Genomic DNA, 72,089 nt, shown 5'->3' with positions numbered 1-72,089 from the left:
ATAAGAACTAAAGTGATTAGACCCAAAGGTAGAATGCTCTAGCCTTGATCTTCACTTGACTTAGTCTTCAACCTCTTGCGCAGCGAAGAACTCTCAAATATCTTGCTCTAGAATTGTGAGGCAAAGAGTGTAAAAAGTGTATATTAAATCCTATGGGGGTATATGTAGGGAGTAGGTCGAATCCTATGGATGGAAGGAAAAGGTTGGCAAATTTAGGTAAAATCTGGAGAAAATCTAGGTAAATTCGTGCACCGCCTTTACAAAGCGGACCGCTGCACCTTGGCCAGCGGTCGTTGTGCAGTTGTCCGAAGCCTCTGCGGATTTGGGTAGCGGTCGCTGCATATCCTGCAGCGGTCGTTGTGGATTAGTCCAGTGGCTATGGGATTTCTCGAGCGGTCGTTGCACACGTCCCAGCGGTTGCTGGGCGTCTTTAGACTTTTCAGCACAACTTTTCCGGAGTGGACCGCTTCAGATGTAGTGGTCGCTGTGGCCAGCGGTCGCTGCGACACACAAAGCGGGCCGCTGGGCGGCTTGAACGCTCTAGAACTCCATCTTCGACTTTTTCCCATCTTTTTGACTCAGATATACACAATTCTCACAAAACATGTTAAAATACCAAAATGGATAAAATATGTAAAATATGGACATGAATTGCAATTAAGACACTAAAAATAGGCCAAATAAGAGCCCTAAAATAGTGCAAAATCCGAGCGTATCACATAGATCCAACGGCTTGTTAGAGTTTGTACACTAGAAATCACCTTTCGAGTGATTGAATACTGTAAAAACTCTTATTTTATTTTTAACAGATTATTTTTGTCATAATGTTGTTATGTTTTACATTTAATAGATGTTTATTGCATATTTAAATGTATAAGCAACTTAACAAAGTCTAAGTCTTTGTTTTAGTAGTACCAGTTGTGGGTGACGTCCTATCGTGAAAGGTTGCAATGTCAGTCTACCTATCGTGAAAGGTTGCAATGTCAGTCTGCATATTTCAAAGTCTTACTGAAATAAGATGACATTGGTGTGGTAGAGCATTGAACGGATCTAACAGCGAGAAGATTCTTTATGCTATCTACTGAAAGACGAGGTCTTGATAAATGTTTACTTCTTAATTAATGTACGTTAGCATTGAGCATGCGGTTTTTCGCAACCCAATAATCTTGATATATTGGGTAGTGGTGATTGATATCTAGCGGTGCTAGGATTGCTTTTATGTTGAATCGTGTGCGAGGTGAGTCTCGTTTGATACTTTCCTCAAGAGGAGCGTGAAACAAGGTTTTATTATTCGGAAGCTAGCTAGTTAGTTGATTAAGTCTATAGCAGACATTAATTAATTAATTGATATTTATATCTTAAGCGCGAGAAATGAACAACAAACAACAGAAACCCATATTACTTTTAATTTCGGATTGGGATGGGAAATGCAATATTATTTCTGTAGTGGCTGTTAATAATATTCCAATAAAAGCTTGTATTAAATTGTGGGTTAAATTTAATAAATACAAAGCTAATTGGGGGAGGCCATATGCAAAACCTTCCAAAGATCCCTGTCTAGGTCCAATATGAATTTAATATAAATTGGGGAATAAATGAGACAGAAAATATACATTATTTTTCATCAAATTTTCGTCCCTCTCTCCAATACTGAAGAGGACGATTTTTCCCTTCACTTCTCCTCAGTGAGATCGAATTTTTCTGTCCTATTTATTCAAGTCCTAGTATCCCGGTGAGATCAGCCCACACTGATATCAGAATACAGTTTGAGAACCAGTCTGAAGATTTATGGTCTTGTACACAAGATCTTCACGTGGAGAATTAGCGAGCTATCTCCAATTCTTTGGAGAATGATCAAGGTATTATTCCTACTCCGTAGAAAAGCATGTTTTAGGTTTCAATTACACTTAAAGCATTTTTAATTCAAGTTATAAGCATGATACATCTCATAATTGCGCGATATATTCTATCTAAATAATCCTCTAAATAGATCAAAACTATTATCTAGTTTATTAGATGTGCGCTTCTGCTGCCAACCCTTTCAACTGGTATCAGAGCTAGTCTTTGGCTCTGATTATTTGGATTTAAATTTTGCATGCGTTATTTGATTTCGAATTCATGTATGCATGTGTTATTTGATTTCGAATCATGTTCTTGTTTCTAGTTGTTATTTTATATGCATGATGAACCCAAGAACTATCAAATCAAAGAACTTGAATTGTTCGAACATACGAGACGTGCGATCCGTCGCCGCTCGCGCCGAGACGGATTGCGTTACGTATATTCGATGTACGGATGTCGAAGTAGTTGGAGCAAGGGCTCGTGCGCGCCGCCGAAGAGACAGTCGGTCCCAAGCTGCTCCGGGATCTATGGCCGAACAGTGGGAGATCTTGGCTGTGATTGTGCGTTGACGCGCAGACGAGCATGGGCTCGTGCGCATCGGCGCTGAGATCGCAACATCAAGATAGCTCCGGTGACATACGGCAGTCGACGATGGCGGCTTGGAGGCGGAGTTGCTTCTCGTTCGAGAGCAGCGGAGCATCGTCACCGCATTGCAAATCCTAACCTAGCCGAAAAAACTTAACCATAGTCGAACTTTGACTCTGTGCACGACGAGGCCGAGAGCAGTGCCGCCGCTAGCGGGAGCTGCTGGCTGAGACGGCGATGCATGAGAAGGAGGTCTGTCCGGAGCTAAGAAGTTGGACCACAATAACAATGGGAGTCGGTGACGCCATGTGCGTCGTCGTGACAAGCGGCGATTCACGCCGCGGAGGGAGACAGAAGAATAAACGTTTTACGCGGGCTGCCGGCGGGAGCTGGACGGTGCGGCGCCATCCCAACAATGTGTTCGATGGATTTTCGTCGTGGTTGATTCGTGCGAACCTCGAACGATGAGATATCAATGAAAACATAATTTTTATAATTTTTAATTCTTGAAATTAAAAGAAATCATTAATATATATTTTTGAGAAGATTCTGTAGTTTTTAGGAATATTTTAATTATTGACTATATCTATGGAAATAAATATATTTTATTTACTCTAGATGATATGAACAAGAATAACTTAATAGTTTCCTAAATATTACATATCTAAGATCCTAATAAGGATAGATATGTAGAAATACATTAAATAATATAATTATTCTCTTCCCAATCTAGAACAAAGAATTAATTTAAAATTTTATTTTTCATGTCCGTCCAAGATATAAATAATCCAATTTATTTTATATACATCTTATAAAAGACATGAATAAGAATTAAATTTTAGCATATTAATATAATTTCCTTAAATAAGATACTAAAGATTATACAAGTTTTAATTATCCAGTGAATTAAATACCAAGATAATTTAATCAAACATTTTATGTCTTAAGGCTAAGGATAATTAATGAAATACCAGAACCAAACCATGTCGTGTTGCGGTCTCTAAACTATTCGTCGGTGTTGTGACCAAGTAAAAATGCTAAAATCTTAATACGTATTGACCTCTGCTGGAGGGTACAAAATTTTAATTTTATAGTCGTATTGTTAATCTCCTCAATTTTCTTACATAAGTTTATGACAAATAGTTAATTCTTCTGTTTTGCAGTGCAAATTAAATTGTCATAATGTCACTTAATCCTCTTTCTGAAATTCTCAAAGAAAACAAACTCGAGAGCCAAAATTACATAGAATGGAAACAAAGTTTGGACAGCGTTTCGCCAAAAATCTTATTCAACGTGGAAAACTATGAAACATTTATGATATTTTAAACCACTTTTTAAGTTCATGGCAATTAGGATAAACAACCACGTAAAAAATCATGTTGATTTAATAGCGACAAGCAGGATGAAAAGTGCACATACGTTAGTTGGATATGGTAACTGACCTGCGTGGAAAATAACAAAATGTAAAGTTGGTGATATTTAAAACCAACTTTAAAGTTCATGAGAAATATCAAAATTTGACCTGAATTTATGATTTTAGTGCATTAGCAATGGATAGTGTAAGAATATTTATATTCTTATATGACCTATGTATCTATTGGTTTAAATTAAAGTTCAAGTTCATAATATTAAAAGTTAAAAGAGATTCTAATATTAAAGACGATATTGTGATGGATCTGTTTCGATTAAAGAATTAGAATCGGGTGTGTTGATAACTCTCTACTCTTACCTCTATTATAACAATATATATACATCATAAATATATGAAAGGATAATGTGTACATATTGATTATATATATGTAAATATGTGTGTAACCGTGTATGTACTAAAGTGGCAATGATTATGGCGGTTAATTATACATTAACTGTAATGTATATAAGTTTGAATGTATATGGACGTGCATGTGTGTGTGACATGAATTGAGGTTACAAATCAGTTTCATTAGAAACTGTTTAACTATTTCCCTAATCGGTGTGTCTATTGCTTAACAAAGCAGTAGTGTTTTAAAATGAAAAGTCACGTCTGATTATGTCTCCACGAAGGGTCACGTATTCGCCTATATAAAGAGATGGCTTGTGCATGAAATAAGACACATAATTACAGAATACTTATGCACATATAAGGCATCGATATACACATATGGTATATATAAAAGTTGCTCTTGATTTTTTATCCATTAAAGGAATCAAACTAAAGTGTTGAGGTCAAAGAGGGGATAACATCAATTATGAAGGATCCAGTCAAAGATAAGACGAACATCAATTGGTGGATTTCAACCTCTACATAAAATAACGAAAGCATGGATGGATGTTGATGATTTTATCTCCACTTTATAGTATAAATGTTGTGGTTGAATGAATTCAAATCTAGAATTAGATTTCATTATCGAAATCATTAAAGTTGAGATATGGCTTAGAGTTGGTATCAGAGCCAATCTAGATTTGGTTAATCCACCATTTATGTGATTTCAAATATCCAAATTTGAATGGTCTTGGATTTTTCGATTTTGGTTAATATGCTTCCGCTTGTGTGTTGGGTAATTGTTTTATGAAATGTTAAAACAAATTTAGGATATTCTACCCATTAAAGATTTCAATATGTAAATAATATATAACTTGTTTATCACCAAAGTGGTGTTGTTATATTGCATTTGTTTATTGAAAATGATAAATGTTAATTAATTGATCATGATTATAGAGATGCTATAAATGACATAAGTGTTTGATTGATCAGTTATTTTATTATCTATATACTGGGAGATCATACAAAGGTAGATCATTGTATATAGTTAATAAATACGAAGTGGATTAATCATTTATTCATGTGTCATTTAGTATGTACACCCAAAGGAAACATACTTATTTGATACTCCCTCCGTCCCAAGGTATTAGACCAACTTTCCTTTTTTGGATGTCCCAACATATTAGACTCATTTCCCTTTTTAGCAAAAAACATCTATCTTATTTTATTCTCCACCTACTTTTTTCTCTCTTCTCTCCCCTACTTTTTCCCTCTCTCATACTTTACTCTCTCCACTTTAACTATTTAAATATCAATTCCTTAAATCATGTGCCCAAAAGAAGTGAGTCTAATACTCCGGGACGGAGGGAGTATATGTTTAGTTTGATTAATTGTTAAAGTATATATTTAGCATCGCTGAAAGTACATGTGCTTAAGTATTACCCAAAGGTTACTTGAATGCATGTTATTTAAAGTTTTCATTACTGTTTATGAATCTGTGTTAAAGAACTCAAGCACGTATAGATAATCATGTATAAATGTTGCAGTTTTATAAAATTTGTATGCATATGCTAACTCTGTCATTAAATTAATGGGCAAAATTATGAAAAATGGTCTGAATAGATCCGGCTTACGCTGGGTGTAAAGATATTGGACCATGTTATACTAACGGAAGAGGAATCATCAACCATTATAGATGTCACTCTGTAACTAAAAATCTCAATGTGAGACTTGGGAGTGAATCAACAGGTTGAGCCTTATGAGAATGACGATGACATAAAATTTGAGGTCATCTTTGCCCATGACAGAAAAAGCGAGGGAATTCATTAAGAAAATTAAATAATGTTAGCGATTGGGTTTGCCAAATAAGTCAAATGTAGAAGCATAATGTATGGACTTACTACAAAGAAGTTTGACTGGTCTCAGCCGATTCACAATCATGTGGCAAACATGTCTAACTTGACAAATGGTAAAGTTAACGACCTTGAGAATGGAGGTTCATGAGCAACTGTCGGCTTAAATTTATCATAAACTCCCTCATGTTGAATTTAGCCAGTTCCAGGTGAATTAAATACCATTAAAGATAAATCGGACAATTAAAGAATTAAAGGTTATGTTGGTTTAAAAGGAAGGGAGATTAAAGAAGATAAATTATCATGTTGCAAATCTTTTCTGAAAGGTCCAGAAAAACATATCCATAAGGAAAAGAAGTGTTTCATTTGCAAGAAAATAGAACATTTCAGGAAAGATTGTCCTAAAAGGAAGGCTTCGTTCGATAAGAAAGTTGAACATAACGGTTTTGTTTACTTTAAATTAAATCTTATCGAAGAGCCTAATAATACTTAGTGGTCAGTTTTGGTGCTACAATTCATATGTCTCATGTTAAACATGGATTCAGTTCGATCCAATCTACAAAAGGATTTGAACAATAATTGTTCATAAGAAACATGATAAAGGCATGAAACGAAGGCATTGGGACTTAGAGATTGATCTTAGTAAAGGCATGGAAAGAAGGCATTGGGACTTAGAGATTGATCTTAGACATCAGATGTCATGTAGATCTTAACGGTTATCTCTATGTGTCTGAGTGTGCTATAAATATTATTTCTGTAAGTGGATTAGATAACTTAAGTTTTAATATCAAGATTAGATATGGTGTATCCACATCGTACCAAAATGATTACTATTATGGTAATGGTACATTATTTGATTCACTTAATAGATACAATCTTGATGCAAAGTTTTCCGAATCCTTGTTAAATACTGAAAGTCGAGGCGTTAAGAAGTAAAAGTTTGGCGTTCTTGTGGCATTAAAGATTAGGTCTTATTTCCAAAGAAAGGATTATGAGGTTGGTAAAGTACGAAAGTCTTCCTCAAAGTCGGAATTTAGTGTCCTAATTATGTGTGTTGATTGCATTATGGGGAAGCAAACTAAACACATTATAAAGAAATCAGCCACGAGAAGCACTAAGCTTATTAAGTCAATACATACTTATATATGCGGTCATTTTGATACTCCTTCTTGGGTTGATAAGAATTACTTTATCATCTTTATTGACAATTACTCACATTATGGAATAAGTATCTATTGCATAAAAGATCCAAGCCAGTGAATGTCCTAAAGATATTCATTGACGAGGTGGATGGCAGTTAGATAGAAAAATTAAAGTTGTGAGATCGGATAGAGTTGTTGAGTTTTTATAATTGATATTATCCATGTCCATTTGTAAAGTTTCTCGAAGTAGAGGCATTTGTGCACGGTATACAATGCTTAGTACTCCGCTACAGGATGGTGTAGTGGAAAGGTGGAATCGTACATTAATGGAAATGGTTAGAAGTATGTTAAGTTGTTATACTTTACCCTTTTCATTGTGGATTTATGCTTTAAAGACTACGACATATATGCTTAATTAGGTTCCCAGTAAGACAGTACCTAAAACTTTTTTTTTAACTGTGGACGGAAAGGAAACCTAGCTTAAGGCATATTCGGATTTGGTGTTGTCGAGCATAAGTGATGTTATATATAGTCCACATGAAAAGATTTTGATTTAAGAATTGTCAGTGAATTTTTTATTGGCTATTCCAAATAGTCAAAGAGGTATACACTTTATTGTTCTAACCATAGTATAAGAATATTTTAAACGGGAAATGCTAGGTTCATTGAAAATGGTGAAAATAGTGGGAGTGGTGAAATGTGGATGTTCATGAAGTCCACGATAAGTTTCATCCACATGTTGTTGCACCTAAGGTTGTTGTTCCTATTGTGTCCCATTTAAAAGACACAATAGAACAACATGATGATGTGTAAAACCCACTAACTGAAAATGAAGTAGATGAACCTGTCACAATTCTAGAAGAGACTAGTGAACCACAATAAATATTGAAACGACCAGTAAGGAAAAGAAAATATGTCGTTTCAAATTACTGTGGTTTACACTATTAAAGTGAATGTGACATAAGCCGTGGCAAATATTTACTCATTCCAACGAGCCATGAAAAGTGACTATTTTTTAAGTATTATTTTGGCTTTGGTGGCTCATTATGATCACGAGCTTCACCAAACTGATGTAAAAACCACCTTTCTAAATGGAGAAATTGTAGAGAAAATATATATGGGCCAACCTGAAGGATTCTTGACCACATGAGTAGGTCAATATATGGACTAAAACAAGCTTCCTGGGAATGGTATTTTAAAAGTTTAATTATACCATTGTGTCATATGATTTTGTAGAGATCATTATTGATCGATGTATCGATGTAAAAATCAGTGGGAGCAAGTTTGTAAAGTGAGTCTTATATGTTGATGATATTTTGCTTGTTGCAAATGACATGGGTATGTTACATGATCTTAACAAATAATATCTCTCTATAAGGATTGCTCCAATTCAGAAGGGAGACAAGTTCGGCAAATGAAATGTCCCAAAAGTGAATTGGAGAATAAGGTTTTTGAAATGAATGATATGAGTGAGACATCTTATGTGATCGAAATAAAAATATTTTGAGTTTATCACAAGGATTATAGAATTTCTCATAAAGGATATATCAATAAAATTTTGAAGAGATAGAGTGGAAAATTGCTCTTTAAAGATAGCTCCAATTTAGTAAGGGGACAATGTCCTAAAAGTGAATTGGAGCGTAAGGAAATGGAAAGAATTCCATATGCATCAGTGGTTGGGAGGTTGAACTATGTTCAAAACATGTAGGTGACTGAATATTACATTATTGTTGGTATGTTGAGTCGATATTAAAGTAATCCCAGAAAGGATCACTGGAAAGCTGCAATGAAAGTCCTCGGTTACTTGCAAGGCACCAAAGAGCTCATGCTTATGTAAAAGGGAGTCCGATGACTTAGAGGTCATTGGATATTCAGATTCAGCCGGATGCGTCAATAGTAGAAAATTGACGTTTGGCCATTTGTTCCTTTAAGTCGTGGAAGCAATATTATGGAAAAGTAGAAAATAGTTTGTCATTGCTATTTCTACTATGAAAGTTGAATTTTGGCATGCTTTGAGGCCAAAGTTCATGAAAAGTGATTGCGAAATTTAATCTCGGGACTTGGAACTGTTAACATTATAGCCAAGTCGCTGAGATTTTATTGTGATAATTTCGCAGAAATCTTCTTCTGAAGGAAAGATAAGTACTTGAAAGGTAATATGCATGACACTGAAGTATTTGTCGGTAAATGAAGAAGTACAGAAACATAATGAAGGCGATTATAATTGAAGTGGATCCGTTAAATAAAGGATTATCACCCAAATGTTTATTGGCCATGAAAAACATATGGGTATTATAGAGAAAGCCTTGCTATGGAATTATATTATGCGAATATTATGCGCATAAAGTGTAAGACACTTAGAATTCAATTAAAGTTGTGTTTCTAATCATTATAGCATGTATACATTATGGTTTTTGGATAACATATGATAAATTGAGAATAAAAGTTCATCTCACTGAAAGGAAAATATAAAGTTAGAATTGGTTTGTGACACATGGAAGGGAGCATATCGCTTAATGATGTGTGACCGCCATGATTCAATTAGTTCTAAATTTATATGGTATTTAAAGGGTATTTTGAACTTGATATAAAAGTGTGCATTATGGTTATTAAACCATCAAGACGATACAAATGTCAAGTGGGAGAATGTAAGAATATTTATATTTTTATGCGACCTATGTATCTGTTGGTTTAAATAAAAATTCAAGTTCATAATATTAAAAGTTAAAAGGGATTCTAATATTAAAGATGACACTGTGATGGATCGATTTCGATTAAAGAATTAGAATCGGGTGTGTTGATAACCCCCCGCTCTTACCTCTATTAGGACAATATATATACATCATAAATATATGAAAGGATAATGCGTACATATTGATTATATATATGTAAATATGTGTTTAGCCGTGTATGTACTAAAGTGGCAATGATTAAGGCGGTTAATTATACATTAACTATAATGTATATAAGTTTGAATGTATATGGACGTGCACGTGTGTGACATGAATTGAGGTTACAAATCAGTTTCATTAGAAACTGATTAACTACTTCCCGAATCGGCGTGTCTATTGCTTAACAAAGCAGTAGTGTTTTAAAATGAAAAGTCACGTCTGATTATGTCTCCACGAAGGGTCACGTATTCGCCTATATAAAGAGATGGCATGTGCATGAAATAAGACACACAATTACAGAATACTTATGCACATAAAAGGCATCGATATACACATATGGGGGGCACGAGAGCGCCATGATTGTGGCCAGGCCGCGGCGCTTGGGCGTGAGCCGCGGCTCCCCTTTTTCGTTTTTATTATTTTTTTTATTAATTCTATAAATATAACCATTTTCCGCCAATTTTTTACACCATTCCAATCTCCACTCTTTTCATTTTATCACCAATTCTACTTTTGAAAACTGAGTTCCGACGATGAGTTCCAAACAATTGGTGGATAGGGAGTTCGATGAACTCGTTCAAGAGGTGCAACGGGAAGCAGAAGAAGAGGCGGCGGCGGCGGCGTTCGTTTGCCCGTTCTATCATCGGCGGACCATCTGCCGTGACCATGTCGGGGCACACCAGCGGTTGATGGAAGACTACTTTGGCGATAACCCCCGTTACTCGGCAGAGATTTTCCGTCGCCGCTTCAGAATGTTGCAACGGTTATTCATCTGTATAGCGACTACATTGGCGCAGCGGTACAAGTGGTTCACACTGCGCAATGATGCTAGCGGCCGACCCGAGTTGTCGACATATCAGAAGTGTACCGCTGCAATTAGGCAGCTTGCCTATGCCGGACCCGCTAATATGTTCGACGAATACCTACAGTTGGGTGAAACAACTGCCTTAACGACGCTGAGGCAGTTTTGTAATAGTATCTAGGCCATCTTCGGTCCGGAGTATCTACGGAAGCCAAATGCTGATGAGTGCCAGAGATTGATAGACATCAACGTACTGCATTCGTCTCATCTCTTCAATGATGAGTGTCAGGGTGAGGGTCCGGCGGTCAGATTCATGGCCAACGGGACGCAGTACAACAGGGCATACTACTTAGCCGATGGGATATACCCTCGTTGGCCCGTGTTTGTCAAGACGATCCGGCAGCCGGTTGGGCCGAAACAATTCTATTTCGCGGCCAAACAAGAGAGTGCTAGAAAGAATGTTGAGCGTGCTTTTGGTGTCCTCCAAGCGCGATGGGCCATTCTACGGTGCCCGATTCGACAATGGCACGAAAATGATGTCGCCTCCATTATGTATGCATGTATCATATTGCACAATATGATAATAGATGACGAAGGATATTCTGCAGAGAACTGGGCACCAGAAGAGGGTGCTAGTACGAGTCACGGTATTGCAACCGCCCCACTGCAGATGGGTGTACCGCGTAGTAATGCATACTTGATTCAACGGTTCGCCGATATGCGGAGGGAAACATCACATACGACACTGCAAGTTGATATGATCGAAGAGGTTTGGAATCGTAGGGGAGGAAGGGGTAGAGCGTGATATGCGTTGGGAATGTAGTTTATGAGACGTCAAAAATTTTCGTTGTATAATTTTACCCCTTTTTATAATACAATGAAGATTTTGTTTTAATTTTAGTTCTTATGCATTTTTTCAATTATTATAGTCCAATAACTTTTATTGTAATAGAATTAAAATATACACAAAATGGAAAAAAAAAAAATTATTTGATGACTTAGACATGTCCACTATAGTGAAAAACATGGGTATTGGTGGCCTAGCCACACTTTGTGGCTTGGCCTGGCCAACTATAATGACACTCTAATGGGCCAAAAAGCTGACGGCCCATAAAATAAATTCGTTGGCCGTTGCGGATCAGTATAGCTTAACCGTCAACAAACAGTACATTGCGCTGCAATGAGTTGTACCTTGAATTTCTTCCACTAAAACAAACACTATCTCTAGAAATCAGCAAAGACAAAGCGTAGACTTCACTTGTACTCTCTCTCTCTCTCAACAAACCCAACCGCCACGATGTTCAGGGATGTGTCGGCGTGCAGCACCTACAATTACGCCGACGCTCTCTACTGGGACGCCCGTTACATTCAAGAAGTGGAGTGCGGCTCCTTCGATTGGTACCAACGCTATTCTGCTCTCCGCCCCTTTATTCGCAAATACATCCACCCTAATTCGCGCGTCCTCATGATTGGCTGTGGGAATGCCGGTAAAATTTCTTCTTTTTTTTTTTTTGCCTTTTTTAATTGCTCAAGTGAAAGACCTGATTTTGGTTACTGGTGCCATTTTTGTGATTTTTGAGGCAATTAGTGATTTCTATGTATCAAGAAAGACTTGATATAACCATCTTTGGCGGGTGGGAGTTAATTGTGCTATTTCTGTCTATTCCTCTCTTCGTCCCAAGATAGTCGAGACCTTTCTTTTGATCACGTGATTTTAAAAATCGATGTTTAATGGTTAAAGTGGAGAAAAAATAAAGTTGGAGAGAAAATAAAGTATGAGGGAGAAAAAGAGTCTAAAGTAACATAAAAAAAATGTTTTTTTTTTTTTTTTGCCAAAAAAGGAATCAACTACCTTAGGACAGAGAGAGTACTATTTATTGGCTAAATAGTGTAATATGTCCCATACTATATCACGGGTTTTTCAATTCTGTCCTGAACTATCAACCTTGAAGTGGCTTACCGTGTGTAAAAATGATTTCTTTCAAAACTAGTACTTGTCAAATTCGTGACTATCCTACATAGATTTCAGATACTGAAGAATTTCCCGCTAGATAGATTTCCATGATTTGGGTATTATTGGTTAAAGTCAAGATAGGACTGGAAAAATGGAAATGTGGGAGAAAAGATCAATATAGACTAATCATTGTTTATTGAGATTAATTACAACTTTCAGATATACCAAGGCCCTGGATAATTCTTATCATTTCAGCAAATTTTGTTTGATTCATATCTCATTCAAAGGGTAGGAATAAGGATGAAAATACTCAATCATATACCTTATCAATCAAGAAAGTAAATTCCTTCTGATAATTTGGTAAGTATTTCACTATTTACCATTTTTTATTTGTTTTTTATGAGCATTGATGCTCTCGCTTTCCTGGCCGGGGAAGGAGTTTGCTTATTATCATGTTGTCGGTATAATTATTCTGCATAGGTACCATTTACTGAGTTTGTGACTACTTGTAGTGTTTAATTCTTCTTCAACTTTAAGGCTGTTGTTCTTGTGCATTTTGATTGTATGCCTACATGTGTGAGTGTGATAGAAGCTTGTCCTTTATAGCATCTGCAAATAGATAATCTCAATTTCACTTTGCTAGTTATCTCGGAGGACATGGTTAAAGATGGGTTTGAGGATATAATGAACATCGACATATCTTCAGTGGCTATTGAGATGATGAAAAAGAAGTATGAGAGTGTACCTCAACTTAAGTGTATCCTTACAAATTGTTATTATTTCTAAACCACGCAATGGTTGATAGGTCCTTTCAACATTATCGGTTGCTTAGGGTTTTTTTTTTTTTTTTCTTTTTTTCGTTTTGTACACATTTTTCCCCTTGATGTCCTTAAAGAGTTCTCCAGACATGCAAATGGATGTTAGGGACATGAGTTTATTTCCCGATGATATGTTTGAGAGTGTCATCGATAAAGGTAAGTGGATGTCATCTTCTGATATGTGTTCCAGGGTTTGTACTTTTGTTCACGTGCTGTAAATTAATCGAATATTTCGCCTGATATCTTTACTGACATGCTGACCTGCATAATAGGGACTCTTGATTCATTGATGGTGAGTTAGATATACGCCTTTCTTTCTTTTCATCGTCTCTTTACTTAAACAGCTAACAACTTTTTTGTCGGTTTTTTTCTTTAGTGTGGTACTGATGCTCCATTAAGTGCTTCTCAAATGTTGGGTGAAGTTAGCAGGTTCTAGGACTTTATGTTTTTGTGCTGCTCATTTAAATTCTAGCTCTTCTCAATTTTCGGCCAGTTTAGGTTTACGTTGCCTTGCATGATTTTCTGCTGTATGACGAGTTTCAAATATCACCTTGCAGGCTTCTTAAACCTGGAGGAGTTTATATGTTGGTAATTATGGCTAAATATGATATATCTTGTCATACCTTATTATGAAATTACCGCTCAATATAGATTTTCCTACTCTGGCTATTTTCAGATAACGTATGGTGATCCTAATGTGCGGATGCCGCATATAAACCGACCGGTTTACAATTGGAAAATCGAATTGTATATCATACGTAAGTATACTCTTCCTACTGCATACAACTTCTTTACCATTAAGTGTCACAACTTGGATTTGGTAAATCATCAATGCGTACTTTTTTCCGACATCCACTTGCTGTTTCCTTAATACTATTCCGTAAGCGTTTTCTTACACCACAGTTGGTTACCTTAAATACAGTGCTCGTAACTGTAGGAAAATACTTATTATAAACCTTTGGAGTTCCTTAATTATTATAGTGACTGTCCTCACTACACCTTTAATCGCATAAACATGCACTGAATTACGTATTACATGGGTAGCTAGTGTATGGGCATTTATGAATGATGAGATAGATGGATAAAATGTACTCCCTCCGTCCCGGAGTATTAGACTCACTTCTTTTGGGCACATGATTTAAGGAATGGATATTTAAATAGTTAAAGTGGAGAGAGTAAAGTATGAGAGAAGGAAAAAGTAGGAGAGAGAAGAGAGAAAAAAGTAGGTGGAGAATAAAATAAGATAGATGCTTTTTGCTAAAAAGGGAAATGAGTCTAATATGTTGGGACATCCCAAAAAGGAAAGTTGGTCTAATACCTTGGGACGGAGGGAGTACTAGTATTGAGTATTTGAAGGATAAGATGGTCAAACAAGTTCAAAATTAATCAACCCACGTGTTCACTTTGTTTGAGATGGTTTTATTAGAAATGAAAGCTGGTTAGAATCGTGCCTTATGGGCCCACATAGTTAAACCACTCCATAGGTGTTCGGTAGGCCATGTTTTGACAAGTGGAAAATATTTTTGATTTTTCTTTATATAGATTTTATTGTGGCGGACGAGTATGCCCTTGGAGTTGGGGGATTCTAAAAAGCAGGGATAGAAATGGTATTTCATTTTGCAATTCATGACGCAAATTTCAATGCCGTTACAATTATCACCCTTTTCAGAAAAAATAAAAAGTGGAGATTTCTTAAGGCTACCGGGCATGTCGTGGCTATCTATAGGGCCAGCAAGATTTGTATCAAACACACTGAACACTCATTAATACTCAGAATTGAGCCTAAATTTTTCTATATCCAGAAAGGTGAACACACTAAAGTAAATGGCAGGTTTGCCTATATAACTTTTATCCATCGATCCAATCATTCAAAGTGAACGCCTCATGGAGATAAACATTCATATCGATTGTGATGGCATGGCTCTTTGCAGAATTAGTTAATGTTCATGGAATCAAAACCCAACCTAAAGTTGATTGATCTCCATGGATTTGTATACTGATTTTTCTTATATTTTCAAATTTCTTACTAATAAGATGAAGAAGCTGAAGCTTTAGAAAATTCTGAAAAAAAAAGAAAGGAACACAATTAGAAATCGCAGAACACCAACTACATATACTAAGTTTATACAACTCCATGAAAACCTACACGGCAACACTAATGATATGGAAAAACTGATTTTAACTAAATAAAGAGCTTACTGCAAATACAAACATGTATGTGAAATTAATCTCAGAATTGTTAAACAGGAAAGGACAGAAAACAACATATTCCATCTATGTATTCTCTTACCTGTGACTTAAGCTGTATTTGTTTTGTTATTAGATATTTTCTTTTACTCTATTGACATGATTCAACTTCTCACTAAGTTGTTGGACTAAGAATAGTTACAGGACCTTGTAGGTAGTCGAATGCAGAGAATCTTCTTACTGTTGTCATTATTAGCAAAGAGATTGAAAACTACAAACTGATCAAGATTAATCGTGTTAGGAACTGATCTCTCAAGAAAGAATGATAATATGTCGGTGAATTTGGTTGATATTATTACTCATTTAGCCTTCATGGTTTAGTTAAATCACACCGAACGATATGTCTTTTATCTCTATGATATTCTTTTTGATGAATTACTTGAAACCGAGATGTTGTGGATCTTGTGGTATGGTAATGTTGATATACCTGTCGAATGTTGCAGCTAGACCTGGATTTCAGAAGCCTGGTGGAGCCCCTCCTTTGAGGTCACACCTCGACCCCATTCCTCTCACAGAGAAAGGCCTACTTCCTGCAGATTATGTGATGGAAGATCCAGAATCACATTTCATTTATGTGTGTAAAAAGATAGCTGTACCAACTGATCTCCCCAGCAAATCTGCTGATTCGTTGGCTGATGATGCTATGCGAAGATAATACAGAGCCTGATTTGAAGGTTTGTTCCTTTTGTTAGTAATATAGCTACATCACTTTCTTCCAATTCTGGTTTGGTACATGTATTAAAATTTTGCCTCCAAATATATGAACATAACTTTTCACACAATTATCGATTTCGACAAATTAATGCCATCATGGCTAGTTGAAGTGACAAATGGATGTCATCGTGACTAGCTGAAGTGGCATGTACATCCACTCATAAGCCATATAGGCAGATTAGACATCCACCTCAATATTATTTTGGAGGCAATTAGCTACCAGGTGAAAAATCACAACTGTAAGTTCATGTATTTTAGGGGCAGAATTTTAGTTCATGCCCATAACCAGAATTTGATGAAAGTTCGTGGATATATGTGCAACTACCCCTATTTAGAATCTACTCCCTCTGTCCTATTGAAAATGAAAGGTTTCCCTTTTTGGGTTGTCCCATTAAAAATGAAATGTTTCCTAAAATGGAAACAATATCATCTCTACTTTTTCTTCTCTCTTATTTTACTCTCACTTCATTAACTCACAAACCAACTCTGCATAAAAACCCATGCCGAAAGGTAAATGTTTCATATTTAATGGACGGAGGGAGTATTTTGTTGAGATGTGACCTATGTAGAAGCATTTTATGGCAGTTAGCTCCTGATAATCAAGCTAGGCGTTAGAGGGATAGAGAGGAAGAGGCTTGTCCGCACTCTGAACAACGGATAAGTGGTTGCTGGTCGGAAAGTTAAAATCTAGATTACGCTAGCCATGTTTGTGTTTGATTCCCAACTTACTCGATGAATAGGTTTTCAACTCTCCATATTGTTGAATTATACTCCATATCACTAATACATGCCTCCTTGGAAAACAAATCTGGTGAGTTCTTCTGTTTATGTTTAAAAAGATACTAAAATAAGATTGAGATTTGTCCAATCTGGTGTAATCGTAGCCTTCTCTCACGTGTCACACTTGCACGGATATCATCTTGCTAGAGCATCTGCTGCTTGGAATTGCATGTGTAACTCTACAGTTAGGGTATAGAATGTAAACTTGGTGTCCTTTACAGTTTGCAAGTTATATATGATTTCAATATTTCAAGTTATAGAATGGAATGGGAGCTGTGAAGAAAGAAAAGATAAATGTGACCATCCAATAACTATCTCTAATCCTTCGTTTAATTTGCTGCAAATTTTAAGAATAACTTCTTGGATTCTAAGATTATCATGGATATCATCAAGAAAAGGTCTTTACATGCAGACAAATGGATACCAACGCGCGCGCACACAAAAATCAATTTTCTACTGTGTTTCTCTTCAACTGTAAGTGTGTTTTTTTTTTGTAGTAGTGGAATTAATGATATCATTGTGATGTTGTAACTAGCGAGAAATTTCGGAATATGGGTCTCAATTGGCTAACCTTTCGAAATTTAGGACTAGACTTTTCAGAATATGGGATTGAGGTGTGCGAATTTTTTAGAATAAGAGTTTATTGGATTTTTCTCTTCTTTTCCTTATTATTTATCTCACAAATTATATGAATGGACAATCCTCTCCTTCTCCTTTTCTCTTTCCCTTTTCTTCGTCTCCTCCCTGTTCCTTAACTCTTTCTCTTCAATTTTTTTGCATAATAGAGTGACTCCACACTTGTCATTCCACACCTGGCGTTTTCTACGTATATTCTCTTTCTCATGGATGCTTCCACTGCCCAGATGCTAGGTTCCTCACTTTTTACTCTTCATGCTTATAAATAATTTGGTTTCACTTTTATTTTTTTGTTGAATCTCTCGAGTGTTTTCCATGGTGGGTTTTTCTTATTTTTGGTTATTATTTTTTAAAAAAAAATCTCCTTTTTTATGGTGATTATCTGTTTTTATATAAAACAATGTTTGTTAGTAAGTTGTCTAAGTGGGACAATTACTATGGTTAGATCTATATATTAAGATGATGGAGATTTATGAACTATTTGTGACATTGGGTAGTTTACATAATAATGAGAATTGAGTTAACGGGAAGGAGATGAAGTTGACACGATAGAAATGAAGAAAAGGAAAAAGAGAGGGAGGAGGAGTGGATGGTCCATTTATATATAGAAATAATTAGGCCTGCTTATTCGGTCGGTTCCGTTAGAACCGGACCAATTGACCGGTCAACCGGTTTTAAATTTTCATAAATCCTAGAACTGAAACCGGAACCGATCGGTACCGGTTTGGAACCGGTCGATTCCGGTTCCGAACCGGAACCGATGTGTAATTTTAATCCCAATTTATTTATAATTTTAAATAGTTCAATACTAAAAAATAATAATCCAACCTCCAAAAATATGACAAATAATACTTTAAAATTCAAATAAATACAAAAAAAAAAGACAAACCAACAATACAATAATATTCATACGTGGATAAGAGTGATGTCAAGTGTAGTAGGTCGGATGTTAGCAAATTTTTTATTAAAAAAATGAGTTCTAAACTTTAGCAATTTGTTTTAAAATTGAATTCCATTTTCCCTTTTTTTGGCTAAACAAATATTCAATGGATTTCCAATACTAATTGATCTTGTTGTGACTTTTTTGGTTTATAATGGAATAATTAATAAATTATTCACAAACAAGTTAAAAATCATATGTTAAATAAATTGTTACATAAATTTGTTATAAAGTTAATTTTCTATCAAATGAAATGATATTGAATTTGTATAAGTTCTTTTGGAAATTAAAAACAAACTTATGATGTCCTACTCATTGTAATAAAAAATGGATTGGGAAAATAATTGTAGATTCAAAATTAATTAATTAAACTAGATTTATTAGTATATTAAATTATAAAAAAAAATTGAATTATAATCCGGTTCCCGGTTAGGAATCGGTCGGTTCCGGTTCCGGATTTTATTTAAAAAGTTGGAACCGGTACGGTTCCTTAATTAACCAACCGGTTCCAATTTCGATTCCGGTTAACCGAGAACCGGAGAACCGTTTAAGCACCCTCTAGAAATAATAATAAAAAGAAGAGGAAAAAAGAGAGAAATCTAAAAACCCTTGTTCTGAAGAATTCGCACATCACGATCCCATATTCTAAAAGGTCAGTGAATTTAATCTTAAATTTCAAAAGGTCAGCGAAGTCTCAGTTCTGAAAATATCCGTAATTAATTGGATTATAGAAATAAATTGGCAGGTGTAATATAACTCAAAGAAAAAGTAAAAGAAGTAAATATAGACTATGCATAGCTGAAATACAGAAATGAAATTCGAAGCCGTAATATTGTAAAGCCCAGTCGAGGAAGATCTTCACAAGACGAGATACCGACCCACTCAGTTTGGGATCTATTAACTCAAGATTTATACCCTTAGATGGTGGTTGATCTTGCAATTGAACACAAAAACAACAAAAAGGATATGGTTAATTTAGCCTTTCAAAACTGTATCTAAATGATATGATGGAAAACAAGAAATGAAGAGGTATGAATTTGATACTCCCTCGGTCCCATTAGAAATGTAACGTTTCTCTTTTTAGTTTGTCCCATTAAAAATGAAACGTTTCCTAAAATTGAAACATCTCTATCTCTACTTTTTCATCTCTCTTACTTTACTCTCTCTTCGTTAACTCACAAAACAACACTATATAAAAACTTGTGTCGATTCCCAAATGTTGCATATTTAATGGGACGAAGGGAGTATTAGCTAAATCTATTGATGAAGAAGAACACTCCAAGCAACCTTCAACATGCTCGAAATAACTAATGGCTTCACTACTCAAAGGAATTCATAAACCCTGAATGCATACCTATACTTGATTGAATCAATTGATGATCAAGCAACCTAGAAGACTAAGAATTGGATAAAAACTCTCACAAGAGAGAAAACAAATCTCACAAGATTCTAATGCAAAATTCAATCATCTAGAAAATGAAACAAAGTGCTATTTAGCTAAAGCCCAAAATCCAAGAAAAAGGCCCACAAATCTAGCAATTCCGTGAGTTACTCGGCCGGGTCGACTTATTAGCCTTGTTCCACCCGTCCAAATGGTACTCCTGGATCGTCGACGCCTTCGTTTTGTCACGCGTTCGGGTGTCTTTTGTTGGCCGAAAGTCACCCATCCGGGTGGCACTTTCTGCAATGCACGGCTTTCGTAAAACAGTCATAACTTTCTCCACCGGACTTCGATTGGGGTGTGCAAGATACTCACGCGAAGCTCTTTTGAATACCAAGACATTGGTGGCTTTTCCGAAGCGTTTGAACATCATCTCGATAGGTTGATCACTGGTTGAATCCAGCTGTATATGAAATTTTTTATGCACGAATTCCATGCTTGTATCACACGCCTACGTTTTGTTCATTGCAGCACCTCGAACGGTTCAAGCTCCGGTGAACTGGAGGATGTCGAGGGCGAGGATAGAGCTCTGACAATGTAGCGTGAGTATGTATGCTATGTAGGATGGATGAGTATGCCTTTCTACTTATACCTAGACCAATGGAGCATGTTGGATTCAATGTTGCCATCATGAATGGTGAGTAACAGCTGGGAGTACTTAGTATTATAGTTTTCCATCACTACTATGCTATATATTTTCCATCACGCACACACATTTTTTCTATCAAACACGTATTACAATCTCACAATGACACTATAAGTTTTAAAAATAAATGCAAATTATCAGTTCTCACAGATAGAAAACATGTATACACAAAATTTTAAAATATACGAACTTGCTTATCGAAGAGGAATGCAACTTTTTCGAGGAAGGATGATTGGTCGAGTTCAGTTCCATATATTTCAAGTTGATTTCAAGAAATATGAAACGAAAATCATGTAAAATATACTCCCTCCCATAATAGATGGCATACTTGGAAAATGACACGAGATTTTAGAAAATGTTGTTTTGTGCGTTAGATTGGTGAGAAAATAGGAATGTGAGAGAGAGCTTTTTCTAAAAAAAAAAGAATGTGATATCTTTTGTTGCTCAAACTAAAAGGGAAAATGTGACATCTATTATAGGACGGGGGAATATTAAAAACGTTGTATGAACAATATAGATAATGTTAGAAACTAAGTTAAAAGATAAAAAAATCCAAATGAAAACGAAAAGAAGTAAAAAAAATGAAACTACAAATTTGTGATTGTAGGTTTGTTTCTTAAATTTAGCGTGACTTATGATATAAGGTAATGTTAAAGTACAAATTGTACATTAATGCATAACCAAAACTAACCAAGGACCATTATATCTTAAAATGAGTTAAAGCTCGTGAATATTAATTAATAGTGCATAAAATATCAACAGAGGAGTACAATTGTCAATATATTAGAAATAAGTAATTTTCGTTGTTCTCTTGATGTCACCATAATATATTAATAATATTAACACAATGAACTTAGTAGTTCAACACAAATTATGTTGATATGCACATGTACTATATTGGTATATTATGATAGTTGTAAATAAGTTGATTATCGAAATGTATGAAAATTCAAATAAAAATTCTTAAATTTCATCCTCCGAATGTCATCCGAACATATTCAATTAAGATATATTCGAATCCTTATAAAATTACCTTTAATTTGATATATTTTGAATGAAGCTCAAAATTATGTGAAAATTTATCATTAATTTTCTATAGCATTTCTTTTGTATTGCTATCTAATAATAAAACTAATTTATAATTTAATTTAATTAAAATTTAAAAACATTATATGCATAGGGGAGCATTAAGGTGACATCATGTTTAGAGTGACACCATAACACTAATCCTAGCCTTTAGATCTATAAGATGAACGCCTAGGATTGAATTGATGAAATAGAGTTCGGATTGCAGTCTTATGTGTTAGATATTGCATGCGTGAGTGTTTTAGTCAATTCCAAAAAGGTTAAATCAAGTACAATAAAATACTTGGTAACACTTCAATATTTATAGAATAACACTGCAATCTGATAAAGTAAAAAACTATTACGAATGTTGCAGGTGCGTAACACCGCAAAATTCATAGAGTAACACTGCAATATGCATAGAATAATACTGCAATCTGGTAACAGACTAAAAATAAAGAATGTTGATTTTCCCTTCAGCGTCTTTTTATGTTTCAATTTAATTAAAATGGGCCGCCACATATAACAACTTGAGAATCGCACGATCTTCAGATTTAATGATCTAAAATAATGGTACGTATTACAATAAAATGGTTTGTCATATTAATACATCTCTATATGCAAATATTATAATGTTTGTATATTTATCTTTATTATTACTATTAATTTATCCCTATATGCAAATATTATAATGTTTGTATATTTATCTTTATTATTACTATTAATTTAACCGTAATCTTCTTATTTAATCAGCCACGTACATGCAATTTAATGATAAAATAAGTTGACTTCCTATCTAAAGAAGGCCGTTCTTATCCATCCCCTTTTTCTGTCGTGCCTTTCCCCTTTGTCTTTATTTATTCTTTTTCACATCATGCAGGGCAAAGTGGATTGGTCACCACTCACATTCACTTTTCTGATAAAATATCTTTAATTGCTTTTTTTCTTTTGAAATAACAATATAAAGTAAAAGGTAAAAGAAGAAAAAGCAAAATAATGTAACAACCCAATTATGACCAAAGACCTTTTAGTGATCAGCTATTTCCAATTTTTTATTCCATAATAGGAATCTTATCAATTTTGGTAGTGGATGCAATTGAAGTCATTACTCCTTCCTTAGTCCTTACTCACATTTCTTGGAATGAAGAATATCAGTTATCCAGTACTAATTGGTAATCAGAAGCTTGTGAGCTTCTGGATGAGAGAATCAACGAGGGAGAATGTGTAATTGAGATATTTCTTTTTGATACGAAGATTAAGAAAAATACGTATAATGTATTAAATAAAAAGATAATAAAGTATGAGAGAGGAAAAAGTAAAGATAATATAGTAAAAGAGGGGAAAGGTAAGGGTGGAAAAATATGTTACGGAGTACTTTTTACTAAGAATATAAATGACTCTACTATTATGGAAACCTAAAATGAAAGAAATGACTCTATTTACATGGAACGGAAGAAGTACTCCATCTGTCATGTTAAATATGAAACGTTTTATTATTTGGATTGTTCCATTAAAAATTAAATGTTTCCTAAAATAGAAACATCTATATCTGCTTTTTCATCTCTTACTTTACTCTCTCTAAATTAACTCATAAAGCATAACTACATGCCGATTATCAAATATTGCATATTTAAGGGAGTATGATTTTACTGTCATAATTATTTATCATTTAAAAAATAAAGTTGTTATTTAGATTTTTTTGGGATCGTTAGAATCATTGCAGGGTGAGAACTCATACACATTATATTCTCGGCAATTCGCCTCGTGATGATAAATTGGGAATGAATCGTGAGAATTGAAACTTGTGTTGGAGTACTTTTTTAACGTGGGAAAAATTTACCAATTTGATAAAATGTCTTGTTCTCTCCGTCCGGCCGTTCCAAGGAAGATGGCCTCTTTTTGGGACGACACTGGATTTTATGTATGTTAAATTGAAATTGTTCTCTCCGTCCGGCTATCCCAAGGAAGATAAATAAAGTAAGAGAAATAAAAGGTTGCTGATGTTTAAAAGTAGGAGAGATGAAAAAAGTAAGAGAGAAAGATGTTATTGGATGTTTAAAAGTAGAAGAGATGAATAAAGTAAGAAAAATAATAATAATTGAGTATTATAAATATTTTCTAAGAAATAGATTATCTTAATGGGACAAATGGAAAAAAAAAAGTGAGTCATTTTAAGTGGAACGGAGAAAGTACGTTTTGGAGATGATTATGTCCATGATGGATACTTAAAATAGAATTGAAGAGCGACATAATTGTCCTACATAGTCCTACATACTGTAGATTCTAGAGAGCCACCCGGGGGCCAGGGAGCCAGGCCATTGGCCTTTAGCACAAATGAAGTTAGTTTCTGAATTTACTTATATTTCAGATAATTGAGATTAATTGGATAACATAATTTTAAATCGTTCTAATTTCGTTATATACTATGTTATACTTTATTTGTCTCTTAAAAATTAAACTTTTGAAATGACACAGGTGTGAATATAAAATTGATAAAATAAGAGAGAGATAAAAAGAAAAAATGTGTTAATGAAAATAGATCTCGCCTTCTTGGAGCGAAAGAAATTTCTTAAAACAGAAAGTTCTATTTTTAAGGAATGGACCAAAAAAAAAAGAATTTCTATTTTTAGAGGACTGAAAAAATAGTTTATTCGATTAATCTACTATTTCGATTTGATTATACAAAACTAATCAAATAAGTGCCCTAGATCTCATATATTAGAGTTGAGTTTGATTCAATTTACATGCTCCGTCGCCAAAGAATATGCACTTTGAGTACGACGTAAGTTTTAATGCAAAATTGATAAAGTAAGAGAGAAGTAGAGAAAAAAAGTAATTAAAGTATTATTAGTGGTCACACCTCAATAGAGAGAAAACCATTTCCAAAATTAGAAAGTGTATATTCTTGTGAGGCGAACTAAAAAGAAAACAATGTATATTCTTGTGGGACGTAGAGATTATTTATTGATCTCAAAATATAAATAAAAATGAATCGGAATAGATTAAAATTATGATCTAGCAAATATTATTCCCCATGTTTCGATTTTATGGAAACTAGCAGCTGCTATATTTGGCGCGCAACACATTGGATAAACTCATGTTTGTGTGTAATTACCTACATACACACTTAGTAAGCCATACTTAAAAAAAGAGAGAAGACAATGTGATTCGGATTTGAGACATTTTGTCTTAGAAATAAAACATTACGACCCAAGTAGTCCTAACTCGAAGGAGAAAAATATGGGCGCAGTCATGTATGAGCGTTTCTACTGAACAGTGTGCTTGAGTCTGACTCAACCAGACCCGATTATCTAAATAGATTAAAAATAATTAAGGTTTATATGTTTTATTTTTAAGAAACTACTGTACCACTTGATACACATATCTTAAATGCATTTATATTTTTGTAAATTGTAATTTGTACACTCCCTTCGTCCGTCATTTATAGTCTCCTTTTAACTCGTCGCGGATTTTAAGAAACTGTTTAACTTTGTGAAGAAAAATGGAAAAATGAGTTAGTTGAACGTGGACCCCACTCTTGCATTTATTCCCTTCATTCCATAGTAACAGGGGCGTTTTTCCATTTCTGTCCGTTCCATAGTAATAGAGTCATTTCCCTTTTTAGTAAAAGTCAATACATTTTTCCACCCATACTTTATTCTCTCTTACTTTTTTTTCTTACTCCTTTTTCTCTTCATCTCTCTACCTTTTTCATTTTCCACTTTATTCTCCCATTACATAACTCACCTAACACAATTTTTCTTAATCTCCGTGCCGAAAAGTTTTGCCTTCATTACGAGCAGAATTTAAGTGCAATGAGTTAGGTGAATGTGGGTCCCCTTACCTATGGAAAAATGCAAATAAAAATTTAAATCACGGATATCCTAAAATAATAAAATGAGACATTATTTCACGGACGGAGGAAGTATTTGAACAAACTAGCAGCGGAAGCGTGCGAACAAATAAATCACATAAAAATCAGATCTATCTAGCAGATTATTTAGACAAACTCTATTCGCGTAATTATCACATTTATCATGCTCATAACTTGAATAAAACATGTTTTAAGTATAATTGAAACCTAAAACGTGCTTTTCTACGGAGCAGGAATAATACCTTGTTGATTATCCAAAGAATCGACGATGGCTAGCAAAGTCTCCACGTGATGCGTTGAGTACTAGACCACGGATCTTCTCTCTAGTTTCTGAACTATACTCCGATATTAGTGTGGGCTGATCTCACCGGAAACTAGGACTTAAATAAAAGAGACAGAAATTCGAATCCACAGAGGAGAGCTGGACGAAAAATTTCGTCCCCCTCTAGGTTTAGGAGTGGACGAAAATTAGAGTAAAATTAAAGTGTGTCTTCTGTTTCCTTTATTTTCCTATTTATATTAAGTTCCTTTTGGGCCCAGACAGGGATCTATGGAACGTTTTGGATATGAGCTCCCCCAATTTACTTTTTACTAATTAAATTGAACCCACAATTTAATACAAGCTTTAATTGGAATATTACGAGCAGCCACTATAGAAGTAATATTGAACTCTCCCCATCCTAATCCGAAATTACAAGTAATTCGGGTTTCCGTTTTAACTTTCATTTTTCGCACTTAAGATAAAAATGTCAATTAATTAATTAATGTCTGCTATAGACTTAATTAATTAACTTCTTATAAGTTCCAAGAGTGGACTTAGCATGAAACACTTATTTATTATTCATAGAGTAATCAAATTCCAACTAGCTAGGTTTCGAATAATAAAACCTTGTTTCGCGCTCCTCTTGAGGAAATTATCAAACAAGACTTACCTCGCGCACAATTTAATGTAATAGCAATTCTAGCACCGCTAGATATTAATCACCACCACCCAATATATCAGGATTATTGGGTTACGAAAAACCTGCACCATTTGATAAGTCAAAGTAGTGCATAATCAGTACTGTATGCTCAATGCTAACATACATTGATTAAGAAATAAATATTTATCAAGACCTCGTCTTTCAGTAGATAGCATAAAGACTTGTCTTGCTGTTAGATCCGTTCAGTGCTTTACCACACCAATATTATCTTATTTCAGTAAGGCTTTGAAATATGCAGACTAACATAGCAACCTTTCACGATGGATAGTCTAATTCCATCTAGGTTGTGAAATTCTTCTTTGTTTAGGACTGACCGTATTACCTTAAAGTGGACGTCGCCCACAACCGGTCTACTGAAACAAAGACTTAGACTATGTTAAGTTTACTTATACATTTAAATATGCAATAAACAGCCATTAAATGGAAATGTACCAGTTATTTATAACAAAAATAATCTGTTTTATTCCTTGGAAAATAAAATTAAGAGTTTTACAGCATTCAATAACTCGAAAGGTAGTTTCTAGTATACAAACTCTAACAGTATTTAATAATATTTTGAATAACTAATATAGATGTATGGACATAACAATAACTAAAGTAAGAAAATATAATTCACTGCCTTACCAAGACCAGATCCAAATATAATTTAGTAATCTACAATTCTTAATTTGAAGTCTCATTGTCTAAATTTGACATACTATTGTCTATTGTTAAGTAATTTGAAGTCTCAGCCTAAATTTGACATACTATTGTTAAGTAATTTGAAGTCTCATGGTCTAAATTCGACATATGTACTCCCTTCATTTCATAATAGATAGTATAATTGGAGCATGATATGAGATTTTAGGAGATGTTGTTTTGTGAGAGACAACTTTTCCAAAAAGGAAATGTGACATATTTTGTGAGACAAACTAAAAACAAAAGTGTGACTGGGACAGAGAGAGTAATTCTTAACAATGCGAGGTATATTGTACTCATTCCGTCCCCCATAATTCATCACCATTTGACCCGCCACGGGTTTTAATAAATGTAATAGAAAGTAGGTTGAAAAAGTTAGTGGTATGTAGGTCCTACTTTTATATATTAGTTTTAAATAAAATTTGAATGAGAATGAGTTAGTGGAATGTGGGGTCTACTACCAAAAATAGTAAAAGTGAAAGGTGACAAACTTTTAGGGATGGGCGAAAATGAAAATAAATGAAAAATTTTCAAGGACGGAGAGAGAGTAAATTTTATTTAGGATATGTGGATAATTATTCAAATCTTCAAAATTATGTCTCAGATGGACTCTAACTAGCACAATTCTCAAGCTTTTCTTCAATTTCATTAGGAATATACTCTCTTCGTCCATGAAAATTTATCACATATTTTCATTTCTATTCGTCCCATAAAATTTGTCGCATTTCACCTTTTACCATTTTTAATAATAGACTTCACATTCTACTAACACATTCCCACTCTCATTTTATTATAAAACTAATATTTGAAAGTAGTACCCACATCACACTAACATTTCAACCCATTTTTCTTCATATTTCTTAAAATTCGTGTCCGGTCAAAATGTGACAAAATTTAAAGGAATGGGGGAGTAGTCAACAACTCTAATCCAAAAAATAACAATAAACTCAAAATACATGTACATTTTTAGAAATAAAACAATATGATAAAAATGATTTACCTTTAGAATATAATACCAAATATTGCTCTTACTTTATCAATATTAATAATTTCACCTAAGAGCACCAATAAAAAAAAAAATACTCCTTCCCAGGTCCATTATATAATGCTAGAAAACTATAACAAAGATAAGTCTAAATGGCGTACAAAAAACTTGTATTCTTTGTATACCTTTCATTTCTGTTATCCCATACAAATGGGAAGACTCAAACTCAACGTCTTTCCTCTATTTACAAATCAGGAAAGATAAAAAACAGAATTGGCAGTAGCCATTACATTTACAACAATTTTGAAGAAGCTCAAGTTTATTCACAGGAAGGGCTAAAAGAGAATGATCTAATAAAGGGATTGCCTGGCCAGCCACCGGTCCGGTTCAAGCAGTACGGTGGTTACGTGACCGTGAACCAGACCGCCGGCCGAGCTTTCTATTACTACTTGGCTGAGTCTCAAAACTCTCCGAATTCATCGCCTCTCCTTCTCTGGCTCAATGGAGGTGCTTCTTTTGTCTACTTAATAATAAGCTTTTTCTTATTAGAATAATTTATAGGCTAATTTCATTTTGTAATAGTATTAATAGCTTATTCATAAGATTTATACTCCCTCCATCCGTCTAAAAAAATAGTTTCATTGTGGACGACACGAGTTTTAATGAGAAATTGATAAAATAAGATAAATATAAAAAAAAGCGGATAAAGTATGGGAGAGAGAGAAACAGTGGGCAAAGTATGAGAGAGAAACTTTTCATTTTGAAAATAAGACTATTTTTTTGTGACCATCTTAAAACGGTAAAATGAAACTATGTTTCGTGGAACAGGGCCTGGTTGTTCTTCATTGGGGTATGGAGCAATGCAAGAATTGGGACCCTTCCGCGTTCACAGTGATGGCAAAACTCTCTACAAAAATCCATTCTCATGGAATCAAGGTCTCTCTCTTTCACTTTCACTTTCCTTTCTCTCTTAGATAGTGGTATAATTATGTTTAGGTTACAAACCCATTCCTATCAGATGAGGGTGGGAAGTTGGATTAGTATATACTCACTCCATCCACGAAAAATAAGACACATTGTGAATGACACGAATTTTAATGTGGAATTGGTAAAGTAAGAGAGAAGTAGTGTTAGTGGAATGTGGAGTCCATTTTATTAGTGACAGAGAAGTTGTTGAAACATTCCTTTTTAAATATGCTCTATTTTTCGTGGACGACCACAAATGACAAATGTGCTCTATTTTTCGTGGACGAAGGGAGTAATAGCTATCCACCCAAATTAGTTTGAGACATTTTAGGATGATCCAAAAACAAATCGGTGTGGGCCTAGCTCCACCCGAAGCAGATAATATGCAGTTGACGATCCCAAAAATTAAAGATTAAAGGATGAATTCAATTAATTCAGGTGCAAATGTGGTGTTTTTGGAGTCACCAGCGGGAGTTGGGTTTTCGTATTCGAACACGTCGTCGGATTTGAATAGCAACGGGGACAGAAGAACAGCCGTTGACAACTATAATTTCTTGGTGAATTGGTTCAACAGATTTCCAGAATACAAAGACAGGGATTTCTACATTGCAGGGGAGAGCTATGCTGGCCATTATGCACCACAATTGGCACAAACAATTCTCTATCACAATCGTTATTCCTCCAACACTACCACTATTATCAATCTCAAAGGAATTATAGTAAGTCATTTTTCATTAACAAATGAATCTCAAAGGATTGAAGTTAAAATGAATATATATAGGAATGATGTATACATATCCTAACTCTAAATATATGCAAAACACAATGCTATATAACTAGATATAAATACAGATATACATATCCTAACTCTAAATATATGCAAAACACAATGCTATATAACTAGATATAAATACAGATGCGTAGGACATTTGTAGGTCATGGTTAGTGTATTTTTAGGTCATGCTAACAAAGCATGACCTAAAATGATCTTAGTATGATATTCCAAAATCTTATAATATGACCTAAAACTGCTTAATTATGACCTCACGTGTTTTTGGTTAATTATTGACCATTAGATCATCTAATCCTTGGGTCAAGATTTGGGCTGCATTTCTGGATTTAAATGCATACTTGTTTTGATCATCTCCATATATATATATATATGCAGATCGGAAATGGTTTTATAAGCTCCGAGACAGACATGAAAGGGATGTACGAGTTCTGGGGCAGCCATGCTCTAGTTTCAGATGAAATAACAGACCAAATAATGAAATATTGCTATTCGTCGAGTAGCGATAGCATACAACAACATGATGCATGCAATGAAGCTATTAAAGAAGCTATCCCTTTAGCCAATGCTGTCAACAATTACAACATTTATGCCCCCACTTGCTTCAATCATAGCCTCACACAAAATCCCAACAAGCCTTCCGTAAGTCTAGTAATTACTTTTGATGATTATATTTATATATGGCGTTATAATGGAGTACAAGAACGTAATCAAATGCAAACTCTATATATTGTACAAACTTCAAACTATGATCTGGATCGTTAAATTTCAAGATTTGATGTCAACAGTTGTGTTGACATTTTCTGTTGACGTTATTTGACACTGTTGACATCAAATCTTAAAATCTAACGGTCCAGAAGACCATAGTTTGGAGTTCGTAAGAAAGATGCAGTTTGCATTTTATCAACACCTATGGAGTAAATTTTACATATATATCAATCAGGTGTTGCATATGGATCCTTGTACCGATGATTATGTGGATGCATACTTGAATACACCTCAAGTTCAAAAGGCCCTCCATGCTAATCTCACTAACATCCCTTATCCTTGGCAACGTTGCAGGTTCATTACTACTATAACACTTCTCTCTCATTCTCTCCTTCCAACTTTGTAAACAAAAATTAACTAACTCCACTTAAACTGCCTTTCGTTTCAAAAAATATTGTAGCGATGATGAAGTCTTTAGTTGGCAAGATATGCCTAGGACAGTACTTCCTCTTCTCAAGGAACTTATGACGAGTGGGCTCCGAATTTGGTTGTACAGGTTGCTAATTTAACACATATACTCATTAATTTCTTCTATTATTACTAATGTTACCATAGTACTTCCCTCTGTTCTACGATAATTGAGTCATTTCATTTTATGCACTCGTTAAAAAAATAGTACTATATCCGTCCAAAAAAAAAAAAAATTGTAAGTGACACAGGTTGGTAAAGTAAGAGAGATGGAAAAAAAAGATGATGGTAGTAGTATTAGTGGATTGTGGGGTCCATATTTAGAATAATGTGTAGGGTTGGTATTTGTTTAAAACTTTCCACATTTAAAATTGGTCTAATTTTAGTGGACAACCCAAAATGGTAAAATTAGTCTAATTTTTGTGGACGGGTGTAAACTAAGAGAGTGAATTATATAGAGAAGAGTCATATCTACATTATTCTATCTCTTACCTTATTCATTCTTTACTTTAACTACTTATTATCATTTTCCCAAAACGAGTATAGAAATATTAACTGACTCATTTACTATGGAACGGGGGGAGTACTATTTTGATTTAGTGTATTATATATGTAAATTAATGATGTAATGCAGTGGGGATGTAGATGGAAATGTACCAGTTACTTCAACTAAGAACACAATCAAAGACATGAAACTTCCCATCAAAAGTTCTTGGCGGGCTTGGTATGTTGAAGGCGAGGTATACATCTAATTATTTTATTTTCTATATGCAGCAACATTGATTGATGAGTAATCTCGAACTATTTTTCATGAATGAAATATGGTATAGGTTGGTGGATTTACACAAGTGTATGAAGGAGAGCTAACATTTGCAACAATAAGAGGGGCAGGACATGAAGTACCTAGTTATCAACCTGCTCGAGCTCTTTCCCTTATCAACTCTTTTCTTGCTGGGATTCAACTCCCTTATTCTTCCACAGATTACTAGTCTATATCCTTTTCACTTTTCATCTCTATTCCATGGTTTGATACTACTACATCTACAAGTTCAACAACCATTTTATTTTTATTTATAAAATATTGGCATCACCGTTTTTTGTTTCTTATTTTTCTTAAATTACTCTATGTAAGATTAATTGATTATTGGTCTTACCTATTCAACTAACTAATGCTTCTCTTCTGATTATAATTAACGTCAAATCATGCGTCGGATATGTCTCTAAATTTTTGTTTGTTGAAATCTTAAGTCCGGTCGTAGCAGTTTAACTGGTCCCTACAAGTGATAAAAGGTTTAATTTTGTGAAATGAAATTATTTATAATTCATCTACGTTCCGAGTAGATATATGGCATTGGTATATTCATATTTTTTAAATCAACTCCAAGTGAGTGAGATATAATTAGGGCTGGCAATTTTTGACACGACACGATAACACGACACGAACCGGCACGAAATTAATGGGTTTGGGTCAGACCTTATCGTGTTCGTGTCCTTATCGGGTCAACCCATTAAGGACACGAAAATTTCATGTCGTGTTCGTGTCGGGTTCGTGTTATCCGTTAACAATGCGTGTTCGTGTCGTGTTCGTGTTATCCGTTAACACATAATATTTTAATACTATTATTCTTATTAACACGTAATATTTTAATAGTATTATTATTATTATTTTCATTTTTCAATACTTATTTTCGTGTCATTAATGGGTTCGTATCGTGTTCGTGTCGTGTTGACCCGAAACGGTTCGTGTCGTTAATGGGTTCGTGTCGTGTTCATGTCGTGTTCGTGTCTGAGGGTAGCGGGTCGTGTTCGTGTTCGTGTTTGAGGTTTTCTTAACGGGTCGTGTTCGTGTTTGTTGTTATCGTGTTCGTGTCGTTATCGTGTCGACACGATAACGACCCGACACGCACGATTTGCCACCCCTAGATATAATGAATAAAAACCTATCACGATAACATGGAGTTATGATTAATTAATACTCACTTTTTCTCTCTATAGTAGAGACATTATTTCTTTTGAGCATGCGATTTTAAGAAAATTATTTTAAGTAGTTAAGGTCTCGTTTTATACACTGGATTTGCCTAGAAAAGTCTTAATATCCATATTTTTCCATTGTTTTGTAACCTGGATAAATTCAAGCCCAAAAAAAAGACGACCCGTCCAGGCCCGCGTGTATAGTACTCCGTCCATTCTATGTTAACAAAGTCATTTTTCTATTTTGGGAAGTTCTAAATTAATTGAGCAATTTCTATTTTTGGCAAAAAGTAGAGAGATGAAGAGAAAATAAAATACCCCCTCTGTCCCACAATAATTGTCACTCTTATTGCGCTCAATATTAAGGACCTTCTCCTTAACTGCGATCGGCAGTGTGTTTGCGGCGATCGAAAAGTATTCCGACGCCCTTCGTCGGGTCGGCGGAAGTAATAGTTTAAGGCTGTGCGCGGTTTCTCCGTCGAGCAGCGTGAGAACTAGGGTTGAAAGATAATTCACAAGATATGTGGTCAAATAATATTTTCATTCGTTGATTCATTGTTGGATGATTAAATATGATAACAAGCTCTCCTATTTATAATGCTAGAATACTACCCTAACTTATTGAATAAGAAAACAAAGATATAGAAAAGATATGATGAAATAAAAGATACCTAAATAATTGAGATTTCCCTAAGATATGGATCGTATCAACTCCCCCACGGTTAAAATCTGCCTTGTCCTCAAGGTGGAAACACGACGCAACGACGAGAGTTGAAAGCAAAAGCCTTGGCGAGGCGTCTCCTCCTGGATCAAACACACACCGAGCAACTAAGTGTTTCCCTTCATCACCTCCATAAAAAATCAACAAAGGCGGATTGATGTGGTCATCCAAATTCAACGCTAAAATGAAAAGCTCCGCAACACGTCCCTGAATGATCAAACACGGCTTGTTATTTCGCGAAGGAATCAACCTTCCATCGGCGTCGAGCGATGGTAATCGAGGATTCATGCTTGTAATATCAGTGACATTCAAATCCCCATTAAATTCCGTAGTAGAATTGAAGACAACATGGTTTGCCGACATGTGTAGTTCGATGCAAAAGGTCCATGTGGCAAACAGGCACTTGATTACTTCTCCATGGTGAAGCTCCTTCTTGCTATCACGTGAATCCAGTTTTGCCATCTGCATAGCAAGAAATTCACTTTTTTTATTGCTGAAACTGACACATATACCAGGATCGAATGCGCGCACAGTGATCATTTTGATCATCTTAAATATATCACTATCTTCATCATCTTTACTCCCAACTAAACCTTTCGATCTTGTTCCATTCTCTTTCACTTTGTCTTCAACAATGCCCTCTTCCACCCCAACATCAAGAAGGCAAGGCACAACTTTTAAAAAACCATACTCATCAGCATTGTGAAGATTTGTTTGCCACTCCTTCTTCCTTGAACTCGGGACAGCTTGTGAATGACCATTAGAGGCCAACAATGGAACTATCACAGACAGCGGGTGCAAGGGCGGGGAAGGTCTTGGGGCGGAGTAGGGCAGCAGCTCCAAGGGCGGTGTTGGACTCGGTTGCTGCGGCTGGCAATCTGATTGCAGCAACGGCGGTGGCGGCTGGTATGGTTGGTAGATATGGTCTACAGCAGGGGTTGCCATTAGAGGTGGTTCCCAACACGAAAGCTGGCTCGCTGGGGGTTGATCAAATTTGGTGCGGTGTCGTGGTGGATCTGCTGACTCGTTGGGGACTAAACCTGAAGGCCCAAAAGAAGCCTCATTATTTCTCGATGGAAGATATGCCATCTTTCAGCGCGGCGCGGAAACATTTGGCTGATCAAGGTCGGGCTCGGGCTGCGGTGATGATCGGAATTTGCTAAACCGGCGATTTGTGGCATCGACCCAAGTTTCCATCCTGTCAAATGCTTCCAATAGGCGGTCTAATTTTACGTTAATCGGGTCCTCCGCTTTGGTGGCTGAACGAGGCTGATATTGAGGCTGCCACGAACGATATCGTGCATAGGATTGTCGCAGCTGCAGGTCCGAATCCGGGTCCATATATGGGCCAAAATACGGTGGTGGACAGCAGCGATCAATTCGCTGTACGGGCTGATCATAATCCGAACATCCTCGCGATGCACGGCGAGGCGGTGGTTCCCAACAAGAGGGATGTCGCGACTGTGGTGGGTCGTAGGGCTGGAAACTCGACAGTGGTCAGATTTCGGGGGAGATCCCAACAGGTTGCACGCCGTGGTTGGACCGGCTGGTAGGGACAGAACGGTTGCGCAAGCTGAGGGAGGTCGTATTGACGACTATAATAGTTGATGTAGTCATACAACATGATAGTGGTCTGAAATCGACGCGGCACGCGGGAATCCTTCCCGTCAGGCGTTGCAGAAGTAGAGTTGTCTGGCGGCTAGAGCTCGACGGACAGGAAGGATTCGACGACCAAAGCAGTTGTTGTGCGGGGAATGTTTTACGTCAGGCAGCGGCGTAGCTTTGATTCGAGATGGTGGGAGGGTGAGCTCTGGATGAAAGCACCAGTTGTTAAGGAACTTCTCCTTAACTGCGATCGGCAGCGTGTTTGCGGCGATCGAAAAGTGTTCCGACGCCCTTCGTCGGGTCGGCGGAAGTAATAGTTTCAGGCTGTGCGCGGTTTCTCTGTCGGGCAGCGTGAGAACTAGGGTTGAAAGATAATTCACAAGATATATGAGTAAATAATATTTTCATTCATTGATTCATTGTTGGATGATTAAATATGAAAACAAGCTCTCCTATTTATAATACTAGAATACTACTCTAACTTATTGAATAAGAAAACAAAGATATAGAAAAGATATGATGAAATAAAAGATAACTAAATAATTGAGATTTCCCTAAGATACGGATCGTATCACTCAACTATAGTGAGATGGAGGAAGTGTGTATGTAAATCAATCTCACATTGGAAAAAAAACCTTATTAAACTTGTATTCAAGATATTAAATTATTACATGTAAATAAAGTGCACAAGAGATAGGATGTAAAGGTCAAACTCACATGCATTGCAACCACCATCCGCCTTGTCGCAAGCACGGTCGTAAGCCTTGAAAATTGGTCTTTGAACTATTCATTTGGTCTGGTTGTTGGACATTATCCTTGCCTAGTTTCATCTTTTTGTACCACATAAATGAACCAAATTAAAATAGTCAAACCCTACGTTGGACACGTAGCCCAACACAACGTGGAAAATAAGCATATGTGGCCTAACATGTAGCTATCCATGCGTGCACATTGAAAGTGTCGTCCAAATATGTCCCTTGAAGGAACAACAACATGAGTAGTGTCAAGATACTTCTGTCCAGGTTCACGTTCTTAACACGTTCAGCACGCGTCCATAATAGACATCTTTAACCTCTTACCTTTACACTCCAACAATAATGGTAAGTTGAGTCCGCATTGATCCTCCAGCAATGCCTATAGATAGGATATCCATTTCTCGGCATCAACACCCAAGCAATCTATGCATACATGCTTTCTCTCACTCTTTATATGCTTCATCTATCTTGTGCATTTTCCATCATCCGAAGCTCGTCTGTCAGCGGTATTGTTCGAGGTGAAAAGTGAAGTTCTCAACTCAACTTATTTACGGTTTTACTGTTTATGATTCTATATTTCATTTTATTTACATGTCATTTTCGTGTACTCCTTTCTTTTATTTTATTCGGTTATATTACACTCGACAAATTTATTTTTGTAGTACATAATAATCGCAAGATGAAATATACTTATTATCCAGAGAAAAAGACTGATAAGTGACTATGATAGACCCTTGATTTATTACACGTTTGTAATGAAAACAAAAGAAAGATAAACACTAGTTAAGGTGCTAGGGGACGATTTATGTCAGAACCGAGAATGAGAATAAGTAATTAATTTTACTCCCTCCGTCCCACTTTAGCAGTCCCATTGACTTTTCTGCCTTCTTTTTGTAAAAATGATAAAAAATAGTTAAAGAGGTGAAATGGTAAATTAAGAGAGAGAATAATATAGAGAAGAGTCTTATCTACATTATTGTGTCTCTTACTTTACCATTTCTCCACTTTAACTATTTTTTATTATTTTTACAAAAAGATGGCAGAAAAGTCAATGGGACTGCTAAAGCGGGACGGAGGGAGTATTTCTCAATGAATGAAAATACTATAGAATTCTATTATTTATAGAATTCTAAACCCTAAAATGTAGTATCTTGCTAATCAAGCAAGATAATTAAATAAAAAGCTTACAAAAGATATTGAAAATAAGTAAGGATAACTAACTAAAATAAAATCTATGTTGAATCAATTGAAACAAAGAAAGATACATTGGAGATGATCTTCGGTAGAGTTGTTAAAGTGGGTTGGGCCGGTCGAGGCCTGCCAAGGCCTGCCTATATTGAGGCCCAGCCCAGGCCCATGTCTGAGGCAGGCTAGGCTAGGCTGAGCTTTTTTTTATTTATATAAGAAAGAAGCGTTTCCACCACTCTACCACCCATTCAATTGTGTTTCACTTAATTCCTCTTTCATAGCCGCATATCTTTCCGACTAAGGAATTGGAAATCTCTCTCTTGTTACATTAATCCAATTTTCATTTAATCCGAGAAAAAACATCTTTTTCTTAACAATGTCTTTGTCATTTGATCCAATAGCGTTCCGTTAGATAGGAACAGAGTCTAGATTTCTTCCTGAAACATTATTTGTTTTTTCAATTAAGACGGGGTGCAACTTTGAATCAAAGAATGCTCAATAATATTAAGATCTATTGTCTCCAGCTTAGACTGATAGATCCAAGAAAAGTTACTATATCCTCGATTCAAAAGGGAGCAATGAGTTTGAATATAATGTTAATTCAAAAGAATACCATAAACCCTAAACTAACTAAAAATATTGAGAATTCTATAATTATTCATCAAATATTGAGGTTTGAATACGTAATATTTTTAATGATAAACTCAGAACTTCTTTTTTACATCTTAGGATAAAAAAAACATAAGATATGATATAGAAAAGACTAACTTCTTTTTTTACAGTGAAGATTGGATGTTGCATTCATGATTTAGTTGGAAACTTGCTTAGATATTAGACTATTACTTTTTGAATCCATATGGAGACATCCAACAAATTGGAATGATATAGAAAAGACTAACATGTCTCATGCAAAAGATGTCACGCATAAATAGAAAAATATATTATTATTAGTGGTTAATTACCTAATTATATTAAAAAAGCTAATTATATAAAGTGGGCCTCTGATGGGTCTGAGCTGGGCTTCAGATGGTCCTAGACCTTGGTCGGGCCTGGGTTTACAAAACGGCCCAATTGGAGACCATTCCAACCAATTAGCCCAGCCCATGCCCGCTTCATTTCACTGGTGGGTCGGCTGGCCTGGGCCAATTAGCAACTCTAGTTTTCGGCTTAGATTTGCATATTAAGAGCCCTATCAACTCCTCTATGGACGAAATTCACTTTGTCCTCAAGGTGGAAACGAGAATTAGAATAGCAATAGTCCATTTCATTGTCTTCCATGATATGAAAATGTGTCTTCCAATCCTTGTGAGATGGATTATTGTCAAGAATACAAATATCCAAGCTTTTGTTTGGCATGTACTCATATATCAACATATTCTCTTCTTTCTCTCTACAGTATCCCCTCAATTTAATTAAAATTATGTTTTAGGAGTATGGAAATCACCAAGTGGTGCTTATCATTCTTTAACTTTTGAACTCCTTGTCCAAATACTGCGGATGGCCTCTTCATCACTATTTCTTTTCCAAGAAGATTGTTGTCAAGAAACTGATATATTGCATTTACAGCAGATTCAAAACCAAACAATGACTACTCTTGCATCTGATTGAGTACCATCCAACGCCAAGCAATGAAGATCATAACAGATATGCGCACTAAACCAACCACCACTGAAATCATGGCATACATCTCCTTGGTATCGAAATGAGAAGACGACAAACAAATGTGAATATCAACACCCACTCCTGAAAACAACCGTTGCTGAACAATGTTGCGAAACATAAAATGGCTTTATTGTAATCAGCATTCACATAAGCTATGCATGAATAGTTCCCCAAAAAACTGCCCCGACACTCATCTACCCACCGAGAAATGAACTGGTTTGCGAAATCCAGAAACTTTAGAAACAGAAGACTAATAACTTCATCTCCCTGAGTTTGATAAGGGAAGAACCCTTATCAATTCGGAGAAGATGAAGAAAGTCGCAGAGAAACGTCGCTCTATTGACAATCAATAGGATTCTTGACGGAAAAATAAATAAAGATAAAAGACAAAATATATTATTTCATTCATTGATTCACAAAGACAACAATAGCCCTATTTATAATACTAATATTAACTTAATGAACAAGAAAACTAATACTCCCTCCGTCCGCGAATAGGAGTCCCAGTTGAGTTGGGTGCGGGTTTTAAGAAAAGTTTGAGTGTAATAATTTAAGTGTGTGATAGTGGAATGTGGGACCCATTTATATTATTATTTGCAATCAAAGTGGATTAAAATTAATTGCAGCTTCTAAATTAAGGGAAAAGTGGGGTCATTTTCTATACTCTCAAGATAAAATGTCTAACCGGGACTCCTAATGGCGGACGGATGAAAATGGCCAACCGGGACTCCTATTCGCGGACGGAGGGAGTATATGGAAAAGATATACAAGTCCCTAATTTATCTAACTAAATAATAGTAATACTCGTATCAACTCCCCACGGTTGAAATCCACCTTGTCCTCAAGGTGGGAACCAAATATGTGCCTATGCTCAATATTTGCACTAAGCTGACAAAGCGCACAGACATCCGCGGTGGAAAGGAACAGCTCCGATGTCCACACATCAGTGCTGTCGATGTACTTCATTATGATTTTGTTAAACAAATCACACAAAGCAGTTGTTATGGAAACACTTGATACTTCGTCACTAGCCTTGGAGTCACCAGTGCCTACTTTTTCATGTATAACAGCGGAAACAAATAGAGTAGATAGCAACCAATTAGTTTATTTAGCACCATCTTCCCCAGAAAGAGGTTTCTATGTGTCTGCTATTGTTTCATATATTCATTCAAGTGTATTTTATAGAGAGGAGAATACACGCCTAAATAGGCTGAGAATCATGTACATATGGTATGATTTACCCTAGCTATAAATCAGGAAGAGATAATTTACAATTAATGTGAGATCATTCTAATTTAGTTCCTAATCTTGGTGTATCTTCCGTGTTTTGGAACATGGACATACACGGAACACCCAAATCTTTTAAGTGGTAAGGTAAGTGGTTCAGGTACTTTGGCTAGGGAAGATAAAAGTTGTAAAGGAGTTTTCATGTTTAAAATTTTTGTTGGTAGACGGTTAACTAAATACACAGAAATTAGGATGCATTAGTAGCGTACAATTTAATTCCTTCGTCACGTGACTAATAGACATCAACTTGTGAGATAATTTGGGAACATAGAGACAATTCGACAATTTTAGCGTGGGAGAAATCTCAATTGTTCCACTACCCTCTACTGATGTTAATTCCCCATCTGCAGTCTGTATTTGACTTTTCATTTTTCCACAAAAATCCAAAAAATCCAGTCATAGTATCAGTCGCCCCACAATCAAAAATCCACCCTCTATCTTTTTCACTCGGCTTACATTCTACATTACATGCAATAGGCAATTTGTGCAAGATTTCAAATCTATTGGGGCTGACAAATGCATTATCACACAATATGGGGTCATTTTTCGAAATACTCAAACTATGGGATTCAGATTGTGAGACATGGGGTTCAATATGTAATTTTTTCAAAAAAGAGGGGCTGGCAGGAAAATTATAAATTGGGCTAGGGTTTCTCAAACCCAGCCCATTACCTCCTGGGAAAATCCCGCCGCCGCTCTCTTCTCCTCCGACGCGTCCGGCGAAGGCTGCCTGCCCGACTTCTTCGCCTCGCCTGCCGCCGCCGCCGCGTGGAGTTTCTCCGTCGGCGCCTCTCCCACGGGAATTGAACTCTGTTCCACCGGCTTCCTCCACTCTGATGGCCAATCGTGCCTTCCCCTTTTGAGTTTCATCCCACCATTCCGGGAATCCCACTAATTTGAAGCAGGTTTCCTTGGTATGTTTATTCATCCCGCAATGAGAGCACCACAACTTGGTTTTGTCTGGCTTGTTGGCTCCACCACGACGGTTGTTGGTGGCGGCGGGGTGTTGGGTCTGCTGGCGGGGCGGCGCCGGTTGGGATGAGGTTCGCTGGTTTCGGGCTCCGAATCCGAAGCCCACTCCTCCTGACGGCGTTTCTCCAGTCGACGCTCCAGTCGGGTTCGCCGGCGACATGATTTTCTGTCGTATAGCCTCCCGTTTTACCCAGCCATATGCGACGTCCACCGGAGGTGTCGGGCTATCTTTGAGGATATCCCTTTTGACTCCTTCGTATTGAGAATTCAATCCAGCCAAAAATTTGTATAATCTGCGTGTATTGATGATTTCTCGATACTGACACACTCCTTTGTCGCAGCAGGTGATGGTTTTGTTCTGGCATCTATCGATCTCCACCCATACTCCGTGCAGGGTTCTCCAGTACGTTTCCAGATCCATGTCCCCTTGGACAATTCGACTGACCTTCTCCTCTAGGTCGTATATCAATATGCATCCGACGTACTTTGATACGTCACAGCCAAGCTATCCCAAATCGCCTTCGCACTTTGGTGATGTGCGAAATCTTCGACGAGGTTGATCTCCATATTGTCAACGATCCAGGAAAAGACCACCAAATCGGTCTCAGATACTCCTTATCTGTCTGGGGGCGCCGGCACTCCCGTGATGTGCCTCGACGCCCGTCTGCATCCAATGGCAACTCGCATAAGCCGAGCCAATAATGGATAATTTCTCCCATTTAGTTCGAATGCTACCGTCACATTCTTGCTGGTTTTGAGTCTGATATTGCCGGGTTTAACATCATCTTCATCCCCTGACATTTTGCAGGTTCGGTTGTCCGTCGCCTTCTGGTCGGGACAAGGTATTGGCGATGATGAACTATTTTCTGAGCCTCTGAATCTCCTGCTCTGAAGCCATGTTTGCTATTGTTTCATATATTCATTCAAGTGTATTTCATAGAGAGGAGAATACACGCCTAAATAGGCTGAGAATCATGTACATATGGTATGATTTACCCTAGCTATAAAAATCAGGAAGAGATAATTTACAATTAATGTGAGATCATTCTAATTTAGTTCCTAATCTTGGTGTATCTTCCGTGATATCTTCCAACACTATGGATCCTCATTTGAACTGCCATAGGCATCATATCATATCATATCTTCTTAGAACATTACAACAAGTACTCCCTCCGTCCGCGAATAGGAGTCCCGTTTTTTTCATTTTAGTCCGTCCCGGTTCACTTTTACCATAAATGATAATAGGGTCTCATCTTCCACTAACTCATTCTACTCACGATTCATTTAAAATTAATATATACAAGTGAGACCTCTATTCTACTACCTTTTTTCCACTCACTTTTTTTAACATTTTTTAAAACCCGTGCCGCCCATGAATGGGACTCCTAATGGCTGACGGATGGATTATCTTTGTAGATGTTAGAATCAATTTTGCATTTGACATCTGATTCCACAAAATCTTTTGTCCTATATTGTCCAGATATATAGCCATTTTCATGTGAATCTTCTAGGTTGGAATTCACTCCATCGGAATTATCAAAATTGCTTTGAGATGAATAGGTATTTTTGCTGGAGGGCTGCTGTGGCAGTGGTGGTTGAAGCGGGCACTCTGATCGTGGCCGCCAATAGGTATGCGGCTGTGGTGGCGGTTGATCATATACTGGGTGTTCCTGTGATGCACGATGGGCTGGCAGACCCCAACACGACGGCTTCCACACGGGTGGCTGATCGTAGGATGGCCAACTGAACTGCTGGCATTGGTATGGTGGTTCCCAGCACGACGGCGGTAGCGACTGCCCCTGCTGGTCAGTGGATACTATCATCTGGCTCAAAAGCTCCTGGATCAAATATGTGAGCTCCATTGACATCACCCATGATTGGAAAACACACGTTGATATCTGGTTGGGGAAAATATTATATTAATTCATTATTTAATTAAATAATAACAGTTTCTCATATTTATAATACTAGAATACTATTATTCCTAACTTATATTATCAAATAAGAAATAAATATCTAAATGGAAAGACATGGTGAATCAAAAGATAATTAAATAATTGAGATTTCCTAATATATAAGATCATATCACGCAGTGAAAAGGAAGAGAGTTAGAGAGAAAGAGACTAAATGAAAGAGGTAGGCGTGAAAATGATGGAGTGGAATTGAGTTGGGTTTTCCTCCGTTCTGTTGCTTATGGATTTCTTTTCCTAAAATTAGTTGGGCCTCAATAATTACAACGATTTCACCTTTGGACTTCCCATTTTAAATGTCTTGGGCTGAAAATTTAAGTGAGTCCTAATATTATTGGTTGGGCTCATTTATATTTAGCTTTTATATAGTTAACCTTTGGTTAAAGGTTGGATTAATTGTTGTGAATGAATTAATAATTGTTTAGAATTAAGTTTTCCTTGAATTAATTTAAGGCAAGTGAGCTTGTTTAAGCGAATCTTCAAGATTTATTTAAATAATTAATCTTTTGATTGATTAATTTTTAGAGTAAAGGTCAATTTTGGTCATAAACATATGATCAAAATATGAATTTTGTCCAAAACATTAACTTTTTGAAAAACAGGTCCATAATAAATGAAATCATTATCGGAGTGGTCCTTTTTTTACGGTTCTATCAAAAAACTAATGGTCATGCCACTGTGCAATTAGCGTTGACTGTTAGTTTTTTTACGAACCGTAAAATAAAGGACTACTTCGGTGACATTTTCATTTATTATGGACCCGTTTTTCAAAAAGTTAATGTTTTGGGTCAAATTCGTACTTTGGTCATATGTTTAGGACCAAAATTTACCTTTACTCTAATTTCTAATATTGTAATGTAAGAATCTGTTAAATATATAAGGAGAAATAGGATGCATATCCCTATAGGATAGGTTCATCCGTCTTTAATTTTTATCTCGAAGCTAAGTACTCCCTCCCGTCCCATAATAGATGTCACACTTTCCTTTTTAGTTTGTCCCAAAAAAAATGTCATATTTCTATTTTTGGAAAAAGTTCTCTCTCACATTAATATAGATATAATATTTTTCCTTTCCACTCAACACACAAAATAACATCTCCTAAAATCTTGTGTCATTATCAAAGTGTGTCATTTATTATGGAACGGAGGGAGTAGCTTATTTATTTTTCTCAAATAAAGGCAATCGCAAGGAAGTAACTTTCCAAGGAGGAGCTAGTTTACCAAAGTTGGAAAATTAAGGTGAACTTTTCTATCCTAATATGGATATAAATATGAAATCTTTTGAGATTATATTTATTTATGCAAATGATATTTTCTTAACATAAATGATTTTGTTTTATGTAATGATGTCGTTCTGTTTTGGTTATACCGAATTTGCTATGCCAAAATTTATTAATCGAATTCGGGCCCAAGATAGGGGAGAGTCCCTACTCGAACTAGTGTACATGTGGACCATGTGTCATCGTAAGGGTTGGTCGGTCCGGTAACCGTGGAAGTGGTATGACAAATTACAATAAGAACTTAGACTGCATTTGAATTTTTAGGTCACAAAGAATTTAGCAAGTTTGTGCTTTTTTACGAAAAAATCGATTATTTACTGTGATGATGGCTTGACAATATTTTGCAAATGTATAACTGAATCTTTTGGCAATACGTTTACTGAGTACCCTTGTACTCAGCCCTGCATGTATTTCTAAATGTGCAGGTTGGGCCATGGTGGAGTCCCTTGTACTCAGCCCTGCATGTATTTCTAAATGTGTAGGTTGAGCCATGGTGGAGTGGAGCGTGCTGATCCAAGTAGCTTACTTTTATGTTTATGTAGTACTCTCGGTGGTTCATGTCTTCATACATGAAATCGTGTTTCATTTGCTTCCATTGTGTTATTAAATAAGTTGAACCTTGCAGTTTCCTTAAGGCTCTTATGTTTGATAGATCGTATTGTAAGAATCTCTAACTCGAATCTTCATGATTCGAACGTATTCTATTTATTGTTGTTATTTTGTTAAGTGTATGATCGCCAACCTATCCTTCCCCATTTCTTCCCCTTTTCTTATTTGTTATTTCCCACCCCTAAATCATGAATTATCGAACTTTGCTATCCTTAGTAAAGTGCGGTTGTGACATCGAGAGTCCTATAAGATTATTAATTGTATCCAAAATTTCTGAGTATAATTACCTTTGTTTGGAGATATGGACGGAATCAACCATTTACCCATTGTTTCTACAATTTTAATGTTGTAAAGCTATTTCTTCATTTTTGGTATTGTGCAAAGCTCCATACTGTTTAAACAATTTGATACGAGTATCAATACACCTGCTGAGGAGGAGCCATCTGTTGTAAACCCAGACGAGGAAGAGGTACTCAACCATCAGAAGAAGAGGCAGCTGAGACCAAGAAGGATGATCAAGCCTCCAGAACGTTTTCAAGACTTTGTTCAGCATTAATGATGTCAAGTTTCATGTTATTATGCATAGTTATTTATCTTGCTTTTCCGTATTATAAGTGTGTAATAGGATAGTGAGTCGAGCGTGTTTATAAGCTCCTTTCCGGGTTTTCTATGTGGTTCTTTCCCGGATCGCAAAAGAGAGTCGAACCACCCTAAGGTCCTTAGTATAAATAGAAGTTTGACTTGTCTTATTTAAAATTATGAAATAACAAGCTCTAATTTATTTTATCTTGCTCTCTTTTTTCTCGCTAAAAATTACTCAAACTGAAAAGTGATCGACGGATAGTGAATCCGCGACGCTCCATCGGTCCAAACACACCGGAGTCTCTTCATCGGAACTGCGATAAGAACCTTTGTCTTATCAATTTGGTGCTTTCATTTGTTCTCATGTCTCTACCTAATTCTGGAGTTGGTCAGGAGGAACATTTTAGCATGGCTCGCAATTCAGAAGCTGCTCGGGAACCGTCAATACCACCGCCTGACACTGGTCAGAGTTCTCACACTACAGCCGGCCTTGTGGATGTAATCTTGACCGCCATCCATCAGTTGGAAGCTCGTATGGAGATGACTGATCGGCGTGTCGAATCTGTCCGACCACCACTATTGTCCAATCCTGATCCTCCTTACGGCAATCCATTACCTATACCACAGACGTCGTCCACCACCACCACCACCTTACCTACACAACCTCACCCCTACGGTTTTTCTGGTAACCGCTTCAACACACACGTTCATCAACTTCAGCCACAAAATAACTTCCCTCAACCTCCTCAGCCAACACGTTCTATTCATTTTCCACATGATTCCTTTATCCAACTGCCACATACACCACATCCCATCAACCGTCAACTCCACACACCGGGCTGGAACAATCCCAATTCCGGCTGGAATTCGCATCTCTTATCCCACCATCCTACAACCGTTTTACCTCCACAATCCACTTGCTGGGACATACCTGATCTTACAACCCAGATTGACCCATATCCTCACACCTTTCATCACAGCTGATCACCTTCTTGTTGGGATCCCCCGGCCGTCCGACCTCCGCCCGGATATCAGAACTTTGAAATACACCCCGAGTCAAAATGGATCCTCCACGCTTTGATGGCTCGGATGCGGCTAATTGGATAGCTCGTGTTCAATATTACTTCGATCACATGCGTATGCCTGAATCACATCGACTCCATTAAGTTGTTATGATGTTCGATCCTCCTGCTGCCGATTGGATCTTCAACTATCGGGCAAATAATATGTTTGTCACATGGCGAGATTTCTTGGAGGACGTGCGCCAACGCTTTGATCCGCATTGTTATGAAAGCTATATCGGGTTAATCTCTAAACTTTTTCAGACTGGAACTGTTGCTGAGTATCAGACATCATTTGAGAAATTGATGAATCAGATTTCTGGAGTTCCGGAATCGACTCTCCTGCCCATCTACATTGCTGGCTTGAAACAACCAACACAAAGGCAAGTAAAGTTGCATCGACCAGCTACTTTAGCTTCGGCATTTGCCTTAGCTCAGGAATTATCGGCCTGTGCCGATGATCGTTCATCACCTCAACAAGGTTTTTCTCGTCGATCTTGGCACTCCCGTGAGTCGCACTTTACACCAGTAACGACCGTTGGACAGCATCTTCAACCATCTTCCAGTGGGACTCATATTAGGCCAAATTCCACTGCTAAACCAATGAACTCTTTGTCTAAGCTTCCTGTTATTCGCCTATCGCAGGCAGAAAAATCTGAGCGTTCGAGAAAGGGGCTATGTTGGTATTGCGAGGAACGTTGGGCTCCCGGACATGCGTGCAAACGCAATTTCTTGGCATATATGGGCCCCGACAATGACGGAGAGGATGATTCATCTCCAGACACTGATGAAAAAGATGATGAGAATCTCGTTTCTGCAGATATTTCTCACATCAATTCTATGGATGCTAAGTCACGTTCAAAATCTCTTAGTTTAATCGGTGACATATCCAACACTCCTGTTTGTTGAGTTTATTAAACTCAATTGCTTCAAGATTAAGAAAAAATGATGAAGTAGGTGCATCACCACCTCATTTTAGTTGATGAAATCTTGTGAAGTTTTCATGGCTAAAAGGAAGCCACTATTGCATTACGTGTAAGGCGGTGGAGTATGTGGTCATTATATGATATCTTCCTTATTAAACTAATTAGGACACGTAGCATGCATGTGTTAGCTATATATCAACTTTAGTTACTTATAAATAGTAGTACTTGCTTCATTGTATGAGAAGAGAGAAAGAGAAATGTAGTGAATGAGATTTAGAGAGAATGAGCCGTAGCTCATAGTAGAGAGAAAGGAAGAGTGAGTGTTTGTAAGAGCCGAAGCTCTTAGATAGAAAGAAAGAAAAGGAATTGTGTGAGTTGGAGTGGAAAAGAGCCGTAGCTCTAAGTTGAGAAAATTGTGAGAGTTTTTTTGTTGTGCAGAAGCACGTTTGATTGTATTTTGTAATCTTTTTGTGAGAAACCTATAAATACTTATCTTCCATATTTCATCTTTGTTGAGTGTTCCTATACTTTGTAAATCAAATTTCCAACAAATCTGGTATCTAGAGCCACTCGATCCTACCTATGGCGGCAACGTTGAACATGGTCCAGCCCCAAATTCCCAAATTGGAGAAACACAATTATGGAAATTGGAGTATTCAGATGCGAGTCTTGTTGCAATCACAAGAGTTGTGGGATATTGTTCAAGACGGTTACACCGAACCTGCTTCCCAAGAAGCCGAAGATGCACTGACGAACAACCAGAAGAACGCCCTCAGAGATGCAAGGAAACGAGACAAGAAGGCATTATTCAATATCTATCAAGGTATTGATGGAACCACGTTTGAGAAAGTAAGTGCCGCCACCACGTCAAAACAAGCCTGGGAGATTCTGAATAATGCTTTCACCGGCGTTGATAAGGCGATACGAGTTCGACTGCTTCGCAAGACATGAAGAATTGAGTTTAAGGGAGGATGTTGAGTTTATTAAACTCAATTGCTTCAAGATTAAGAAAAAATGATGAAGTAGGTGCATCACCACCTCATTTTAGTTGATGAAATCTTGTGAAGTTTTCATGGCTAAAAGGAAGCCACTATTGCATTACGTGTAAGGCGGTGGAGTGTGTGGTCATTATATGATATCTTCCTTATTAAACTAATTAGGACACGTAGCATGCATGTGTTAGCTATATATCAACTTTAGTTACTTATAAATAGTAGTACTTGCTTCATTGTATGAGAAGAGAGAAAGAGAAATGTAGTGAATGAGATTTAGAGAGAATGAGCCGTAGCTCATAGTAGAGAGAAAGGAAGAGTGAGTGTTTGTAAGAGCCGAAGCTCTTAGATAGAAAGAAAGAAAAGGAATTGTGTGAGTTGGAGTGGAAAAGAGCCGTAGCTCTAAGTTGAGAAAATTGTGAGAGTTTTTTTGTTGTGCAGAAGCACGTTTGATTGTATTTTGTAATCTTTTTGTGAGAAACCTATAAATACTTATCTTCCATATTTCATCTTTGTTGAGTGTTCCTATACTTTGTGAATCAAATTTCCAACAAATCTGGTATCTAGAGCCACTCGATCCTACCTATGGCGGCAACGTTGAACATGGTCCAGCCCCAAATTCCCAAATTGGAGAAACACAATTATGGAAATTGGAGTATTCAGATGCGAGTCTTGTTGCAATCACAAGAGTTGTGGGATATTGTTCAAGACGGTTACACCGAACCTGCTTCCCAAGAAGCCGAAGATGCACTGACGAACAACCAGAAGAACGCCCTCAGAGATGCAAGGAAACGAGACAAGAAGGCATTATTCAATATCTATCAAGGTATTGATGGAACCACGTTTGAGAAAGTAAGTGCAGCCACCACGTCAAAACAAGCCTGGGAGATTCTGAATAATGCTTTCACCGGCGTTGATAAGGCGATACGAGTTCGACTGCTTCGCAAGACATGAAGAATTGAGTTTAAGGGAGGATGTTGAGTTTATTAAACTCAATTGCTTCAAGATTAAGAAAAAATGATGAAGTAGGTGCATCACCACCTCATTTTAGTTGATGAAATCTTGTGAAGTTTTCATGGCTAAAAGGAAGCCACTATTGCATTACGTGTAAGGCGGTGGAGTGTGTGGTCATTATATGATATCTTCCTTATTAAACTAATTAGGACACGTAGCATGCATGTGTTAGCTATATATCAACTTTAGTTACTTATAAATAGTAGTACTTGCTTCATTGTATGAGAAGAGAGAAAGAGAAATGTAGTGAATGAGATTTAGAGAGAATGAGCCGTAGCTCATAGTAGAGAGAAAGGAAGAGTGAGTGTTTGTAAGAGCCGAAGCTCTTAGATAGAAAGAAAGAAAAGGAATTGTGTGAGTTGGAGTGGAAAAGAGCCGTAGCTCTAAGTTGAGAAAATTGTGAGAGTTTTTTTGTTGTGCAGAGGCACGTTTGATTGTATTTTGTAATCTTTTTGTGAGAAACCTATAAATACTTATCTTCCATATTTCATCTTTGTTGAGTGTTCCTATACTTTGTGAATCAAATTTCCAACACTGTTCGGGTTTTGATTGATACGGGGAGCTCACATGATTTTATGCATCATCGAATTGCGGAAAACTTGAGTTTATCTTTGGCTCCTATTAAACCTTTTCGGGTGTATGCCGGCAATGGTGGGTCTCTAGTTTGCTCTCACATTATTCGTCAAGCTCAGTTGAATATGCAAAATTTGACTTTTCTGGTGGATTTCTATCTACTTCCGATCCATGGTCCCGACATTATCTTAGGGATGGATTGGTTAGAATCGTTGGGCCGAGTTACTCATGACTACGTCGCAAAGACAATGGAGTTTCTAAAGGAAAACACGATTGTCTCTTTGAAAGCAGATCCGCCCCCGCCACGATTGGTTTCTCCGCAATGCATATCAACGATTTTGTGTTTTGATGATGACGTTGAGGTTTATGAGCTATTATTCTGACTGATTCATCTACATCTACCACGGAATGCACAGAACTCGAGTTTCCCTCTGATCTGCCTGCTGTAATCCGTGAGACTCTCGCCTCTCACTCTGATGTTTTCCGTTTGCCACAGGGTATGCCTCCGACTCGGCAATTCGATCACCGTATACATTTGTTGCCCAACACCAAATGAGTCAACGTTCGACCTTATCGGTATCCATACTTTCAAAAAAATGAGATCGAACGTCAGGTACAGGAGATGTTAGATCAAGGTATCATTCGCCACAGTCAAAGTTCATTCTCTTCACCGGTTTTATTGGTTCGGAAAAAGGATGGGACTTTCAGGTTTTGTGTTGATTATCGCGCCCTTAATACCGTGACTGTTCCCGATCATTTTTCTATTCCGACGACGGATGAGCTTTTTGATGAATTGGGCTCTGCTCGATTTTTTACTAAGTTGGACCTTCAATCTGGTTATCATCAAATCCGGATGCATCACGGTGATATATTTAAGACGGCTTTTCGAACTCATGAAGGCCATTATGAGTTCTTGGTGATGCCGTTTGGGTTGACGAACGCACCGTCCACATTTCAAGCTGCAATGAACACCATATTTCGGCCTTTTCTGCGCAAATCTGTCATTGTCTTTTTTGACGATATACTCATCTATAGTGCCACGCTTCATGAACATGCTCAACATATCAATGAGGTCTTATCTATTCTCGCCTTACATTGCTTCTTTGTTAAGCTTTCTAAATGTTCATTTAGTAGCACTACTGTTGATTACTTGGGACATTTGATATCTAATGGCGACCTCAAGGCAGACCCAGTAAAACTTGAAGAAATGGTGTCTTGGCCTATTCCGAAAAATGTCAAACAACTACGTGGATTTCTTGGTTTGACCGGGTATTATCGTCGCTTTATTCGGCATTATGCGACAATCGCTGCACCACTTACTGCCCTCCTCAAAAAGGATGCATTTTCTTGGTCCTCTACTGCCATGGACAGTTTTCTCGCTTTAAAATCAGCCATGACGTCTGCTCCGGTTCTCCGTCTACCAGATTTTTTTCGGACTTTCTACCTTGAGACAGATTGCTTCCGATGTGGGCATAGGTGCGGTCTTACCTCAAGATGGCCACCCATTGGCCTTCTTTAGCAAGAAATTGGGGGTTCGTCGGCGTAGTGCCTCCACCTATCACAAAGAGCTATATGCAATTGTGGAATCAGTTCAAAAGTGGAGACAATATCTTCTTGGCCGGGAGTTTGTAATACGCACAGACCAAAAGAGTTTAAGGGAATTGCTTCAGCAAATAATTCAGACTCCAGACCAACATTTTTATATTCGCAAGCTCATGGGATTTAAGTTTCGAATCGAATATAAACGGGGAGCCTCAAATTGAGTTGCAGATGCCTTATCCCGCGTTGATTTGCCTGAACCTGAGACGGGGGCTTTATTTGCTGCCCTATCACACCCATTTCCAGAAATCCTGGATACTCTGCGTCATGAGACTGCCACATCGCCGGCATTGACAAAGCTGCGAGATTCAATTTTGTCAGGAACTGCTCCTCCTACACATCTATCTTATGTTGACGGGCTTATCTATTTCAAAAGGAGAATTTATGTTGACGCCGCCTCACCGTCAAAACAGTTGTTGCTCCATGAACATCATAGCACTCTTGTAGCTGGTCACCCAGGCATTGATCGCACATTCCGTCGTTTAGCTATTTCGTTCTTCTGGCCCAAGATGCGCAAAGATGTGATCAAATTTGTCAGTGTGTGTGTTGATTGTCAAACGACAAAATACTCCACACAAAAGCCCGATGGTCTACTTCAGCCACTTCCTATTCCTTCTAAAGTATGGGACGATGTTTCTATGGACTTTGTGACCGGACTTCCTCCTTCGAAGGGGCACACCGCTGTTATGGTCGTTGTTGACCGGCTGACGAAGTATACTCACTTCGTCCCGCTGCCCTCTCGCTTCGATGCTATGCGTGTGGCATTGCTCTTCATTGACACCATTGTCAAGCACCACGGCTTCCCGAGGACACTTGTGTCTGACAGAGATACTGTCTTTCTCAATGCGACCTGGGAGAATATGCTCACATTGAGCGGTACAAAGTTGCACTTTACTACGGCATATCACCCACAATCCGATGGCCAAACCGAAGTTAGGAACCGTGGCCTTGAGCAGTATTTGCGTGTCTTTGCAGCGGATAGACCGTCTAAATGGTCTAATCTTCTTCCGTGGGCCGAATTGGCACTCAATTGCTTCCATCATGAAGGGTTAGGTACATCTCCATTTCATGCCTTATATGGCCGTGAACCACCTCCGTTGGTGGCTGCCCCTCCGTCTCGTTCTACACCTCCTACTGTAGCTGACTTGATTCGTCAGCGTGGTACGCTCCTTGTGGATTTGCGACGCAATATACAACGCTCACAGCAGCGTATGCGGGACACTGCAAACCGTCACCGTCGTGACGTCCAATTCGAGGTTGGTGACATGGTTCTCCTTAAGCTGCAACAATATCGCCAACATTCGGTGGCCCGACCCCTATCCGCGAAATTGGCTCGGAGATATTATGGTCCATTCAAAGTGTTACAGAGGATTGGACCTGTCGCATATCGTCTACAACTTCCCACTGGTGCCCGGATACACGACGTTTTTCATGTAAGCCTACTCCGAAAATTTGTTCAAGGTGAACCAGGTCCATATGCTGCTGACCTTCCTTCAGAGTTCATTGCCGGTCAGCCCCTCTCTACACCGGTTCAGATTCTGGAACACAGATCAGTTTTGTACAAGAACTACCTAGTGGATCAGGTACTTGTTCGTTGGTCTGGCGGCGATCAACCTACCCCGACTTGGGAGCCGCTGCAGGATATATTCCGTCGGTTTCCCTCTTTGCTCCTTAAGGACAAGGACATCTCCATCGGAGGGGGAGTTGATACGAGTATCAATACACCTGCTGAGGAGGAGCCATCTGCTGTAAACCCAGACGAGGAAGAGGTACTCAACCATCAGAAGAAGAGGCAGCTGAGACCAAGAAGGATGATCAAGCCTCCAGAACGTTTTCAAGACTTTGTTCAGCATTAATGATGAAAAGTTTCATGTTATTATGCACTGTTATTTATCTTGCTTTTCCGTATTATAAGTGTGTAATAGGATAGTGATAAGGCTAATTTCATGCATCGGTTATGTGGTGAAAAATCGCCTTTTTACTAGGTCTAACACAATTTTTAAGCCAGGTGTGTGAAGGAAATCGCTAGGTCCAGGAAGAGCTGAAGGCAGTGGACCAGCGAAGGAAAAAAGGCGAAAAAGTGAGCGAATTCGAGGAGAAAATGGCTGGACGAAGGGAGTCAAAAGCTGAGGGCAAAGAAGACTATTCACACAAGAGAGCCCCTGTTGTACCCACTTCCACGCCTATATATAGAGGAGCATGCAACACACGAAATATACATGATTTAGCTCTCAGCTCACACACTCACACACACTTGGGAAAATGGGGATTTTGGGGTAGTTAGAGGTTTCATCTTCGGAGAAAGTCAGTGGTAACACCGCCCTCACGTAGGGCAAAGATACAATCATTTACATTCAGTTTTTGCACTTTTATTCCGTCGAACTTCAACGTTTCTGAAGTCGATTGGTTGTTTGCTACTTACCGTTTAGTTTACGTCACGATGGTGTTCATTTTGTGTTGATTTACGTTGATTCTGTGTTTTGAGGTTTTATTTCAGAAGTTGAATGTTATTCTCTGTTTTGAATGTTATGTGCTTGATCTGGGAAATAGGTTGTGGATCTGTGCTGTTGTTGTTGATCTGTGGTTAATCGGCGAATCTGTAGCTATGGGTATAATTTTGGACGGAGTTTGTTTCAGATGCTTGGATCCGGAGTGGATTTAGCATCCGAAGTGTGGATCTGAACTGGGGAAACCGAGTTGTGCATGGATTTTGAACTGTCTGCTTTCTTTTTACTTTACTTCGTCTAGTAGCCGTATATCTGCCTTAGTTTTAATTGTTCTTCGATTTTGTCGCTTTAATTTCTGTTGCTTCGTTTCGAATTACGTTCTCACTCTGTTTTTACTGGATGTTTCATGCCAATTGTTGGAGAAGATGATGTCGCTGTTAGTTAGTACTTTAGTTAGTTGTTTTCCAGCTTTTCATCCGTATTTTACCTTTTCAGTAAATGGTCCCCACCGTCAGTTGTTTTCCCAGGTCTAGGTAAATTTAGGAAGTAGTTCTTAAATCTAGTTGTTAGCATAGCAAATTTCAACACCAAGTCTAGTTTAATTTCCTCAACCGTGGCAGCAGCAAACCCAAAAATAGTTCTCGAGTCTTTGAACATATTTATTTGCGCATTCATCTATGTGGGATCGATCCCTACTTACCTGTGCTAATTTTAGTATACGTGGTTGAGGGTTTTGAAGAGGTATTCTGTGTGTACGACGACCGAGATCTTCCAACGTTCCGTGAGTTCCTAGACCCCGTGATCTAGTGAATTAGCTGGACCAGGAAGCTTGATATTCGTTACTGTGCACACAGTCTAGACCAGCTACTTCAGATAGTGAGTCGAGCGTGTTTATAAGCTCCTTTCCGGGTTTTCTATGTGGTTCTTTCCCGGATCGCAAAAGAGAGTCGAACCACCCTAGGGTCCTTAATATAAATAGAAGCTTGACTTGTCTTATTTAAAATTAGGAAATAACAAGCTCTATTTTATTTTATCTTGCTCTCTTTTTTCTCGCTAAAAATTACTCAAACTCAAAAGTGATCGACGGATAATGAATCCGCGACGCTCCATCGGTCCAAACACACCGGAGTCTCTTCATCGGAACTGCGATAAGAACCTTTGTCTTATCACAATTGTGTGATTATTGCACATTTATATGATGCAAGTGTTACCTGTTATAAACATTTGTATGGCGCAAGTATTCCCTGTCTTAAAAAATTCTATACTCATTTTATTCCTATATTAACAATAAAATTACTATTCATGTCTCGCTTATATATACTTTCTCTGTTTCTTCATAGTTAAGTCATTTTTCTATTTTGAAAAGTTTCATTATAATTGAGATTTCATATATGATAACAATTAATTCACTTTCTATTTCTACCTCATTCTATATCTTCCTTTATTTCCTTTACTTTATTCATATTTCTATTTTAATCTCTCTACTTTTTTTTCCCTTACTTTATCTAATTTTCTTACTTACCCACTTAACACATTAAACATCAATTTCTTAAACTCATTCTCAACTAAGCCTGCTTATTCGGCCGGTTCTGGTTCTAACCGGACCGGTTGACCGGTTAACTGATTTTAAATTTTCATAGAACGGAAGCGGAACCGATCGGTTCCGGTTTGGAACCGGCCAGTTAAAAACCGGTCGATTCCGGTTCTGAACCGGAACCGATGTGTAATTTTAATCCGAATTTATTTATAATTTTAAATAGTTCAATACTAAAAAAAATAATAATCCAACATCTAGAAATATAACAAATAATACCTAAAAATTCAAATAAATACACAAAAAATACAAATCAACAATACAATAGTATTCATATATGGATAAGAGTGATACAAGTATAGTAGGTCGGACTAGTCTATGTTAGCAATTTTTTAATAAAAAAAATAAGAGTTCTAAACTTTAGCAATTTTTTTAAAAAAATAAGTTTTAAAATTGAATTCTATTTTCCCCTTTTGTGGATAAACTAACATTCAATGGAATTTCTAATAGTAATTGATCTTATTGTGACTTTTGGTGGATAAACTAATATTCAACGGAACAGTTAATAAATTATTCACAAACATGTTAAAATCGTATCTTAAATGAATTGTTACATAAAATTGTTAAAGTTAAATTTCTATCATACGAAATGATATTGTATTTGTATGAGTTCTTTGGAAATTAAAAACAAACTTATTATGTCTTACTCATTGTAGTTAGTTCATAAAAAATGGATTGAGAAAATAATGGTAGATTCAAAGTTTTACGGTTTAAACATTTTAAATACTTCAGAAATAGAGCTCGCAAATCTACCAATATTTAAATCTAAAAATCACTTAATGTTTCAAATTATTTTAATTTAATTCAAAATGAATTCAATTAAATTAGATTTATTAATATGTTAAATTATAAAATATAAAATTGAATTATAATCCGGTTTCCGGTTAGGAACCGGTCGGTTCCGATTCCAAACCGGAACCGGTTTTATATAAAAAGTTGGAACCGGTACCGCCGGTTCCGATTTCTCAATTAACCGGCCAGTTCCGATTCCAATTCTGGTTAACTGAGAACTGGAGAACCGTTTAAGCACCTCTATTCTCAACCATGAAGGAACACAAAGAATCCATTAATGATGTGCTGTTAACTTTCCAAATAACTTTAAAAAAGAAATTATAAATGAGAAATATGAAAATATTTAATTTTTTTCAAATTTTAAATTTGTAAAATTTTTAAACATTATAAATATTAAAATGGAATAAAAAAATAAATTCATAGTCAGCCGTCGTTATAAATATGTAAAAAGTATTTAATAATTTAATTTTAGTGAAGTAGTGCATAATTTACGGCTTTATTTTGCTATATTGAAATCTGTTTTATCCAACTGAACCGGATCACTAATTGGATCCGGAGCGACCGGTCTCTCTATTTATTTCATTCTCAACCGAAACCCTAGAAAGGATTTCTAAAACCCCAAATCTGTTGAAGAAGAGAAAAATGACGCAGAAGGGAAATCTCTTCAAAGGGCAGAAGAAAAGTAAATCAGTTCCTCTCAATCGACATGGAAAAATGGCCCATACGCGAAAAGGTAACATAAATCGCAAGTTATACTCCATCAATTTATACCTTTACTTTCATAGTCTAATTAACCATATTATCTGATACTCCATTATCAAGGAAAGAAAGTTGCGAAGCCATCAAAGGTCACTAAAGCGATGGATGCTGATAGGGTATGTCTCATTTTTGTGCTTTTTTTTTTTTGTATTGTCTTGTTGTTTAAAACAGTTTAAATCCAAGTGATTTGTATGGCTATTAATGTGATTTTACTCTTCCCTTTTAATCAATATAAATCATAAGTTTTGTTAGGTCATCAATTCTAAAAATTTATGCAGTTAGTCGGCTTTTGGGGATGAGTTTTACTCTGACTCTCATCCATTATGGTAGAGTTGCCAAAGTAGCTGTACAGATTGATACTTCCTCTGGCCCTGAAAAGTATGAACATTTAGTTCGGCATGAGTTTTAATGCATAATTGGTAAACTAAGATAGATAGAAAGAAAAAGTAATTAATGTATTTTTAGTGGAGAATGGGTCTCACCTTATTAGAGAGAAGAGTAAATAAATAAAATTAAAAAGTTCATACTTTCCCGTGACGGACTAAAATGGAAATAGTTCATACTTTTCAGGGACGGAGGGAGTACTATTTATTGTTTCTTGCACATAGTACACTTTCTGATGCGTAACATTCATTTGGGGATTGGTTTAACTCAAGGATAATCGAAGCTTGTGCTTTATCAAACCCAGTCTAGCTCAGCCTCTTAGCTGAATGTATTGTTTAAAACCTGCAATGGCCTTGATGGTATAATTGTCTTCACCTGACTTCTGTACCTTAAAACACTAGCTAGCTTTTAAATAAAATCTGTTGATACCTGAGTTGCCTTCAACAATTAACATGTGTCGAAAAGACTGGAAGTTGGTGTGCCTGCTTAAGATGCGATTAGAAGCCGGTCTAAATTCAAAAGGGAAAAGTTCTATAGCAAATAAACAGGATAGGTCATGTATACTAAAGTTGTATAGATGGTCTCATCAATCTTGGCTACTTTTCTTCTTTAACGAATTGAATCAAGTAGCTTTAGGACTTGTTCAAGTTCTTTGGTATGGATAGGGAATAAATAAATCTGGATGGGTTTTGGGCGTGTAGGGCCCACATATATACCATCCATATCAGGTGTTCATTGTTCCAGATATAGCTCTTGAAGTAATCAATTTCGAATTTTATAGTATAATTTTTTTAAGGGGTTTAAAAACCATTGTGACCAAAATAGACCAAAATACCGACACTGAGACATCTGATTTTGGGGAGAAAAAATTTGGGAGGGGTAAAATTGCCAATTCAGCTTCATTTCTGGGTGTGGACTTCAATGCAGCTCCATTTACCACCCAATGACTGAGAATTGATTTATGCACATAACATAGAGCAACAGTGTGGGCCTTGAATTCTAACTAAGGCTTGGAACTTGAACACTAGTATTGGGCCGGATTTGAACACATATCTGGGTATAACATGGAACTTGAACAAGTCCTTAGTTTAGTGATATCCATTGTAGCTTTAACTCCTATTTTCAGCAAAGCTGATCTATGTTAATATTGTTTGAATACATACTAACAGTGTCATATTCATTGATAGCGAATCTGGGGTTTGTGTTTCAGGAGGTGAGCAAGTTTATAAACCACTGCAATGAGATGAAAGCTGTGACAATTGCTAATAAAGATGGTGGGTATTTGAGCATTGTTAAATCACCAACAGAGTCCTCAAGTGGTGGTGGTGGGAAGAAGTAGTTGTTGGTCCACTGCAGGCATGAAGAGAACATTGTGTACTAGAACCTGTTTTTTTTGTCTGTGAGATGGAGACAAAGATCTCTGAGTTCAAACTCAAATTTCTATTAATTTGCCTATATAAAAAGAAAATACTTTTCTTTTTCTTTTTTATTCATTGTGTTTCATCTGGCTGATTTGCTGTGTAACAGTGGTGATTTCTCATCTCTTATGGGTCCAATTAATTAGTCATCGAAGCTTACCAAAACAGATCATATTAACCACACAAGCAATGTGTGCACCAACTGAATAAGCAATATAACGAAAATTCTGGCCACCGGAATTAATTGGTTGATTTCTGCTGATCCTGGCTTAGCATCTGCATAGCAACAACACCCACCGGCTTTCTACCCTTTAATTGCTTTCTTTACTTTATCTAACATGCACCTGTTCACGGACAAAAGAAGCTTGTTAATTCAGCCATTCAAAATTAGAAACACATTGATAATTAGCGTAATAGCTCCATTCCAAGTTGCCATGTTTGTCTTAAACAACCCATTGAAAAGAGAAATAACACCATGGCCCATTAAGAAATAACAGACCTCTTCCGATTTATAATCCCTTGAGGCCCACAAGTAAAGTCTAACAAACAAAGAGCACTTATATTTTGTGAGCACTTAAATTCTTTGGTCTTATTCCATCTTCATTCCATATCTTTCCACTCGGTTCCATTCTACCAACTTTCAAGTTCCACCTCGGCCCATTTTTCTGTCGTCTCGTCATCCGCCACCTTAGACTTACCACTGCCAAAGCCAATCAAGACAAAATTGAGAATTAGTCTATCAAAATTTCAATATATTTATCATTTTAACAATGATTCATGTAATAACAGATTTTTAATTTTTCATAAAGAATTTATTATGAACGATGCCAAAATAATGACAAAGACGCAAGCTTTAATTAGAATTGATACTCTAATTTTAATTTATCTAGCTGATCAAGACGAAAGACTCCTCTCCATCTATTCTTGATGAAAGACATGAAAATATCAAAATATTACTCCCTCCGTCCACAAAAAATAGAGCAATTTATGTATGACACGGGTTTTAATGTAGAATTGGTAAAGTAACATAGAAGGGAAAAAAATAAGAGGGAAGGAGAAAAAGTAAGTGAGAAGTATTGTTAGTGGAATGATGTGTAAGGTTATTATTTGTTGAAAACTTTTATAAATGATTGTGCTCTATTTTTTTTTTGGATGGCCAGAAACAGTAATTGTGCTCTATTTTTTGTAGACGGAGGAAGTATATGGTTTTAAAATGAAGAAGAGAAGAATAACTAAAATTTTGAATAATTTTATATAGAACTTTTTTATACGAGAGTTTATATTCAAAAGCCTTTTGGCCTGAATAGCACAATGGGTTAGCCTAAAACTCGGTGGATTGGGTTAGGTTTAAAATATACAACCCAAAAATACACAACCCGAATAGCCCACACTCAAATAGTTCGATCTAAACCCGAACAGGTTAGCCCAATTGACATCCCTAATTACGAAAATAAAATCTTCATGTAAACATATACAATTAGGATGTTGTTAGAATTCACGTAAAATTACCTTTAATTTGATACTCCATTTGTCCCAAAAAAATAAAGACATTTGAGACAGCACATGAATAAATGCATAATTGGTAAAGAGTGACGATGAGAAAGGTAGTTAAAATAGTTTTAGTGAATAGTGTGACTCACATTATTATTAATATTTTATGGTGGATCCTAGTGGTATAAGCTATACATAAATTGATGTATATGTATAATGAGTTTGAGAGAACTTTTCATAAATGAAAATGAAATATTTTTATGGGATAGACGAAAAAGAAAATGATTTGTGAAAAAATAAATTAAATTGAAAAAATTGTGTGAAGTTTGAGATAATTTTTAAGAGAAAGAAAGTGATTAGCTTTAATTTAGTACTGTAATTGAGGTAATGTTTTTCCTCTTGGACAAAAATATCACCCAGTAATATATAATCAATATATTCTATTACAAATGAAACGTTTTTTCTTTTAGGTTGTCCCATTAAAAATGAGACGTTTCTAGTATGGAAACTACACCATCTTTAAATTTTTTTCTCTCTTCAATAACTTAAATCAAATATTAGCTACATGAAAATTATAAGATTGAAGATTAATGTGAACTGTTCCTTATCATATTTAACTGGTCCAAATTAAGTTATTAGGCTTGTATATAACTCATAAATTGATGTTGCAATTGCAAAGGATTGAAAATCAATGTGTGGCCACCATGCCTCCATATACACCACCAATGGAGTTTGCCACAATGAATGTGCCCGTGAGGACGAGAAAGGGTTTTCAATCAGATCGGGGGAAGGGGTCGGCCGCCTCCCCTAGAACCGCCTATGCGGATAAAGTTGTACTCAAGACCATAACCTTTCAGTCATGAGACCTGCTCCACCAAGTAGGCTACCAGTAGAGTGTAATGCTACACATTAATTCATGATCCATGCAACAGTAAGGCTACAAATAGACACAAAGATGCTAAATCCAAAACCAACTGATCTAACCAAAAACAGAATTAATATCTAAGAAACACATAAAGAAAAAAAAAAAAACCTCTACACAATGAGAATACATGAAAGATTGACATACTTAGGAATATAATAACTGACGAGTGTCATTTTTTACCAAACTTCCAAACTCTTATGCATTTATCACTTTGTGCAGTAACAACTTTCTGCATTCCAACAGCCAAGCATGTTATAGGAGGACGATTTAGCAATAGATCAATGCGATCATCTTCCACAAGTCTTATTCCTTTCTTTTTCTGAATTAACTTGTTCTTGTCCATGGAACAGCTTGATTCAGAGCTATTCTCCATGATGATTCTGGACAGTACATCACCACTGTCCTGGTTGACAATTCTCACCACACCATCTATTCCCCCAATAACCAACGTGGATGCATCATTCCTCAGATGTTGCATAGAGTAAAGCACATTTGGACTCACTCGTGTTTCCCATCTTCTTCTCAATGTTCTAAGGGGAAATACGTCAGTGACTCCATTCATTGATATCATCACAACATCCTTACTAACTCCATTCAATAATATCATTACAAAATCCTCTCTCTCTTACACACACAAAGTCATACACTGATTTACATTCCTTTTTGAGACGTCCCACCTAAAATGAGTAATTTCCATTTTAGCAAAAAATAACACATTTCATCCATCTTACTTTATCTCTCTTCATCTACTTTACTTTATCTCATAATTTACTCATTCACTATTTAAATCTTTAAATATCATTTTCGTGCCCCAAAAAAAATGCCTCGCTTATGGTGGGATGGAGGGAGTACCTTTTTACAATACATAAGCTAAATTAACACCTCCATGCTTGTCATCAGTGGTTTATGTTAATACCTACATGATATTCATGCAATGCATACCATGTATTTTCATTTACAATGCAAACAACCTACACGTAACACATGTTTTACAGGGCTGGAGTGTAACTGATCCCCGGGTGTGAATGAGGAGTGGGGACCATTTCTAGATGACATAATGCCAAGAATATACTACTCCCTCTGTTCCAACTAAGATGGGACATTTTCTTTTTATTTTGTCCCAAATAAGATGACACATTTCTATTTTTTGGAAATAATAAAGTAACTTTTGCTCTCCTATGAATTCATCCAACCACTTTTTCTCATCAATTAAACTATTATACTCTGTTTATCTCCCCATTTAATACATACACCTACCTTTTCTCTCTCCAACTAACAACTCCTAAAATCCCGTGCCGACTAAGAAATGTGTCATCTTAGGTGGGACGGAGGGAGTATAACACATAAATGTGATGCACCTCATGATACTAAAATATGACATAGAACTCTTGTAGTCCTTATCATGACTCATTACACATTATATACCTACAGACTTAAGATATCAACACGGGCCCGAAAAGCGAAACGGAATCCTTGGCTGGCATACCTTAGGTCCCAACAAGATGCATAGCCCGTACTTGATCCACAAAATAGTGAATATGAGTTTGGGCTCAAACACATAGTCTTTATGCCTGCCATAAAACAAAATCAAGATAAAAAATTAATACCCACAGTTGAACAAGTGCTAACATAATAACTTTGTCCCTACCGGACCCCCTTCCCATGGATTACTCTGTATGGAGCAACAGTTGCCAGGGAGTCCTTCTAAGGGTATTTGGCACAGGCCTTAGTCTCAAAAGTATCAAAGAAATATATAGAAGATGCAATTTTGTTTTCAGTTTGGCAGCTAGGCATAAAGGGCCGGGACAAAAGGGGCCAGTTATGTAATACTCCCTCCATCCTAGCTAAGATGCCACACTTTCCTTTTTGGTTTGTCCCAAATAAGATGACGCATTTCTATTTTTTGTAACTTTCTCCCTCCAATTAATAACCCAACCATTTTTCTCACTCCAATTAAAATATTCTCTTTGCCCCTCCATTAAATACTTACACCCACCTTTTCTCTCCAATTAAAGACATTAACCAACGACTCGAAAAATCCCACAAACTAAGAAATGTGTCATCTTAGCCGGGACGGAGGGAGTACTACAAAGAAGGTTAATAGTCGTGGAGAAGTCACCAACTTCTATATGACTTGTATTCCAAAATTTGTCAATGACTGGAAAAATGTTGTTGCATGATTCCGATACCAATCATTATCCTACAGATTATGATATGGATTCTTCACTATCTGGAGATTAGTACTCCCTCCGTTCCTCACTAAGTGAGGCATTACATTTCGGCATGGGTTTTAAGAAAATGGAGTTTTGTTAGTTAAGTGGAGAGAATAAAGTAAGATAGAGGAAAATGTAAGAGAGAAAGTGCCAAAAAAGGAAATGACTCACTTAGTTTGGGACACCCCTAAAGGAATATGAATCACTTAGCAAGGGTCAGAGGGAATATAAGTTATTTAATATTCTATATTATTAGTATTTGTTTCACTAAATAGTCTTTGTTATTAGTAAAGTCTCAACAGATAGGTTTATCTATTGTAGTTTGAGTAGAAGTGGAATCTTTATGTAATTCTCATAAATAGCTCCTCATTGGAAGAGCTATATGCCTTGGAGTTTAGAGTTTAGGACGGTAAAGTTCAGCTGTAGGGACAGTTATTTAGCCATAGGGCCTCCCGGAAGGTTATTTTTGTATCTTTCAGTTATAAATTTTTTTCATCCATTCTCTATTATGTTCGCTGTTATTTTCCTGCCTCTTCCTCCTGGATTTTCAGTCAACTGCCTTTACTCCTATCAGATTCTTTTCTCCGTCGGCCAGAAAACTGCGGGAGAAAACTATTGGATCATGAAAATAATATGCCAAATCACTTTTCCGGTTATTGGTGAATTTTGGGAGATTTTTCGCTACAAATTAGGAAGTGGTGACATTATTAATACGTTATATTAGTCGAGTCTAACCAAAAACCAAATCCAGGCAAAGTTAACAGTTTTTTCGTAAATTAACCCTGTAAAGAACAAATGCAGGATTATAACATATACGTGGATCAGATATAACAATTGTATTGGGCAAACCTGCAGAACTAGTTGCGTCAAAGGTAACCACCCTCTGATCTGATGAAAGATCTGATATTGAGATACCACCAAGAGAAGAACCACTGACAATCAGTTGCTCATCGCTAAAACATAAGCTTGATATTGCCCCAGGATGCATCCTGCAACACAGCAAAAGATGGAGGAAAAATTGTAACTTAAAATGTATTCTTCAGATCATAGGATGCACGGCGCTAGTAAAAAATGTCAATGATGATGTAAGAAATGAAGACTGCAAGGGCATGAGCCATATGGAAAACAATGATAGGGGCCATCTACGGACAAAGAAAGAGAACATACTGAGAAAAGAAACCTGAGTGACACCAAAATATTGATAAAATGAAGAAAAGTAGAGAATCTCAAAGAAACAAACATACTTGATTATTTGTGAAATCTTTCTGCTATACATGTCAAAGACACGCGCTTTCCCATCCTCACAGCCAACCAGTGCCTGTGGGTCTACATAACTGGAAAGAAAGAAAATTACTTTGGCATTTTAGGCAAAAGCTAATCTGAAAAGAATTAATCTTATGATCTATATCTCTGTCCATTTTTGCGGAGAGTGGTCTTCATCAACATTCCAGATAAGAAAATTTAAGGTATCATCATGTGAAACATACCAGATAAAACCATAAGAAGCAAAATTAGCAGAGATGTCACAGAACACAAAAACATTTCTTAGTACGATAAGGAAATGTTATCTAGGGACTCTACATGCAAGTATGGAACATGTATTAACGGTGGAAATAGTGGATCATCTAGTCACACAACCTATCATGACATTGATAAGATTTTATGTTCAGTGTAATTTCAGGAAGGAAAGAAAAGAAATCAAGAATATGCTCGATGGAAAAAAAGTGTGATGGTTGTCCAGTGTGTAAATTCATGAAATACTGACTTCACTTCTAAAATAGTTGATTTCCTTGAAGTTCTAAAGTTCTTAGACTTTATGGAATGCACGTTACACACAGAATGAAATATCACCCACCGCATACACAATCCCCTGGTAAACAAGCCTTCGCGTGAGGAAAATAGATCTCTAGTTCCAATACGCTTCCATATGCATATACGTGTTCCCACAAGACCAACAACCTATAGGATAGTGAGAAACAAAACCCAAATGTATATGCAATTAGCCTTCAGACTTCAGATTACCAAAATAAGCCCAAAGTTAATGACTTTATATACAGACAATATTTAGACAGGAACCCAAATAAACTACAATAGATAAAGTTAATAAATACAGTTTAAATTTACAACAGATGAAACTACAATGAAATATCCTCATAGCCAATTTCTCCAATATGATCCAACAGCAACAGATAATGATGTGGAACTAAAACATGCCAAATACTCGACAATATGAAACAATTAAAAGGAATAATTGAATGGAATTAATTACAGTAATCAAGAATTATGAATTGGAAGATAACGAGAGTTCCTCCTTGAGGCCTCGACACTTGTCGATACTCCAATTCTTCCACTAGGCCACCCTTCATTTCTGGAGGTGTTTATATAGGGAGATTTCAACAGAGGTCTCTCCTGACTAGACTAGGAATCAAACAAGGAAAACCTAATTGCAAATGGAAAGAAACCGAATTCATCTTAATTCTTAAGGATGATAGTAGCCTATTAAATTAGGTAAAAATGCTGAAACTTCACACAGGGGTGCTAGACTTGTGCCTCATATCGCATCAGTCCCCCTTCACCGGTAGGGACCGCATGCATTTTTTTTTTGCAGATCCGCACCGAGGTGTCTCTCAAAACATTGTTTTAAAGATAAAGAAAAGTAAGGAAAGCCCACAAAAATGTGGCTATTTCTTTAAAGTATTTTACAAAAGTAGGTGCCCTAGTTTTAGAATACGGATCTAAAAGAGCTCAAGTTCTAAAAGCTTAACCAAAATAAGTCTTACACACTTCTAATATCTTTAGTAGAATCTTCCATCTAAAAAATCTAGGCAATTTGGTAGAAAATCATAATTAGATAATAATGGATATCAAATTAGATGTGTTTTTCCAGTCCCTCGGTTATAAACGATGGTGCTATGGGTTCAATTTCTAACAATGTAAAAGCCACAATATAAGTGTTCAATTGTATTAAGCTCACTTCTAAAGATTTCATCATCCCTTCACCAAAAAATACTATCTATCTTTCAAAGACTACGGAAGAACTAAAAACATTCCAAGAAAAGAAGTCTGTGCTTTATATATGAAAACATTTAATGCACCAAGCAGTTCAACATTACCTTCCCTTCATCGAAGTCAAAATCAATTAACGGTGCCCTATCCGGAAGCTGGTATTCATCCAAACCCTTGCAGCTCTCTGCAGACCAGAGACGCATCACCTGTGACTTTTAAGACTAAGCATCCAAAGTATGTATGCAATCTAAAGATGTGAAGAATAGATAAGTAAATCATGCTCGTTTGCCTAGGAGACTATTTTTGACAAATACTATCGTCAGCAGGGTCATTCATAAACTATTGGGTTCATTCACTCATTGAAGCATCTAATTACCCAAGAGTACTAGATATTCTGAACATCCCCCAGCAAAACAAAAACAGAAATACCAGAGACAAAATTATAAGAGCCAACCATTGTGATAGGATTTGGACTCATTCGCATGGTTATTTTGTAATTGGAATGCCTATAATTAACAACGGGGAACCGGCAATTTGCTCATCCAATATCCTTTTGGCAAAAATGCCCAGCATTTTTAGACTTGAATAATCGAGAGGGTGATCTGATATTCATTATCACTAAACATTATTTATTCTCACATAAAGAATAAGCAATATTGTTTGAAAAGGAAACATTGTATGGTGAAGTATTGAGAATATGATTGAAGGATATTGTTATATGCAGTCAGACAGAAATTGTTATATGCAGTTGACAGAAATTGTTACTCCTTCCGTCCATCATTTAAAGAGCCATTTTGACTCAGCACAGGTCTTAAGAAATTGTTTGAAATTGAGAAGAAAAGTAAATGGAAAAGGATAGTAGAATGTAGGTCCCACTTTTAGTATTAATTTTATAATGGAATGTGAGTGGAACAAGTTAGTGGGATGTGGGGTCCGCTGTCCGCATACCAAAAGTGGAAAAAAGTACATGGATCTTTAAATCATGGACGAAGGGAGTATTTCAGATTTGTAAACTACAAATAACTGCTACTGTGTCTTTGTACTTTCAGAGTATTTATTTAAAAATAAATAGAAAACTAAATCTATAAATTTTTTTAACAAGATCGTCCGGACCTTTTTTTAGAATTAAGTTATAGGTCAGTACTACACGACACTATAAATGCAAACAGACTGGTACATATCTCTTCATTTGACCTCACAGAGATTAACTATAATTTACCACTAGATGATTCAGAATAGCATAAGAAAATATACGATTCTTCAGTATATAATTTTATTCAAAAGTTAGTTCAGGTCATATTTATCAAATTGTCAGTTTCTCATTGCCAGCATACTTTCTTTTGTAAAATATTTGAGCCAGTCTCTTATTGCCAACATACTCTATTTAGTTGTTTTTTAATCCTTCCTTGCATCTAGTTCTCTTTTAAAGAAAAAGGTTAAAAAGAAGAACAAAATGGAAGAGCTACCAGATGCCTACTGCACATATTCTTAAAACCAACTATGCTGCTCTAACAAAGACACAAGCCGGTGTTCTTGATATCTTAGTTGTAGAAAGTAGAATGCTTCATACCTTATCTCCAACACCAGTGAGAATCAATCCCATTTTCATTCTGCATTTGGTAAACCTAAGAAAAAAGCATGCTAATATAGTTATGCCTTTGAAATTTTAACATAAATTTGACCAAAGAGATCATAAAATCTGAAATGAAAGAACTGGACACCAGAAATGAATAGTTGACATGGTAACTTGATAAAATAATTTACTTTCAAATAAGCACAATCCTAGAGCTGGTTGGGGAAAAGTGCACAACGAATAGACAAAAGAATATACAAGCACAGCAAACATGTCAAGGGTTAGTTAACCATGGAATTCTGGAAAATAAAATCCAAATAAAGTGTAATGGCATTCAAAACTTAATATCCATGTAGGAATTTATCAGTCAATAAGGTGGACAGAAAATATGGTTCAGAAAACCCGACTGGTTGCATAATGCCATCATTTTCAAATGCAGATATTCGAAGAAAAGTAATACTAGGAAAGGGAAAATGTTATACTTTATACTCAAATATATTAATTAAAATGATTTCCTAGAATGAGAAAACTAGATGTGAAGATAGCTGTGAAATCAAGGACAATTGTAGCATTCTGAACTTGAAGGGAGTGGCTAAAACTTTTTCAATAAATCCTGAGCTAACCTAGCAAAGCTGATCACAGTTGGAACATAAATTGAACTGACTCAGAGGAACTTTGGTCCTTTAATTGTGTCCAGACAAAGGCATACTCCAAAAAATGTCTTAAACTATTCCTCCCTATATGTATAATGTATATGGAGACGATCAAATAGATATACTACAGAAGAGTTCCATAAGTATTAATTACATCCATCTGCTCATCAATGGCACTCAGTTCATATCTTTAAGTTGACATGGTTGTTGTAGAACCACTGGTTTCCAGGTCAGATCTGGTGGTTCGTAGGTTGGCACAGGTTTGTAAGAGTACGTGCCAACCTACTATACGTCAAGTCCAGATGAGTTGGAGCCAGCAGTTCCACAAGTGCATTCCAAGTTGACCACAGGTTTATTCCAATTTGGGCCCTTGGGGAAGTTCTACCAAGTGCGACATAGTTGCAACTCAAAAAAATATATAAAAAGTGATATGATTCGTTGAAGGCCTGTGTAGTAGTGAGTACCAATCAACATATTACTAAAATGTACTCCCTCCGTCCCACAATAAGAGTCACATTTTACTTTTACCATAAATGGTAAGTAGGTCCACATTCCACTAACTCACTTCTCTCACATTCTATTGTAAAACCAACATAAAAAAGTGGACCTCATATTCGACTAACTTTTCTAATCCACTATTTTACATTTCTTAAAACTCGTGCTCACACCAAATATGACTCCTATTGTGGGACGGAGGGAGTATTTATCGTTACTTAAATTGCTTAACTCAATGCAAGTTAGTAAAATTTTGAAGCTTTAAAACAACTAAAAGTGGCAGGCCGATATGAATAGAGTAGAAAAGGATAAAGATTTACCCTACCGAGTGAGCTTTCCACTGAAAAACACCAACACGTCCTTCTTGTAAAGACGATCTTTGTTGATCCATAGCTAGCTGCTCCATCTGTATATTTATCAATTTTTCTGAATAATTAGACAAATCAGAGACGCTAGCAGAATCAGCCTGATGTTGCTTGTGATACTGTAATTGCAGCAGCTTCAGTTTAGTAATCACTGCCCTCCTTCAACCATGAAACAAACCAAAAAAATATAGCGTTTCAAGTTTAATGATATTTAAAAATTAAAATGAATGTTTCAATAATTTGCTAGTTATCTCTCTAAACTGTTTCTCAGTTTCCATCATTCGATTTACGCGCCAAAATTAACAAATACAAAGACAAAGCCCTAAAAGAAATAACTAAAATCAACAGATGCACCAAAGAAGAGGAACAATATAATAAGGAAAAATCGCTTCTACCATGAGTGACAGACGGCGGAGCAGCGAATTAGGTGGACGAGGTCGAGAAAAGTGAAAATCATGAATAGAGTGTCGGCTCCGAGAGCGTCAATTGTGGTCAGGGAGACATGGCGGCGACGCTTTGCCGATGCCGGCGGGCGGATGTTAACTGATGACGTTGGGTCCATGTATATTCAGAGGGGAACTGAGAAATGGTAATATGAGGTATACAGTTTATTGAACTAATTTTTCCAAAATAATGAAATTTTGTTTTTTTTTCTCTTTTTCCTTTTTTTTATTAATTCTTTTACTATATTTATCAGTTGACCAAATTACCCTCGTATAGACAAATTCTTTAAACCTTACTCCTTTCATCCGTTATTAGAAGTCCCGGTCATTTTTGGACACTCTTTTTGTAAAAATGATAAACTTTCTCAATATTATTCTCCATTTTACTTTACCATTTCTCCACTTTACCATCTTATTTTTTTTGCAAATTCCCGGAGGTGGAGATGGCTAGTAAATTAAACACGTTTGAATTTTAAAAGTATAGATTGCTTGATTGCCAAAATATCAGGTAGAACATTAGTGAATTGTGGGGTTCATTTCATAAAATTGAGAGTTTCTATTTTTTAAACAGACCAAAAAGGAAAGAATTCCTATTTTTAGAAAATGGAAGAAGTATAAATTTTAATATTAACACTCCCTCGTCCAAGGAAGATAACCCATTCATTGGGCGGCACAGAATTTTATACAGTTTTATTTCGTGTGTTAAGTGTTGAGAGTAAAGTAAGTGAGAGGAAATAAAATAAAGATAAAGATACTCTCATTTTAAGTAATAGGTCATCTTGGTTTGAAGAAGCCAAAATTGAAAGTGACTCATATTTCTTATTCTCGTTTAACACATGTTTAGCGTTGTTCGTCTCGATATATACTTTGATTCTAAAATGTTAAAACTGTTATTGAAATTTTTAATTTCACAAAATTTATAAAAATCAAAGCTCGATTCACTACAAAAAATTTGCCACCGTCACTAACAGTGAAATTTATTCACTAAATAAACTAGTGGCAAATCAAGTTTCAACAGATCTGTCACTAATAGCTTGTCAGTAAAACTTTAGTGACGGATTATTCCGTCACTAAAGTTACTGTGACGAAATAACACGCAACTATATCGAATTAGTGACGGAAAATCTGTCACTAATTATTGACTGACACTTTTCCGTCACTAATCCCGTCACTAATTGTGGAGATATTGAATTCTGTCACTATTTTCGTCACTGTT

At 36.5% G+C, this 72,089-nt stretch overlaps 4 protein-coding genes across 8 annotated transcripts; 3 read left to right on the top strand and 1 right to left on the bottom strand.

The window, feature by feature from the left end:
• The first annotated feature begins 12,087 nt into the window (after positions 1-12,087).
• Positions 12,088-18,037, top strand: LOC125223683 (S-adenosyl-L-methionine-dependent methyltransferases superfamily protein). 3 transcript variants are annotated; one of them, XM_089063116.1, is made up of 9 exons: positions 12,088-12,343; positions 13,454-13,567; positions 13,716-13,784; positions 13,901-13,920; positions 14,005-14,057; positions 14,186-14,216; positions 14,305-14,386; positions 16,319-16,549; positions 17,782-18,037. In XM_089063116.1, exons 1-8 carry the CDS (start codon positions 12,154-12,156, stop codon positions 16,528-16,530), a joined length of 771 nt encoding a protein of 256 aa, XP_088919242.1. In that variant the 5' UTR covers positions 12,088-12,153; the 3' UTR covers positions 16,531-16,549; positions 17,782-18,037. The 3 variants fall into 3 exon arrangements, with proteins under 3 accessions (XP_088919242.1, XP_047982895.1, XP_047982893.1); XM_048126938.2 differs by lacking the exon at positions 17,782-18,037 and adding an exon at positions 17,159-17,631; XM_048126936.2 differs by lacking the exon at positions 17,782-18,037 and adding an exon at positions 17,175-17,631 and having other exon boundaries at positions 12,089-12,343.
• Positions 18,038-28,752: 10,715 nt separating this feature from the next.
• On the top strand, positions 28,753-32,651 carry LOC125221089 (serine carboxypeptidase-like 40). 3 transcript variants are annotated; one of them, XM_089063140.1, is made up of 8 exons: positions 28,753-29,124; positions 29,446-29,553; positions 30,022-30,302; positions 30,752-31,015; positions 31,317-31,435; positions 31,542-31,637; positions 32,184-32,273; positions 32,380-32,651. In XM_089063140.1, the coding sequence occupies exons 1-8, from the start codon at positions 28,770-28,772 to the stop codon at positions 32,414-32,416; spliced, it is 1,350 nt and encodes a 449-aa protein (XP_088919266.1). In that variant the 5' UTR covers positions 28,753-28,769; the 3' UTR covers positions 32,417-32,651. The 3 variants fall into 3 exon arrangements, with proteins under 3 accessions (XP_088919266.1, XP_047979177.2, XP_088919267.1); XM_048123220.2 differs by having other exon boundaries at positions 32,184-32,289; XM_089063141.1 differs by lacking the exon at positions 30,752-31,015 and having other exon boundaries at positions 32,184-32,289.
• A 25,074-nt stretch (positions 32,652-57,725) lies between these two features.
• Positions 57,726-59,780, top strand: LOC125219172 (2,3-bisphosphoglycerate-dependent phosphoglycerate mutase). The gene is made up of 3 exons (XM_048121075.1): positions 57,726-57,881; positions 57,971-58,023; positions 59,502-59,780. The coding sequence occupies exons 1-3, from the start codon at positions 57,791-57,793 to the stop codon at positions 59,628-59,630; spliced, it is 273 nt and encodes a 90-aa protein (XP_047977032.1). The 5' UTR covers positions 57,726-57,790; the 3' UTR covers positions 59,631-59,780.
• Positions 59,781-62,090: 2,310 nt separating this feature from the next.
• Positions 62,091-71,039, bottom strand: LOC125218401 (F-box family protein with WD40/YVTN repeat doamin). Its single transcript, XM_048120061.2, has 9 exons — positions 70,826-71,039; positions 70,386-70,589; positions 68,915-68,969; positions 67,452-67,550; positions 66,194-66,297; positions 65,583-65,672; positions 65,188-65,327; positions 63,612-63,696; positions 62,091-62,655 (listed from the first exon to the last, which is right to left on the bottom strand). Exons 1-9 carry the CDS (start codon positions 70,990-70,992, stop codon positions 62,295-62,297), a joined length of 1,305 nt encoding a protein of 434 aa, XP_047976018.2. The 5' UTR covers positions 70,993-71,039; the 3' UTR covers positions 62,091-62,294.
• Positions 71,040-72,089: the final 1,050 nt, after the last annotated feature.

Source organism: Salvia hispanica, chromosome 1, assembly GCF_029641045.1.
Source record: "Salvia hispanica isolate PSC_SH4W2 chromosome 1, Shi_PSC_v1, whole genome shotgun sequence".
Classification (NCBI taxonomy): domain Eukaryota; kingdom Viridiplantae; phylum Streptophyta; class Magnoliopsida; order Lamiales; family Lamiaceae; genus Salvia; species Salvia hispanica.
The sequence above is the reverse complement of the archived record's forward strand: the minus strand, read 5'-3'. Positions and strand labels throughout refer to the sequence as shown.

Excerpts from the sequence above, each read along its gene's own strand:
- LOC125223683 (XM_089063116.1), top strand. The coding sequence starts at position 12,154 with ATGTTCAGGGATGTGTCGGCGTGCAGCACCTACAATTACGCCGACGCT. Across the intron at positions 14,217-14,304 it reads CTGGAGGAGTTTATATGTTG|ATAACGTATGGTGATCCTAA; the intron begins GTAATTATGGCT and ends GGCTATTTTCAG. Across the intron at positions 14,387-16,318 it reads AATCGAATTGTATATCATAC|CTAGACCTGGATTTCAGAAG; the intron begins GTAAGTATACTC and ends CGAATGTTGCAG.
- LOC125221089 (XM_048123220.2), top strand. The coding sequence starts at position 28,770 with ATGGCGTACAAAAAACTTGTATTCTTTGTATACCTTTCATTTCTGTTA. Across the intron at positions 29,125-29,445 it reads CCTTCTCTGGCTCAATGGAG|GGCCTGGTTGTTCTTCATTG; the intron begins GTGCTTCTTTTG and ends TTCGTGGAACAG. Across the intron at positions 31,436-31,541 it reads TATCCTTGGCAACGTTGCAG|CGATGATGAAGTCTTTAGTT; the intron begins GTTCATTACTAC and ends AAAATATTGTAG.
- LOC125219172 (XM_048121075.1), top strand. The coding sequence starts at position 57,791 with ATGACGCAGAAGGGAAATCTCTTCAAAGGGCAGAAGAAAAGTAAATCA. Across the intron at positions 57,882-57,970 it reads AATGGCCCATACGCGAAAAG|GAAAGAAAGTTGCGAAGCCA; the intron begins GTAACATAAATC and ends TCCATTATCAAG. Across the intron at positions 58,024-59,501 it reads AAGCGATGGATGCTGATAGG|GAGGTGAGCAAGTTTATAAA; the intron begins GTATGTCTCATT and ends TTTGTGTTTCAG.
- LOC125218401 (XM_048120061.2), bottom strand. The coding sequence starts at position 70,992 with ATGGACCCAACGTCATCAGTTAACATCCGCCCGCCGGCATCGGCAAAG. Across the intron at positions 68,970-70,385 it reads TGGAAAGCTCACTCGGTAGG|GTTTACCAAATGCAGAATGA; the intron begins GTAAATCTTTAT and ends CTTTTTTCTTAG. Across the intron at positions 65,328-65,582 it reads AAGATTTCACAAATAATCAA|GATGCATCCTGGGGCAATAT; the intron begins GTATGTTTGTTT and ends GCTGTGTTGCAG.